Genomic DNA, 72,089 nt, shown 5'->3' with positions numbered 1-72,089 from the left:
AAGTCGTTGTTGTAAGCGAATTCAATCAACGGCAAATACCGCTCCCATGAACCACTAAACTCGAGGACGCAACATCTTAACATATCCTCAAGTATCCGAATTATCCGCCGGATTGACCATCGGTTTGGGGTGAAAGGCGGTGCTGAAATGCAACTTGGTACCCAAAGCTTCTTGCAACTTTTTCCAAAATCGCGAGGTAAATCTCGGATCTCTATCCGACACGATGGAAATAGGCACCCGTGTAATCTCACAACTGAGAAACGTACAATTCCGCTAATTTGTCCATTGAAAAATCCGTGCGTCACGGGACAAAGTGGGCCGACTTAGTCAATCGATCTACCACGACCCAAACCGCATCCTTCTTACTTGTCGACAATGGCGGTCCGGATACAAAGTCCATTGTGACTCGATCCCATTTCCACTCGGGTATCGTGATTGGTCAAGTAATCCTCAAGGCACCGATGTTCCGCTTTCACTTGTTGACATATTAAACATCTCAAACAAAGTCGGAGATGTCTCGCTTCATACCATGCCACCAAAACCACGTTTCAAATCATTGTACATCTTCGTACTCCCGGGTGGATTGCCATTTGGCTACAATGGGCTTCATTCGAATTATCGAAATGAGTTCAATTCTTTGGGACACACAGACGACTTTTGAACCTCAAACAATCGTCATCGTCGATTTGAAACTCCGAGTCCTTGTTCGAACACACGCAGCCCGCTTTGCAACCAACTCGTCGTCGACTTTCCGAGCTTCTCGAATTTGGTGTGTCAATAATGGTTTGGCTTTCAATTCAGCCACTAACACACCGTCGGATCGGACGCACAAGTGCACATTCATCGCTCAGAAAGTGAATAACGATTTACGACTCAAGGCATCCGCAACCACATTCGCCTTTCCCGGTGATAGTCAATGATCACTCATAATCCTTTAACAGCTCAAGCCAACGCCTTTGTCGCAGATTTAAGTCTCTTTGGGTCATCAAATATTTGAGACTTTTGTGATCCGAGTATACATGGCACCTTTCACCAAATAAGTAATGTCGCCAAATCTTTAAGGCGAATACGATGGCGCCAATTCGAGATCATGAGTCGGATAATTTTTCTCATGTGGCTTTAATTGCCTCGACGATATAGGCCACAACTCGACCTTCTTGCATTAATACGCAACCTAACCCAAGTAGAGAGCGTCGCTATAGATGACAAACTCCTTGCCGGACTCGGGTTGCACTAGAATTGGGGCTTCAGTCAAATAAGTTTTCATTGATCGAAACTTTTTGGCATTTCTCTGTCCATTCGAACTTAACGTCCTTTTGGAGTAAGCCGTCATCGGCGTGGCTATCGTTGAGAAGCCTTTACAAATCGTCGGTAATAACCTAAAAGCCCCAAAAAGTCTCGAACCTCAAGAATATTCCTCGGAGGCTTCCAATTAAGTATGGCTGAAATTTTATTCGGTCGACTCGAATACGATGTAGATACCACATGACCCAAGAAGCTAACCTCTTAACCGTAACTCACACTTGCTGAACTTAGCATATAATTGCTTGTCCCGTAAAATTTGCAAAGACTAACCGCAGGTGTTCAAGATGTTCGGTCTCATTTCTTGAATAGACCAAGATGTCATCAATGAACACGACTACTTAATCGATCCAAATATGGTCTAAAGATCCGATTCATTAAATCCATAAATACCGCGAGGGCATTAGTGAGCCCAAACGGCATCACTAGGAACTCATAGTGACCATATCTCGCTCAAGGCGGTCTTGGGCACGTCCAATCTCGGATTCGCAATTGATAGTAGCCCGATCTCAAATCTATTTTCGAGAACACCGAGGCTCCCTTCATTGATCGAACAAGTCATCAATACGTGGCAACGGATATTTGTTCTTTATCGTCGCTTTATTGTCGACGATAGTCGATGCACAATGCATGGTTCCATCCTTCTTCTTCACGAACAACACCGGCGCACCCCAAGGCGAAAAACTCAAGGCGAGCAAAACCTCTATCCACCAATTCTTGCAACTGAACTTTCAACTCCTTTAATTCAGCTTGGTGCCATACGATACGAGCTATCGAAATTGGAGTGGTACCAGTACCAATTCGATGCCAAATTCTATTTCCGAACAGTGGTAAACCCCGCAATTCTTCTGGAAAACATCCGGTATTCACAAACCACGGGCACAGATTCGGGTTTCTTCTCGATTCCTTGTCATCGAAAGCACGACGCAAGGTACGCTTCGCACCTTTTCTTACATATTTCGGGCCAACATCGGCGATATTACGGTGGCAACCCTTTAAGTCCGTAGACTCAACCCGAATTATTTCATTATTCACAAGACTCAAATCGATGGTCTTGCTCTTGCAATTTACAACCGCATCGCATGGTCAACCAATCCAAACCAAGAATAACATCGAACTCATCGAACGGCAAAAGCATCAAGTCCGCCGGAAAACAAGAACCTCGGAACACTAGGGGACTTTTCTTGCACACTTTGTTGACAAGCACGTAATGACCCAAGGGTTTGACACCGAATTACAAACTCGAGAGACTCAATGGGCAAAGTCTTATTTGGATGCTAAGGTTTCACATATATATGAATGAGTAGAACCAGGGTCAATCAAAGCAATTACATTTGTATTGAAAAGAGTGAAAGTACCGGTAATAACATCCGGAGAGGCAAGATCCTCGCGTGCGGAGATAGCATAAGTCCTAGCAGAGCACGAGCCTCGATCCGATGGTAGCATCTCTAGATCCTCTCGACCGCCAACGACATTGCCCATATTTCTAGGTGGCCTACCTCGGCGATGGTAGCACCGGGTTTGCACTCGACTTACATTCTGCTCATGCATCCTCGGGCAATCCTTCATAAAGTGGTCGGCCGATCCACACTTATAGCAGAGCGATCACGAAACCAACAGCTCCTCGAATGCCATTTGCCACAATGTGGACACTCGCCTCTCTCGGTGATCATTTTCGCCACCGGCGATCGAGGTGACTCGTGTGGTCACAGGGGTCGATCGCGTCCTCGTCTAGAAAAGCCCAAACGCCTCTAGACCGGCTCGCATCATCTCGAAATCTCTTCGATGCTTGTTGAAGAGACTTTCCGAGGACCTCTTCGAATTCTCCGGTTCCCACATCAGCTTTTTGTTTCTCCTTTCTAAGCTCTTGACTTTACAAGCTCGCTCAACAAGTACTACGAACTCTCGATCTCGAGAATGCCAACAAACATCCTTATATCATCATTCAGCCCATCCTCGAAGCGTTTACACATAATAGCTTCGGACGAAATGCATTCTCGCACGCATCGCTAAGCCTCACAAACTTTCGCTCGTAGTCGGTAACGGACATAGAACCTTGCTTAAGATCAAGAAATTCCTCCGCTTTTGGTCGATGAATCTCGATCGATATACTTTTTTCTAACTCGGTTTGAAAGAATTCCCAAGTCACTTGCTCTCTAGGCACCACGTAAGTCGAGTACTCCACCAATAGTAGGCGGACTCAGCGTAGCAAGGAGATGGTACACTTTAAGCACTCATCGGTGTACAGATAGCTCATCAAGCACCCGGATAGTGTTATCTAACCAAAATTCAGCTCGCTTCGGCATCATTATCATCCGTAGCCTTAAATTCAGTGGCCCCATGTTTTCGAATCCTATCGATTGGGGCTTACTTGACCTTATTTGGTCGATCACCGGAGGTATTGTAGGGCGGGGTTGCATTTGTCGGGAATGGAGGTTGTGGAACAGTAGTGTTGGTTCGAATGTATTGATTAAACCATTCGTTCATCACACTATAAAAGGCTTGCCTAGCCTCGTCATTAGGATTGCTGGCCATAGGTTGAGAGTCCGCCGAGCTGTCCCTTGCGCGGAGCAAAGCGCCACACTCTCCACATCATCAGCTATCGCTCGGTTGGGATCGGGATCCATTGCTATAAACAAACACAAAGTCAAATTGTCAGAAATCACCACACTATCGATTCATCATTTAATGGCATGTATAGCTAGACCCCAAACACATCACGGTAGTCCTAGAATCGACTAAAACGTGGCCCTGATACCAATAAAATTGTAACACCCCGAACCCGAGACCATCGCCGGTGTCGGACACGAGGGGTTAGCAAGCCAAGTTCACTTGTTTTGCCCATCCATTGGACATTTCCAGTCAGGCTGGAAAAACTGCGTCACTGTCGCCTTAAAAATCATATCTCGAGTTTCAAAACTCGGAAACTGGTTTCGTAAATTTTTCCTGAATTTAGACTCATATATCCATCCATGGATTTATTTCTAGAATTTTTGGTCGGGCCAATTGGTACAGTTTATTAGTTAAAGTCACCCATGTTACAGGGATCGACTGCTCTGACCTTCGCGTGGTATAACTTGAATATCTCTCTGTACAGGGATTTAATGCTGGTGCCGTTTGTTTCTAATGAAACTAGACTCAAAATGGAATCTGTAAATATAAGGTATGTCTCCTAATTATTTTTGGATAATTTATAGTGAATTTTAAAGTTGCGACAGGGAACCCAGAAACCATTCTGGCCCTGTCTCACAATAGCTTTAATATCTCTTAACCTGTAACTCCTATGACCATTTCGTTTCTTCCATAAGCAAATAGACTCATCAAGGTTCATTTACATAGCTTATTCACTATTTAATTCCATTCCTATGAATTTTGGTGATTTTTCACATTCACGCCACTGCAGCTGGCAGCATCTGTTTTAAGGTAGGGCTTACCTATTTGGTAGTCTCCATGAACCAACTAGTCTTGCCATACATAGGTTCATATATGATCATTTTAACCATGCCAATGGCTGATCATATGACCAACATTCCCATTTCCAAGCCATAGCCACATCATGACACCAAATATATACATACAAACCACAATTAGTCTAAGTTCATGCTTCCTTTTTGAGCCATTTTCGCATGGCCGTACATACTTACATTACAACATATTTAACAAACAAGAGGTAGTCCTATACATGCCATCTCAAGTTCAACCAAAATTTATACCAAAATGGAGGCTTGATAGTGTGGATGACTTCGACTTCAACGATCCCAAATCCGATTGCTTGAGCGAAATCTAGAAAACCGAGAGCCAAAGCAACGGGTAAGCATTTTTATGCTTAGTAAGTCTCAAGGAATATAATCAACTCTAATTACAGCAATACATTCACATAGCCAAATGCATCATTTCATTAATACACATTCTTACTTCACACTTCATCATTATATAATTTCACAAAGTATCAATCAATTCAATAACTGAAATTCATTAGTCGATTGAGCGAATGTTGCTCAAACATGTCGACTTTCCAATGCACATATAACGTACCTTATCCTTTGGGCTTTTCGAGTGTACTAATTGAATTCATTACAGCAACCAACACTCACCTCCAGCCCAAGATTCTTCGAATATAACCGGATATAATCACGTGCACAAATGCCTTCGGTCTTAGCCCGGATAGAATAACTTCGCACGAATGCCTTCGGTCTTAGCCCTGATATAGCCACTAGCACAGCTTGCCTTGGTCTTAACCGGATATAATTTCCAGCATAATTGTCTTCGGCTTAGCCCGATATCATTCAATTTCTCATGCACACATACATCAATAATCATTGGACATACATATTTCATTTTCAGTTACTAAGGCTCAAACACAATTATAATCATTAGCATATTCGCCGGGACTTAGCCCGGTGGAATTCAAATACTCATACACACATAATCAATAATCATACACATCCATATTTCATCTCACATAATTCAAGTAAGGTCACTTCTTGAGGACTTACCTCGGATGTTGTCGAACGGCTTTTTCGGCTATTCGATCACCTTTTCCTTCCCTTGTCCAATTGTGGCCCTCTTAGCTCTTGAGCTAATTCAAACAAATTCAATTTATTAAAACCTCATTGTGCTTGCTTATGGCCGAATATGACAAGGATTTTAAATGGTCATATGGCCACTCTTTAGCTTGAATACACAATGGTCATGCACATTTTATACTACATCAAGCAATTCAATACAATTTATTTGAGCATCAAGGAAATGCTAAGGCCTTCAATAGGCTACCCAAGGCCGAATATTCATGTACATGTTGAGGTCAATTTTGCACTTAATACCTCACAAAAACAGCATGCAATTTACTAATTAATGCTTTGCACATTGTATTAAAACTTATAATATAGCATCAAGCACTTATATGTGTGCTAGGCGAATTGTGCTTGCAATTTCACAAGCATTCTTCCACATTTTCTTCTTTAAACCAATATATTCATCACTTAGTTCATAACCAAACATAATGTGCAATCATATATATGCATATATGAGCATGGCGAATTTTCAAGGTGTCCATAGCCATCCAAAACACGAATTTTAACTAACATGCAAAAGCATGAATCATGCTCAAGAATGCATCATGGCGAATATGACAATCATGCTCCTTTTCAACTTCAATCATAATAAAACAAAGAGAAAACTCATAGTCTTACTCAAGAGTAGACAATCCATCTTTGCATGCATCATCATCAAGCTTCACACTTAGCATGCAATGGCTTTATCACTATAACAACTTTGGCCAAATACCATTTCCATGGCATAACAAGGATTTGAGCCATGGCTAACATGCACATCAAATTAGCAACCAAACCATGCATGAAACTCCCAACACAACCTCATACATACCTTAATCTTGATGTAAACTTAGCCAAATCTCCTTCTAGGTCTCTTCCAACCCAAGCATGAAGCAAAAATCCTCCCCTTTCCCTTAGTATTTTCGCCAAGAAGATGAGAAAGGATGAACAAATTTTTCTTTTCTTTCCTTAGGACATTCGGCCAAGCCTATGGAGAAGAATGAACACTTTTTTTTTTCATACTCTTATTTTATCATTTCTAACATCATCCATTAGTAAAACATGTTGGGAACATGTTTCCCCTTGCCCATAATTTGTCATGGCCGGCCATCCACCTTAGGGAATGGGATAATTGACATGCAACTCCATTTATTTCACTTTATGCATTATTAGGCCACATAAAAATACACCTATCACATTTTCAAGTCCTAGCACATGGGTCCTTTCTTATAAATTAGCACCTAATTAATAAAAATCGAGACACGAAATATTTACGCATACCAATTCCACATACAATAAGCACGGAATATAACACTTAATTATTCTTGTGACTCGGTTTCGTGGTCCCGAAACCACTCTCCGACTAGGGTCACATTAGGGGTGTCACATAACTAATGTTATGAAACTTGAAATTTAAATCCATAAATTTTACCTGAAACTAGACTCATATATATTCTTGCCATAATTTTTACAGAATTTTTGGTTTGGCCAATTAGTACAGTTTATTCATTAAAGTTTCCCCTATTTCGTAGTTCAGTAGACTTGACCTCTCTTCACTAAAAATAGATTATCTTATTATACAGAATTTTGATAATGGTTTAGTTTATTTCTAATGAAAATAGACTCACTAAGGAAGCTATACATATAATATATGACTTATAATTCTTTTTGTACAATTTCTAGTGATTTTCCAAATTTTTAACAGGGGGTCACAAAGTCACTCTGAACCAGTCTTACAAAAATTTAAATATCTCGGAATATAGATTCCTTTGCTTTCTTTGTTTCTTCCCTATGAAAATTGACTCAATAAGCTTTAATTCTATATCTCATTCACCATTTAATTTCATTTCTACAATATTTAGTGATTTTTCAAAACCACATCATTGCTGTTGTTTCCTAACTGTTCCATGGCCAACTCTTACTCCTCCATAATTTCTTTGCATCAAACCTCATTTAGGCATACATAATACCAAAACATGTTCTTGTTTAGCTATATCATAAGCTAATCATTACCAAGTATTCACATGCCATTCTTTAATCATATCATAAGGACATACACACAAGATAGCCAAGTCCCTATACATGCCATAACTTAAAGTATTTCTAGTCACAAAATACCGAGATAACTCATTGATAGTGTTAGGTGATCTCCGACGTCTTTATGATTTTTTGAGTTGGCTTTGCGATACTATAAAAAAAGAGAGAAAAGAAAGGGAGTAAGCATAAAGCTTAGTAAGTTTGCATGTAAATAAATAACAGCATTCTAAATGAACTATCAAGTTAACCTGAACCTTTCGAACATGGACTTATCTTACCTTCCCTTTGGTACACTCTTTAAATTTTTCATTGAACCACTTGGAATACTAAGGATACACGGGTACCTTTCCTTTTTAAACTTACCATTGCCATGTCTTGACATGGTCTTACGTGGTATCTTTGCCTTATGAACTCACCGTTGCCATGCCTTGGCATGGTCTTACTTGGGATCTTTGGCTTATCGCAGTTTATCAATGCCATGTCTTGACATGGTCTTACATGATTTTCTTGCCTTGTAAAACTTACCAATGCCATGCCTTGACATGGTCTTACTTGGTATCCTTAAACCCTAATGTCATAACATTTGTATCCTACACATTCTTAAGGTTTAATCGGGACTTCTAAATATCATTTCTCTGTCAATTCTTGCTTGAATCATAAAGGAATAAATTTACAAAATAAATATATAGATGCTGAAAAATAACATCATTAATTATAAATAATAAAACATTTCATTTATTTACCGCAAACTTACCTCGATACAAAATATGATCAAATATTTTGATTTAGTCCTCAACCTTTTTCTTTCCTCGATCTAGCCCCGAATTTTGTTCTTCTTGATCTATAATAGAAAATTTAAATTATTTAATATTCACATTTATCAAAACAGTCTTTAACTCTAACTTTGGCAAAATTATGATTTTGTCCCTAAACTTTTACATATTTACACTTTTGTCCCAAGGATCAGAAATGAAACTTTATCCCTAATTCTTATGTTTTATGACATGCTGATCATTTTATTTACCCACGACAAAATCAAATTCCCACTCTAACATGTACTTATGATCATTAGGTATTTTTGCCGATTATGTCGTTTTACTCGTTTTCGCTTAAAATCGCTTAGCTCAAGTCATTTAGCATAATTTCAAGCTTCATTTCTACCATAAAACATAAAAATACACACATTTCACCAATGGGTATTTTTCCAAATATGAACACTAGGTTAAATTATTGCTAGAATAAGCTAAATCAAGTTACCGGGACTTCAAAAACGTAAAGAACATTAAAAACGGGACTTGGAATCACTTACTATGAAGCTTGGAAGCTTGACAAAACCCTAGCTATGATGAACCCTTGAAATTTCAGCCTAATGAAGAAGATGGGCACATTTTGGCATCTTTTTCCCTTTTTTAATCTTTTAATTACCGAATGACTAAAATACCCTTCATTAAAACTTTAGTTATTTTTATCTATGTATGTCCATCTTTGTCCACGAAAACCTAATGGTATAATTACCATTTAAGGACCTCTACTTCAATTATGCTCTTCAATTTAATTCTTTAGCATCTAAAACTCATATTTATCAACTTTTGCAATTAAGCCCTGGTAGGTAAATTAAGCATGCTATCTATAAACTTTTCCATCGATACTCTAACACATGCATCTAATCACTCGGTAAATTATAAAAATTAATCAAAATAAACATTTCTATGTTGGATCCATGGTTTCGCAACCATTTTTCCGTTTAGGCCATATTTTGGGATGTTACAACTCAGTCTTAAATTTTGAATCTTATCTTTCTCCGCTAGTCCTGGACAATCCCGTATGAAATGATCTTGTGAACCACATTTGAAACAAGCCCGGTCATTCACTCCACATTCACTAGGATGTCATTTTCTGTATCATTGACATTTAGGTCTATAGTTTCTCACACTATCAACACTCGATACTGATGTAGCTTGAGCTTTAGGATTTGAGTATTGCTTTCCATGATCTCTGTTAGAATACCCGATTGAAGCATTTGGACGAGTGTATGAATCTCTGGATTTCTTTGACGAAGACTGATATGACTTATTCATCGATCTTTTTCTTAAGTCTCTAGCCTCTAAATCTACTTTTCTCTTTTCTTTACTAAGCTCCTCGTCTTTGTAAGCTCTATCAACCAAAACAACAAATTCTTTTAATTCTAGAATTCCAACTAGAAGTTTAATATCCTCGTTCAACCCATCAACGAATCGTTTGCACATGAGTTCTTCAATAGAAAGATACTCCTGAGCATACTTATTTAATATCACGAATTCTCTTTCGTATTCGGTCACAGTCATACAGCCCTATTTCAATTCTAGAAACTCTTTGTCCTTTTGATCAAGAAACCGTTGACTTATATATTTCTTCTGAAACTCAGTCCGAAAGAACTACCAGGTAACTCTTTCCCTCGGTACCACTTATACTAAAGTATTCCACCATTGATACGCAATGTCCCTTAATAATGAAATAGCACAATTTAAACACTTAGCTGGCATTCACGAAAGTTCATTTAATACCCGAATAGTATTTTCATGCCAAAACCCAGCTCTCTTGGGATCATCGTCAACAGTAGCTCTGAACTCTTCAGCCCCGTATTTTTGAATCTTATCAACTGGCAGCCTATTCAGTCATAGAAGTTTCACACTTCGAGGAACTAGGGGGTTGGTTGAGGATTAGTGGGGTTGGAGGTTGTTGAGCAACCACATTTGTCCGATCATACTCCATGAACCACTCGTTCATCATTTGGAAAAAAAGATTCTTTAGCCTCTCCTCTGTGGCTACTCGATATATGTCTAGATTCAGATGACGCTATCCCTTGAGCGGGAGCTGGTGCATTACTCTCAACATCAACAGCTACAACTCGATTGGGATCCATTTACTATATAAAAACATAGTTTAAATTGTCAGGAGTCATCACACTATCACAGGTTATATATGACATGTATAGCTAGACTCTCACACACGATACATTAGTCCTAGAATTGTAGCTCTGATACCAATAAATGTAACACCTCTCACCTGTATTCAATGCCGGAATAGGGTTACGGAGCATTACCAAACTTATCACATGTTAAAACATACATATCTCATATATTTAATCAATTCAAATACAATTCAATCACAACCAATCATATTGTCCTAATATAAGCCTAGGAGGCCCTAAACATGCATTAGAAGTGGTTCGGGACTAAATCGATAACTTTGGAAACTCTTAGAACACTTAGAAAATTTTTCTCAATAATAGAGGACACATGCCCATGTGGCCCAGCCGTGTGTCTTACACGGCCAAAACACGCCCGTGTCGCAGGCCATGTGGATATTCGAAATAGGAGCACACTGTTGTGTCCCATCCTGTGTCTGACCCTATGTAACTCTCTGACTTGGATCACACAGCCAACACACATGCTCGTGTGGCTAGCCCATGTGCTCCAAAAAAGGTCATACACGTCCGTGTACCAGGCCGTGTGTTAAGCCTTGCCAAACCTATAGGGTATACTGACTTATGCCATACGACCAAGTCATACGCCCATGTGTGAGGCCGTGTGGAGCATACTGACTTGGTTTCTAAATCAACGCCAGGGGACACACGACTGTGTACATGACTATGTATCACACACGGCTAAGACACTCGCTCGTGTCTCTGCCTGTGTGAACAAAAATAAGCTATTTATTAAGCCATTTTGCCACCCAAATTTGTGCACACTTACACCCAACCAAATGGCACTAAAATAAGGCATAAATAGGCATTAAATCAATCCTCAACCAAGCATCATTTATATCATTTTAATACCAACAATATACAAGACACACAGTATCCCAATATGCCATTCAATTCATACCAAAATTTCACTTACTCAAACATAAAAAATGACCAAACTCAAATGTGCATTATTTTGCCTAATCTCTCAAGTATACCAATATCCACACCTCTACCATTTGATACTCATAATACCTATTACCATCAAGTATCACAAAATCATCATCCAACACATTACACAAGACATAAACACATATATATATATATGATTTAAACATGCCAAAATAAATCAACTTCCATGGCTATTTACAAACCAAACTTTAAACATTTACAAGCCAATACAACACTAAATTGATATTAGAACAACCACAAGGTAGCCTGTCGAGTAATACTGAATCTAACCCAATAGAGCAAATCAATGCAATTACCATTCAAGATGAGGAAGGGTTAGTTGCACCTGAACCGGAACAGAGGCAAGAAACTATGGTAAGTAAAGGTAAAGGTGAGGTGGACTACAATGACCAGAAACCGGTAAGTAAAGAGTACAAACCCTGTGTGCCATACCCAAACGCGGCAAGGAAAGACCGCACAGAAGAACAATTCGGTAAATTCCTTATATTATTAAAAAAGTTACATATTAACTTACCATTTATTGAAGCTCTTTCACAGATGCCAAACACAGTCAAATTTTTAAAGGAGCTTTTAACAAATAAATGAAAGTTGGATGAGGCGTCGCATGTGGAGTTGAATGCAGTTTGCTCAGCCATATTACAGAATAAGCTACCCAACAAATTGAAAGATCCAAGGAGTTTTACGATTCCTTTTTTAATTGGTAGTTTAGATGTTCATAATGCATTGGCTGACTTAGGGGCAAGCATTAATGTTCTGCCTTATCAAATGTTTAAACAGCTAGGTCTTGGGAAACCCAAACAAACTAGGATGAGCATTCAATTGAGTGATAAAACCATTAGATTTCCTAAGGGTATCATTGAATATGTTCTTGTTAAGATCGATAAATTTATATACCCAGTAGATTTTGTTATTCTAGACATGGAAGAGGATAGTAACGCACATTTAATTTTAGGACGACCCTTTTTAGCGACTACTAGAACCATTATTGATTTTGGTACATGTGAACTCACACTTCGTGTGGGAGACGAAACAATCACCCTTCAAGCTTGTAATTCGAGTAACACATCAAGAATTGAAGGTGGTTGTATAAATCATTCTACTAGTACTCATCATGTGGTGAAACCCTCTATGCAGGAAATAGTTTTGAAGAACACATATGAGTCGTGTTCAGACAACAATAAAGAACGAAGGCTACAAATCGAGGATCTAGATGAATGGCAGACATAGAAATCGAGAACACCCGATAAATCAAAACCAAGTTAGAATAAGCTCAATACCTCACCAAATCTATGACAGCTCTAATTTGACCCTAGTCAGGAAGTGGTTTCGGGACCACAAAACTGAGTCACAAAATTATTTAAATGCTCTTTTCTATGTTTATTATATGTGAAGTATCATGTGTGAAAGTATCATATCTAAATTTTGTCATTTGAATGTGAAATTATGAAAAAGGACTTATCTGATAAACTTGAAGAATGTGTTAGGAAGAAATGAGGTGATCGAATAATGCATGGCTTATTAAAAGGGAGGACTTGCATGTCAAATTGTCCAATTTAAAGTTAGTGGCTGGCCATGATAATGATGATTTGTAATATATGCATTATATATATATAAGAAATATAATTATTAAAAGTTTTATAATATGAAATAAGAACTAATAAAACAAAAAGGGGTGAAAAAGAACAAAGTTTGTTCATCTTTTTTCTTCCTTAGCCGAAAAACCAAGTAAAAGAGAAAAGGAAAAGTTTCTAGAAAGTTCGGCCATGCTTGTAACTAGATTGAGGTATGTTTGATATTATTCTTTGAAATTCATGTATATTTTAAGTTTTTAGTTTGGATTCTACCTAGCACATGGTTCAAAATTTTCTATTTGATGGAGATGATATTCGGCCATGGATGTTGTAACACCCCTATCCCGTATCCGTCGCCGGAATAGGTAAAGGGGCATTACCGGACTTGAAACTCATATCAGAACAGTAAATTTTTTTTTTTTTACTTTTTTTTTGAACATTCCTTTAGATAAATACTAAAGACAGTCAGGGATACAATTTGAACTTCTGTAAGTACACATTCAAAAGATGCCATTTTCGCATGGCTTATATCCATTAACCAAAATATTCTTCGGCCACTGGTCTATTCTTTACATGCCATAAAATAACTCAAAACATAACAGTAACAAGCAGTGGATAGTGATAGTGTGACTAGTTGCTGACGATCCCCGAGCTTGTAGCTTCCGAATGAGATCTATAAAATAGAGGAAACAAAGTAAACGGAGTAAGCATTACAATGCTTAGTAAGTTTTAAGCAGTGTCAACAGATAACAATCAAATTATAACATAGTGTTCGTATTTTTATTTCACTCTTCATTCGGGCATACCATCCCTTTACCGAATATGCACATCTCATCATTTGTAATAGGCAGATAACTTTCACATAAAAGTGACCTCATGTGACATAGATATATTGTATAATTTCACATAACCCCTCGCACTGATCCGATGTCACATAATCATAGGAATAGTCTCATAGATTGCTCACGAATGCATCACATAACTACCTTATGATTTAGTTCAAGTCAAGCTCTCATATAAACTTGGAGTACATACCTGTTTAACCTTTCGCATTGAATATATTTATAAGCAATTCTTATTACGAAGTCTTATAGCTTTAACCTCTACTCAGATTATCGGCGAAACCTTTAGCTCAGATGAAATCTCCACACGAAGTTATCGGGTCTTACCCGGACAAAATCTCCACACGTAGTCATCGGGTCTTACCCAGACATAATCTCCACACGTAGTCATCGGGTCTTATCAGGAATATATTTCCAAGTTTCATGAACATTTAATCACATGTTACAACATTCACATCGACTGTCATATTTGTAATTCATTTACCTCATATCCATCGCATACACATTTCGCATTAGCCATTCGGCTTCGCCACATATATACACTTCCACGTTCATCACATTGGCTATTCTACATTATCACATATATGCATGTTCACATTCATCACATTGGCCATTCGGCCTTATCACATATTTGCATGTTCACATTCATCACATTGGCCATTCGGCCTTATCACATATTTGCATGTTCACATTCATCACATTGGCCATTCTACCTTATCACATATATGCATGTTCACATTCATCACATTGGCCATTCGGCCTTATCACATATTTGCATGTTCACATTCATCACATTGGCCGAATGGCCTTATCACATATTTGCATGTTCACATTCATCACATTGGCCATTCGGCCTTATCACACATATGCATGTTCACATTCATCTCATAGAATCCTAAATCAAATTATAAATTTTCATGTATTCACATCACAATTATCCAAATATACTTCACATACCACATATACTTTCACGTATACACTTTATCTTGGCTGAATCTATATCTATCATTTTCCAATGAAAAATTCAATTTCATGCCATACTATCATTTCATATTCGAATACTTATAAACTTACAATTTCACAAATTTTAATATCAAAGATCCATCTAACACTCATATATCATTTTAGAATATCACAATTTAGAATTCACGTATGGGTTTAATCAATAGCTTATGAGCAGCTAAAACAAGTTTTATCCATGTTTACAACATAACCACAAATTCTCTACAAGCTGTTTTTCCTGTGCAACAGTCGTTAAATTATTTGCAACTGGGGCCACGAAATTCCAAATTATGTGCCGTTAATTTTCCATGAAAATAGACTCGTATATCCTATATCCACAAAATTTTCAGAATTTTTTGTTTGGCTAATCAATACCAGATTTTTCTTAAAGTTTTCCCCTGTTTCACTGTTTGACTAATCTGACCACTCTTCACTACGAATCAAATTTCTTATTGTACAGAATTCAAAATGTGTTCTATTTGATTTCATTTGAAACTAGACTCATTAAGGAGTCTAAGCATATAAATTTTATCTTATAACTATTTTTCTACAAATTATAATGATTTTCTAAAAACAGAATAGGGGATTTCAGAGTCATTCCGACACTGTCTCACACAACTTTAAATATCTCTTTATAGGAAATTTCTTTGCTCACACGGTCTCTTTTACAAGAAACTAGACTAATTAATCTTTGATTACATATTTTATTCAGCTTATAATTCCACAACAACAATTTATGGTGATTTTCTAAAACCACGTTACTGCTGCTGTCCTAAGCAAATTATTACAATTTGCTCTTAAATTTCCAAGTCCAAACACTTATGAACTTACCATTTGAGTTTAAGACATATCATGGCCACATCATATCTTATTAAATCAACTCATTATGTCCTATTATGATTGAATTTACTCAACATTTAATCACTTAAAACTTACAAAGGAATCAAACTCAAATACTTAAGAACTTACCTCAGAAATTGCCGAACGATTACAGATCGACTATTCGGTTAGGTAGCTTTTTCTTTTCCTAATTAGACTCCCTAAGCTCTTGAGCTTGAATAAACAAATTTAATCTATTACAAACCAATTATACAAACTCATGGCGAATATAACAAGAAGACTACTAGATTCTACTAGCCACTCATTGCTCTATTATTAACCTTACTTAATTATAAACGCATTCGGCAATTTGATAATTAAGTTCATATCATGGTATCATAACTCAACATTTATCAATATATCATTAACAAAATATGCTCATGTCAATTTTACTCCCAATCACATCTCAAAATTCAGCAAGCTTAGAACTCATTTAATAATTAAATTCGTAGCTTAATCACTTTGCTAACTACTTATGCATATAATTCAATGATTTTTACATCATCTTACAATCACCATTATTCAAGACTTTGAGATTTCCACAAATGTTCATCTAATGCCTCTAGGCCGAATGTAATATTACATCCAAATTCACATAGTTTTTTTTGTTATATCTAATTCTAATGTACATAATCATAATTCAATTCAACATTATAAACCATTATCACCCATTTAGCCGAATATACCACATTAATTTTTAACATTACCCATGTAATTACCTATAGGTTCTTATACCTTAAATTCACACATTTAACCTTTTAATGCCTATTGATCATTCCTTTGGTCTTAACTTAAATGACAGCTCTCATTCTGCATATTTCAACCGAATTTTTCATAGTATGAAGACTTTCATACATTTATAAAAACTTTCATAACTCATTTGGCCTTATCAAGAACCATTTAACATGCAAGGAAAATAATCATAGAGGAAGAAATTAACATTCTAAATAGACTCAATCTTTGACCGAATGTACAAGGTGCCTGTAAGCCACTCATCCAAAAATCTTTACCCCATTCTAGTCATTCCCCCATTATTCCATGCAACATGAAAATAACCCCTAATTCCAACACTTAATCATCGACATATTGCTCAAATTACCATAAGAAATCTCAACTTTCTTGACATTACCAAGAGTGCATCCACAATTTAACTTAGCATATTATAAAGCCAAATCAACAAATTCAAAGCTTACCTCCTAATAGCTAAAGATGAATGCCGAATTGCTCTAGGTAAGTTTTCCCTTCTTTTTCATCTTTGTTTCGGCTTGAGAGTGGTATAAGAAGAAGATGAACACCATCCTCCTTCTTCTCTTTTATTTAATTCCTTTTATTACAATTATTAAATCATTGGTTTATACAAAATTATTTTAATTTTGAATTAGTGGAGCATTATCTTTCCTTGGTTGGCCACTATGTTTATCATGGGTAAATTGACATGCAAAACCACTCTTTTCAATGCATGTACTATTAGACCATTATAAGATTAACCTCTCACTTTCCAACAATGTTTCATATAAGTCCATTTTAATAAATTCACATAAAAATGATCAAATTAATGCATGAAACTTTCACACATGCATTTACTCACATCATAAACACAGAATATAACTTTTAATTTCTTATAGGACTCGGTTTCGTGGTCCCGAAACCACTTTCTGACTAGGGTCAATTTAGGGCTGTCACAATTCTCCCTCCCTTTAGGGATTTTCGTCCCCGAAAATCTTACCGACAAATAGGATAACGTCCTCTTATTGAATTATATCCATATAAACATTAGCTCATCGATAGCAATTGTAATTCATTACTGATTTTGCATCGATCTATAAAATCATTTTCTTATCTTAAAACAAGTACATAAACATTTAATTTAATTCCCAAATGCATTACAAACACATATTAAGCACATATTAACATGTATAATTCACATCATCAACCCACATATTTGTAACCCACATTTTCATTCATATATAAGTCAGAACTCAATCGAAAGTACACACATACTCAAACATCCCAATAATTATCCTTTAACTCCATCATATCTCACTATTCAACTTAATCTATTTCCAACGGAAAATCAACTTCCACATACTTGAACATTGAATTCATTTAGCACATTCAATCACCATTAACGATACCCGTATACAATCGATTTGGCATAAAGCCTCATATATTATACCGGCATGGGATTTATTTTAGCACATAACCCATATATCCAAAATTATCAAGATTCACCAAAAATTCTTACAGACTTTCAAATGTCGAACTTAATCGAAATAATTTCTTGAACATGATTAACAAAAATAGGATCATTTAGCAATAGCACATATGACTTCATATACCAAGCATTCCATAAACTAAATCAGAACACATTTATAACATGAATTCATTTCTTAACAACATATCCACCATCTTAAATCAATGCCTTCGTTCCATACGAGGTCTTACATGAATCTTGTTTTACTCACTTAATGTCTACTGACTGATCTCGCACGCATAGTGCTCGGTTGAAGAACTTGCACTCTCAGTGCCTCTAATTATTTGCACACATAGTGCCCTTATTCGTTTGTTGTTACACATTGAAATGACTTAACCAAGTCTATAAACATCATGTATGTACACCTTTAACCATATCCTTTCATTTAACTTTGAATTCACATAGTAATGAACACTTAAACTTTGTTCAAATTACCAGCACGAAGCCTACTAGGCACGAAGGCCCGAATACACATCACTAGTATGAATGCTCTTTAAGACTTAGCCCGGATATAACACCAGCTTGAATGCTCTTCGGGACCTAGCCCGGATATAACACCAGCACGAATGCTCTTCGGGACTTAGCCCGGATATATCACCAAATCGAATGCTCTTCGGATCTAGCCCGGATATAACACCAAAGACGAATGCTCTTGGGACTTAGCCCGGATATATCACCAAAGACGAATGCTCTTCGGATCTAGCCGGATATAACACCAAGACGAATGCTCTTTGGGACTTAGCCGGATATATCACCAAATCGAATGCTCTTCGGACTTAGCCGGATATATCACCACTCGAATGCTCTTCGGATCTAGCCGGATATAACACCAAAGACGAATGCTCTTCGGGACTTAGCCGGATATATCACCAAATCGAATGTTCTTGGGATCTAGCCGGATATAACACCAAAGACGAATGCTCTTCGACTTAGCCCGCTTATATCACCAAATGAATGCTCTTCGGACTTAGCCCGGATATATCACCAAATCGAATGCTCTTCGGGATCTAGCTCGGATATAACACCAGCACGAATGCTCTTCGGGGCTTAGCCCGGATATCTAACTCTCAATTCTCATGTACATATACACATATAATAATACACATTAGTATATCCTTTACATTACTTGAATACAAACACAACATGCTTATCGACCATCAAACTTTCAGTTCCATAGCCACATAAAAAGATCACATTTATAGTCATAACACTCTTTCAAAATTGCATCACTTATACCCTTATAATTCAATGCAAATCAAAATTCAAATACGAGTACATGACACATACCTAATCAACTTAATATTTAAGCATATCCAAGTGAAGTTATATCGCAAATTCTCATAGTTAGAAGCTTGCTACAGCTCGATCGGGATCAAGATTCATTACAATACAACAAACACATTTTAATAGTTAAAAATCATCACACTATCACTTTATCACTTTATGGCATGTATAAATAGACTCACGCGTGCTACGTTAGTCCTAGAATCGACTAAACCGTAGCTCTGATACCAATAAAATGTAACACCCCTATCCCGTATCCGTCCCCGGAATAGGTAAAGGGGCATTACCGGACTTGAAACTCATATCAGAACAGTAAAATCTTTTTTTTTTTTACTTTTTTTTTGAACATTCCTTTAGATAAATACTAAAGATAGTCAAGGATACAATTTGAACTTCTATAAGTACACATTCAAAAGATGCCATTTTCGCATGGCTTATATACATTAACCAAAATATTCTTCGGCCACTGATCTACTCTTTACATGCCATAAAATAACTCAAAACATAACAGTAACAAGCAGTGGATAGTGATAGTGTGACTAGTTGCTGACGATCCCCGAGCCTGTAGCTTCCAAATGAGATCTATAAAACAGAGGAAACAAAGTAAACGGAGTAAGCATTACAATGCTTAGTAAGTTTTAAGCAGTGTCAACAGATAACAATCAAATTATAACATAGTGTTCGTATTTTTATTTCACTCTTCCTTCGGGCATACCATCCCTTTACCGAATATGCACATCTCATTATATATAATAGGCAGATAACTTTCACATAAAAATGACCTCATGTGACATAGATATATTGTATAATTTCACATAACCCCTCGCACTGATCCGATGTCACATAATCATAGGAATAGTCTCATATATTGCTCACGAATGCATCACATAACAACCTTATGATTTAGTTCAAATCAAGCTCTCATATAAACTTGGAGTACATACCTATTTAACCTTTCGCATTGAATATATTTATAAGTAATTCTTTTTACGAAGACTTATAGCTTTAACCTCTACTCGGATTATCGGCGAAACCTTTAGCTCAGATGAAATCTCCACACGAAGTTATCGGGTCTTACCCGGACAAAATCTCCACACGTAGTCATCGGGTCTTACCCGAACATAATCTCCACACGTAGTCATCGGGTCTTACCCGAAATATATTTCCAAGTTTCATGTAAATTTAATCACATGTTACAACATTCACATCGACTGTCATATTTGTAATTCATTTACCTCATATCCATCGCATACACATTTCGCATTAGCCATTCGGCTTCGCCACATATATACACTTCCACGTTCATCACATTGGCCATTCTACATTATCACATATATGCATGTTCACATTCATCACATTGGCCATTCGGCCTTATCACATATTTGCATGTTCACATTCATCACATTGGCCATTCGGCCTTATCACATATATGCATGTTCACATTCATCACATTGGCCATTCGGCCTTATCACATATTTGCATGTTCACATTCATCACATTGGCCATTCGGCCTTATCACATATTTGCATGTTCACATTCATCACATTGGCCATTCTACCTTATCACATATATGCTTGTTCACATTCATCGCATTGGCCATTTGGCCTTATCACATATTTGCATGTTCACATTCATCACATTGGCCATTCGGCCTTATCACACATATGCATGTTCACATTCATCTTATAGAATCCTAAATCAAATTGTAAATTTTCATGTATTCACATCACAATTATCCAAATATACTTCACATACCACATATACTTTCACGTATACACTTTGTCTTGGCTGAATCTACATCTATCATTTTCCAATGAAAAATTCAATTTCATGCCATACTATCATTTCATATTCGAATACTTATAAACTTACAATTTCACAAATTTTAATATCAAAGATCCATCTAGCACTCATATATCATTTTACAATATCACAATTTAGAATTCACGTATGGGTTTAATCAATAGCTTATGAGCAGCTAAAACAAGTTTTATCCATGTTTACAACATAACCACATATTCTCTACAAGCTGTTTTTCCTGTGCAATAGTCGTTAAATTATTTTCAACTGGGGACACGAAATTCCAAATTATGTGCCGTTAATTTTCCATGAAAATAGACTCGTATATACTCTATCCACAAAATTTTCAGAATTTTTTGTTTGGCCAATCAATACCAGATTTTTCTTAAAGTTTTCCCCTATTTCACTGTTTGACTAATCTGACCACTCTTCACTATTCAAATTTCTTATTGTACAGAATTCAAAATGTGTTCTATTTGATTTCATTTGAAACTAGACTCATTAAGGAGTCTAAGCATATAAATTTTATCTTATAACTATTTTTGTACAAATTATAATGATTTTCTAAAAACAGAACAGGGGATTTCGGAGTCATTCCGACACTGTCTCACACAACTTTAAATATCTCTTTATAGGAAATTTCTTTTCTCACACGGCCTCTTTTACAAGAAACTAGACTAATTAAGCTTTGATTACATATTTTATCCAGCCTATAATTCCACACCAACAATTTATGGTGATTTTCTAAATCCACGTTACTGCTGCTGTCCTAAGCAAGTTATTACAATTTGCTCTTAAATTTCCAAGTCCAAACACTTATGAACTTACCATTTGAGTTTAGGACATATCATGGCCACATCATATCTTATTAAATCAACTCATTATGTCCTATTATGATTGAATTTACTCAACATTTAATCACTTAAAACTTACAAAGGAATCAAACTCAAATACTTAAGAACTTACCTCAGAAATTGGCGAACGATTACGAGATCGACTATTCGGTTAGGTAGCTTTTTCTTTTCCTAATTAGACTCCTAAGCTCTTGAGCTTGAATAAACAAATTTAATCTATTACAAACCAATTATACAAACTCATGGCGAATATAACAAGAAGACTACTAGATTCTACTAGCCACTCATTGCTTTATTATTAACCTTACTTAATTATAAACGATTCGCAATTTGATAATTAAGTTCATATCATGGTATCATAACTCAACATTTATCAATATATCATTAACAAAATATGCTCATGTCAATTTTACTCCCAATCACATCTCAAAATTCAGCAAGCTTAGAACTCATTTAATAATTAAATTTGGTAGCTTAATCACTTTGCTAACTACTTATGCATATAATTCAATGATTTTTACATCATCTTACAATCACCATTATTCAAGACTTTGAGATTTCCACAAATGTTCATCTAATGCCTCTAGGCTGAATGTAATATTGCATCCAAATTCACATAGTTTTTTTTGTTCTATCTAATTCTAATGTACATAATCATAATTCAATTCAACATTATAAACCATTATCACCCATTTAGCCGAATATACCACATTAATTTTTAACATTACCCATGTAATTACCTATAGGTTCTTATACCTTAAATTCACACATTTAACCTTTTAATGCCTATTGATAATTCCTTTGGTCTTAACCTAAATGACAGCTCTCATTCTGCATATTTCAACCGAATTTTTCATAGCATGAAGACTTTCATACATTTATAAAAACTTTCATAACTCATTTGGCCTTATCAAGAACCATTTAACATGAAAGGAAAATAATCATAGAGGAAGAAATTAACATTCTAAATAGACTCAATCTTTGACCGAATGTACAAGGTGCCTCTAAGCCACTCATCCAAAAATCTTTACCCCATTCTAGTCATTCCCCCATTGTTCCATGCAACATGAAAATAACCCCTAATTCCAACACTTAATCATCGGCATATTGCTCAAATCATCATAAGAAATCTCAATTTTCTTGACATTACCAAGAGTGCATCCACAATTTAACTTAGCATATTATAAAGCCAAATCAACAAATTCAAAGCTTACCTCCTAATAGCTAAAGATGAATGCCGAATTGCTCTAGGTAAGTTTTCCCTTCTTTTTCATCTTTGTTTCTATTGATAAAGGGTATGAGAAGAAGATGAACACCATCCTCCTTCTTCTCTTTTATTTAATTCCTTTTATTACAATTATTAAATTATTGGTTAATACAAAATTATTTTAATTTTGAATTAGTGGAGCATTATCTTTCCTTGGCCGGCCACTATGTTTATCATGGGTAAATTGACATGCAAAACCACTCTTTTCAATGCATGTACTATTAGATCATTATAAGATTAACCTCTCACTTTCCAACAATGTTTCATATAAGTCCATTTTAATAAATTCACATAAAAATGATCAAATTAATGCATGAAACTTTCACACATGCATTTACTCACATCATAAACACAGATTATAACTTTTAGTTTCTTATAGGACTCGGTTTCGTGGTCCCGAAACCACTTTTCGACTAGGGTCAATTTAGGGCTGTCACAGATGTTGTATTTCTTGGTTGATGTTTTGATGTTTTTGTGATGAGGCATGAAGATGGTTGATTTTGAGTGTTTAATAAAAAGGATTGGATGTGAGTGTGTGTGAAATAGCAAATGATGAGTCTTGGTAACTTCATGAAGTGTTCGGCCATTGTGTTAAAATGTTATACTTGTGTTTAAAATTGGAATTTAATAGTTATATGGTTAGTATGGGTATAGATGACCGAATATGAACATGAATTATGATGTGAATGAATTGTTGTTAAATAATGGCCGAATGTGCTTAAATCCATGCAAGGTTCGGTTTGTTAGTAAATTGAGATAAATAGAATGAAATTACCATTTGTAAATTGTAAATGTGAGTTCATCTTTGATTGAATTGAAAATGTCCTTATGCTATAATCGTTTAAGCGGTTAGAAAGATTGCCGAATATGAATTAAAGAGAGAAATGAGGTAAAGGATAAGTTTGAGCTTGTAAATGATATATGTGATTTAATTGAGAATTTATAATCGACTAAAGTGATCATTGTGTAATTATTTATATATTTTTATTTATTTATAATGGCCGAATGTAGCATGAATAAGGATGTGAATAAATTGTAGTTATAGAGGTTGTCAATGAAAAATATGAGTTGGATGAGCTAATGCCAAATGGACTTGTGGAATTAAGTATTAAAAGATTTTTTAATTAATTAGTTAAGTGATATTCCGCTATATGAACAGCATGTGCACTTGATGTTATATTATGGTCTAAGAGTGGTTGTATGAAAGTAAGGTTAATGAATGTAGTAGTACCATGTGAAGTGTGTAAATTACATGACTTTGATAAGTGTTGTTTGTGTTTTGAGACTTATCAATGTTTTTTTTTTATGTGCCGAATGTGATTTTGGATGAATGAGATGTGATAATTATAGTATTTTATAAATTGCCGAATGTGGTTTTAAATAATAGAGATGTGATAAGTTGAATTTGTTAATCAAGCTCAAGAGCATAAGGAGCCAATTTTGGATAAAGGGAAAGCGAAACTAGCCGATTAGTCAATCCGTAGTTATTTGATAAAATCCAAGGTAAGTTCTTAAGTGTCTGTGTTTGATCATGTTATATGCTTAAGAGTTGAATAATCATAATTAAGAAGATGTTTGATTGTATATATATACACATATGTTCTTTGTGTTGATTGAATATTAAATTAAAGTTATGAGCCGTATGTGACTAGCATATCTAGTCGACTTTGATACTATTAAATGATGTACTAAGATATGTGTTCCAATGTGGAAATTAAACCCTATGTGGTTGAAAGGATGAAATCTTTGTTCATAGATATGTGTTTCAGTTATACGTAATTGAAGTATAAGTTATGAAAGTATGAAAGAACATGTGAATTGTTTATCAAAATGTGATATTCGGGCCTCGGCCTTGCAAGCTTTAAGCTGTGAATAATATTATCGGGTTTCAGGCCTAGCAGGCTATAATGCCGGTGAGATAATATCGGGCTTCGGGCCTAGTAGGCTATAATTCCAATGAAATGATATCGGGCTTCAAGCCTAGCAGGCAAAATGTCAGTGAATGAGTTCAGACTTAAAGTCTAGCAGGCTTCGTGCCGGTGATGAATTCGGGTTTAAAACCTAGCGTGCTAAATGCCTTGATTTGATAAAAGTCTAAGACTATGAGACCTTGTGTTAAATCGGCAATTGAATTTGTTCAATACATTAAGTTGGCTAGGTATGTGATATATACTTATAAATGTTAGATCGATTGGAATTGAATCATGAATGTGAAATGAGAAGCATAGGTGAAGATGTCATATGTGTATGTGTGTATTCGGTCATAGTGAAAGGTTATATGAATTATGTGAAATACCATTTAGATATGAATGACGAAAGTAACTGTGGTTATGAAATGGTACAATGGTTAAATTCGGTTGAATTAAAGTTGACACTGAAGTATTTAAATGCCTATGTCATATATGTGAGTAAGGGTAAAACCATCGTAAATTATCGATAAGGGTGGGCTATGTGCGAACCATCTTGTAATTTCCTAATTTAAACGTTGTGTGCGGAATCATTGAGCATGATGTATTGTATTGAGATTATGCTTAAGTGAAATTATAGATATGTGATGAAATTGATTGGTGATATACATGTTTAAATAATATGAATGCAAAGAATGTGTGAAAGAGTAAATTTGTAATAAATCTGTAATAAATCTGCTTGGGACAGTAGCAGTAAAGTGATTTTGGAAAATCACCATATATTGTGGGAGTTGAGTTAGAAGCTGAATAAATTATGTAATTAAATCTTAATGAGTCTAGTTTCTTATAAAAGAAACCGTGTAAGCAAAAGAATTGCTGATAATGAGATATTTGAAGTGGCGTGAGACAGAGTCAAATGACTTCGGGGTCCCCTATTCTGCTTTTAGAAAATCATTATAATTTGAAAAAAAATGTTTATAAGATAAAATTTATATGTTTAGACTCCTTAATGAGTCTAATTTCAAATTAAATCAACAAGAACATATTTTGAATTCTGTACAATGAGAAATTTGATTCATAGTGAAGAGTGGTCAGATTAGTCAAATAGTGAAGCAGGGGAAACTTTAAGAAAAATCTGGTATTGATTGGCCAAACCAAAAATTCTGAAAATTTTGTGGATAGAAGATATATGAGTATATTTTCAGGAAAAATTAACGGCAATTGATTTGGAGTTTAGTATCTCTAGTTATAAATAATTTAGTGATTGTTGCTCAAGAAGATAACTTGTAGTGAATTTGTGATTATTTTGTAAACATTGATAAAACTTGTTAATGAGTTGCTTATTGTTTTCTTATGAACTTACTAAGCATAAAGCTTACTCCCCTTTTCTTTTCCATATTCCCTAGGGTTGCCAGGTTATCTCGGGTTAGAGGCGTCAGAGATATTATCACATTATCGAGTCTACGCTATCGGCGTAAGTAAATCTTAGTGTTTCGAGTCTATGGCATGTATAGGGTTGTAAAGTTGAGTATGTAATATTATGATTAAGCCAAAGACTTTGGCTTGTTATTAAGGTAGTTTGATTATTCTTCTGCTTATATGTTATTATCTCCTATGATGTGGTTTATAGCATGTATATTTAGAATTTGAATTGTGATTCATTGTTGAGTAAGTAAATGATACAAGACTAAGATATTGGTAAATATTTAATAATGCCTCATGAATGTTTTGGGGCCTTGTAAGCCCAATTAAAGGATAATATACGCGTGTATGAAAAGTTTAAAATTGCTCAAAAATTTTTACGGCCTGGTTTTATATAAATGGTTGAGTTTAAATCTGGTAGCACCTCGAACCCTATTCCGGCGAGGGATACGAGCGAAGGGTGTTACAAAATCAACTTAAGGTTGGAGACAAAGTACTACTAGATGCAGTAGATCCTCGCATTGCCACTTCTGAACCTAATGAAGAAATTCCTCTTATGGTACTCAGTATTTTCCCATACGGTACAGTCGAGGTACTTCATCCTATATTCGACACATTTAAGGTAAACAATACTCGTCTTAAACCTTATGTTGATAAAGTTGATAGCAAGGATGAGGAGTGTAAACTCCTCACACCACCTTGACCATGCAGAAGAGAGGTAAGTCCAGCTTAAGACTATAAATAAGTGCTTCTCGGGAGGCAACCCGAGCACTAACAGTAATGATTTGTTTAAGTTCTAATTTTTCATATCTAACCTACTAACTGAGTCTTGAAACACAGGGTTTTCCCATCCACACAGCCAGGCACACGAGCGTACCGTAGGCCGTGCTCACACCAGAAGAGGAGGCACGTCCGTACGATGCGGTCGTGTGAAAATAGGGCAAAATATTTCCCCAACACGGGATGCAATAAGTCGCCACGGCCATGGGATAAGGCCGTGGGCGAAACTACCAAAACAACACGGGCATGCGACACGCCCATGCCTTGAAACCGTGGGTTAACCTGTCAAATTAGCACGGGCATTTGACACGCCCGTGCCATCCACCCGTTGTTGACACTATCAAAACAAGCACGGGCGTAGACCTATGTACATAGGCGTGGGAGAAGCGAACGAAGCAAGACACGGCCGTGTGCACCTATACGCCTAAGGAGCACGGGCATGGGCCGAATGTCAGACGCGCGCAAATTTAAAAATCGCGAAACACACGGGCAAAAATTAAGGCACACGAGAGTGCCCTACGGCCGTGTGCTCCAAAATCTATATAAACCCTCCACTCTTAGTCATCTCCCTCCCCAAAAATCCCTAACCCTAGCCGCTGCAACTCCCCACGCCTTACCGTCCATGCCCGTGCGCCACCTACAACACTGTTTTTGACGACTCAAGCTTCTCCCTTTTGTGTTTGTTTACTCTTTTCCCTCTATTTTCTTTAATTATCTTGCCTACTTCATGATTTCTCTGATCCATTTGACTATCTTAAGTGAATATTAATAGTAGAATAATAGAAATACTCATGCTTGTCATTGCCATTTTTCATACTACATTCATCCATTTTTCTTATTTCCATGGATTTTATGTTTACCCACATACATTCATGCATTAGATTTTCCCGTCGTATTATTCTCATAGTCCTATTTTAAATGACTTGATAAATTTCTTTAGTTGTTTTAGTTTTGTTCTCTTCATTTAGTATGCGAGTCTCATGAAATATTTCTAATTAGTTTTGTTTTTCCATGCTATTTTTGGAACGTATTGGTTGAACTTTGACTTTTCAATGCAGGTACAATGTCATCCTCATGTGGTAAGAAGACCGATGTTCCCACCTTGAAGAAAAGGAAAGGAGCAGCGTCATCCTTGGGTCTTACCATGGAGATTAGGCACCCATTCCTCCAGGTTCCCTTGGGACCCTAGGAGGAATTATATCAAATATTACGGGCCTGACCCCTAGGTGTGGGCCGCTGCATTGGCTGGGCCGTACTAGAACAGATTCATTTGGCTGACACGGCCCTAGCCGTCCTGACGACTGACCCATGGGGGCTCTTCTTTGAGATCGTCGAGCCGACGTATCTCGAGTTCACATTGGAAGTCTGCTGACGTTCCATCTTCAAACCGTCATGACCAACTTCAACGATCCTAGAATGGTCCAGTTTCGCCTTGGTGGTCGAGTACGCCAGTTGAGCATACCCGAGTTCGGGATTGCACTAGGGCTATATGCAGAGGAGTTTATGGATGACAATGAACTCGACACCCTCCACCCTCCACCCCCACATCCACTACTCCCCCTCAAAATGTTGGAGGGACCTCGTCCCTACCTCGGCCACCTATGATCCTAGCCGCTCCAAGGCATCGGCTCTCCCTCCATCCCTGTGATACCTACACGCCATCATGGCTCACACTCTGACGGGATGACGAGAGAGCACCAGCGTTGTCACCACCCACGACGCCTATTTCTTATGGAGCATGGCAAACGAGCACGTCCTCGACCTTGCTTACTTCATCGCCCTCACCATCCGCCATCAGACGGAGTAACATAGGAGAGGGGTCATCTCTATCGGGCTCTATGTGACTCGACTGGCTCGGCACTTCAGGCTCCTTAACACAGTAGGACAATCATCCTCGCTCACTCTCATTGGCCATATGTCCCCACAGGGCATCTCAAGCATGCTAAATATGAGGATGATCGAGAAATGACATGGCACCTACCCTCTTCAGTACCACCTCATCTAGTCCACCAAGGAGGAAGACCCAGAGGACATTACTGATGATGTCCCTCCACGTCATGAGGACCCATCATCTCAGCCACCACCCATCCATCGTCCAGTTCATGCGGCGGCTTCATATTCTGACATCTCTGAGCGCCTTACAAGATTTGAGCAACAATGTTTTCAGCGCTTTGATCACATTGATGCGACTCTACATCAGATTTGTCAGCACTCCCATATCTCATTGCCACCATCACCTCGCGAACCATCTGGTGATGACGATGTTTAAAAACTTTTTATTTTTTATTTTTATTTTCACTTTTATCTTTATTTGTCTTAATTAAGTACTTTTTATTTCATTTTCCTTTAATATTATTTTAATTTTAGCTTTTATAATTTTTTGAATAATTTATAGTCTTGGCTATTTCATTACGCGTAATTATGCTTTATTATATTCCCTAAAAATTCCTGATTCTATCACAGTTATAAAGAGCTCCAAAGCTCATTATCGCATATGAGCCAAAAACTCCACTGGGAAAGGTTCTCCACGACTGCCATGTCTTGCTCGACGACGACCATAGCTACCGCAAGATATAATATTCTTTTGGCACAGGACTTATGGACTAATGAACCTCTACCACCACCGGAGTATCCTCCTCCACTCTCATCATTGCCTTGGCCAATTATTCTCCATAACTCTAAATCAAGGAGTTCATTCATCATTCAGGAAGTTTCACTTCTCTCCCTATCTTATGATTATTTATCTATACTTTCCAATATATCTATCTTTGTACATTGAGGGCAATGTACATCTTAAGTGTGGGGGGTCTTTTATATAATCATTAGAAATCCCTGAATTTTTTCTTATTCTCACGTGAATTACTCATATCACTATTAGAATGAATTTTAATTAATTTATGATTTTTATTGATATGTCTTGAATTAAAACATAAGAAATTATGCATTGATTGTTTAAACTTTAAGACATTACGGAATCAAGCATGATAAGTTGATTTTTGAAAAATTAAAAACTTTTAGGTTGTTTCCCTAAGTTTAGGTATTATCTTGAGTTGAAATTCACAAGTTTAAACATCAAAAAGCCATAATTTTTGTGAAATCTTGAGCCTTTAGAGCATATTTTATTCCATTCATGCTCACTTTCTTTATGAGTGCGTCAGATTTGATTTGTTAATCAAGAACTTGCTTGATTATGCATATCAAGACCACACCATTTGATTTGATATGTGCCAGCCCTAATTTGACCCTAGTCGGAATGTGGTTTCGGGACCACAAAACCGAGTCATAAAATTTAGTTAAAATTTTAATTTCATATCTTATATGTGTGATAGTACTTGTATAAAAATTTGATGTTTTAATTTTATCTTAGGAATGTGAATTTTGCTTGAAAGGATCTAGTTGAGAGACTTAGAAAATTATGATAGGTAAATAAGTAAGGACCAAATAGTATTAAAATAGGAAAGTTTGGGTTTGCATGTCAAAGTGCCCGATTCATGTTAAGTGGTCGGCCAAGCATGGTTCCATTCCTCCCAGTTTATGTTGTTTATTATTTAAATTGGTAAGTAAATTAAAATAAATTAAAGAAAGGAATTAAAAGGAAAAGATGAATAAAATAAGGAGGGAAGAGGAGTGTTCATCTTTTTTTCTTTGGCTATTGCCGTGAGTGAGGAGAAGGAAGGAGATTTGGTTATTTGATTTTGGCTTGGAAGATGGCTAGAATGAGGTATGTATTGAATGATTCTTGAAAATCTATGCATGTTTGAGATGGTTAGTTCAAATTCTACTCATCCTATAGATTAGACTTAGGATTTTGAGGTTGAAATTCGGCCAAGAAGCTTGAAACTCTTAGTAGATGTGTTAATGTCATTAAAATGGATAGTAATGTAGGATATGGTGAGTGGTTAATTGCTTTTAACTTGAAAGTTGAGGTTAAAATGGGTTAAGTGATTGCCGAATCTAATTTAGGGGTGGAGGATTGTGTTCATGTTATATTGGATAGGTAGCGGTTGTAATAAGGTTGAAATTGTTGAATTGTTAGTTGGGTAACAAATGAAGCAATCTGCCATATGGGGTAAAAATGGGATGTTCATTTTAGTTGTTGTTTCATTTTTGTGAGAAATGGGTCAAGTGTTCATGAGATGAAATTTTGTGATTAGATGAATTAAAAGTAATAGTATAGTTGATATATATATATATATATATATATATATTCGCCATCACTTAGGAGCTTATGTGATGTTGAGTTTAAGCTTTGCATATTCGGCTATATATACATATATATGTAAGCCCATTCGTGATATTACCTTAGGACTATGTATATATAACCGACAAAAAAAAGGGGAAAAACTAGCAAAGGTGATTGCCGAATGTCCAAGTATACATATGCATGTGTGATTGGATTATTGAAAGTATGGTAATTGCATAAGGTTATTAGCGAATAGCTAAGAACATAAGGTAGCAAGATAAAAATTTCACCATGCCGTTCAGTATGTCATAAAATCATTAAAATGTGAATACCAATATATGTAGCAAAGCGGTTGAATGAGTTAATTTATTTGTTTAAGCTCAAGATCCTAAAGGAGAGGCGTCCAACAAGGGGAAATCGAAGGTCATCGAGTAGCCGACTTGGAATTATTTTACCCAACACAAGGTAAGTCATTAAGCATATAGTTGGTATTGATTTAAATGATCGTAATACCTATGCAATTGTGGTTAATGAGATGAAATGTATACAAATGTATATGTATGTAGAGATGAAATTGTCGAATGTAAAAAGGAAGTGAAGCGTATAGAGTGGCTGGTTTTCGGCACTAAGTATGCGGGCAATAAGTGTTCACGGTTGTGAGATTGGCACTAAGTGTGTGGGCTTGAAATGCATGGCACTAAGTGTGCGAGTTTAAAGTACATGGCACTAAGTGTGCGTGGTTGATTATTAAGCACTATGTGTGCGAACCCACTATATATATATATTTTCTATCAATTATTTATATTAAGGGTGCGACCTTACCGAGTTGATTTCGGACAGCGGAAAGGGTAAGTACCTTGAGTTCATGGCTAATAGGTGCTATGTTTATATTTGGAGTTGAGCGTGGTAAGTTTTGAACCTATGTGATGATTATAATTGAAGTCACATACATAAGGTTCATCGTGGAATAGGTGAAAGTTCGCTTAGTTGTATGATTGTAACGAAAATAAAATGATGTATGGAAATGCCTCAATTATTCTATTGTATAGCGTATGAAATGTCAATGTAGGACTTGGAATGAGATTGAATCGTAAGGTCTAAGAAACTATGGCATAGTTCGGTATGGATGGAGTACTTAGCCTCATTTCGTTGTTTCCTCTTGTGAAAATTTTATTAATGGATGGTAGTGTAATGCTTATGACTTCTTGAGTTATATACTCATTCGGTGTTTGCTTGTCACCTATTTTAGGTTTCTTGGACTCGACTTTTTGCGTATTGGGACCGTCATCAAGTCATCACACCGCTAGCAACTTTTGGTATTTTCTTCTTAGTTGGTCTAGGAGAACATTTCGGCATGTATAGGCTATTATGTTTTGTTGAAATTTGGTATGTAAACTTTTAGCCATGCGAAAATGGCATAAATGTTCGGTTGGAATTGGTTCTATGATGTTTGGACACAAGTCTTGGTAATTCGGTTTTGGTTGAGTATTGGTTGAGGCCTACTGATTATTATGCCATATGTCATGGCTGATTATTTTCGGTGTTAAATTCATGATTTGGTAATAGTGTAGTGGGGAGATGCTCGGTGATGACTAGCCTTTGGCATGGCTAGTCATGGTCATAAATTGTGACATGTATGATGAATTATTAGTTAGATCAAGGAAAAATCATGAAATAGGCATAGTTTGTTTTAGTAACAGATGCTGACAGCAGCAGTGATGTGAGATTGAAAAATCACTAAAAATAGTAGAAATGGAATTAAATAATGAATAAATTATGAAATCGAAGCTTGATGAGTATATTTTCATATGGAAGAAACGAAATGACCATATGAGCTGTATGTTAGGAGTGAATTAAATTCTTGTTGAACAGGGCCAGAGCGATTTCTGGATCCCCTGTTTTGATTTAGAAAATTCACTGTAAATTTTATCGAGATAATTAGAGGTCGTGCCTTATATGTACAAATTCATTATCGAGTCTAGTTTCATTAGAGACAAACAGCATAGGCATTGAAGCCCTGTACAGGGAGATATTTAAATCGTAACGTACAGAGGTCAGTGTAGTCGAACCTTGAAACAGGGGAGAATTTAACAAATAAACTGTGCTAATTGGCCCAACAAAAAAATTCTACAAAAATTTCACCATATAGATATATGAGTCTAGTTTCGGGGAAAATTTACGGAATTGGATTTCGAGTTTCAGTACTCAAAATATGATTTTTAAAGCGACCACGATACAGTAGCCAGCTTGCCTGGAACAAAAAAAAAATAGGGGGAAATAAATGAAGTAAGCCGGTAACACCTCGTGTTCGATTTCCGGTAACGGCCATGAGTTCGGAGTGTTACATGATATGTCAAGATGATAAAGGAACTTAGGTTTAACCCACTCACTCCACAAAAGCCTACCTCCAGAATTAACCCTTAGTGAACCCCTTTTGATCCTAACAAGCCATTAATTGATTTACCCTTAATATTAACCCTTAACCCATTATAGTTGAAATCCCCTAATTTGATCCCTATTTTTGTCAAGATTTGAGTTGAACAAATTGCTTAGCTATGTTTTGTTCTTCTATGTGTTTGACTTGTTCTAAATATATATATACTTCAACACATATTAGTAGTAATTCGTCGTTTTTGAGCTTGAGTGTGAATTCCATATTCTGAGAAGAAGCTCACTTGTATTCAACTGATGTCTAGTCATTTTTCTAGCTAGGTAATTTTTCAATTCAATCTCGATTCTAACCTTTTCTTTCAGCTTGTGACCACACCCCCTAACTAAAGCCACGTTACAACCATCTAAAAGACCTTTTTGATTGATGTATTAGCTCAATATATAGTGGTGGAGATTTGATTTTCAAGCAAGCCTATGGTAATAACTTTTCATATTGACTAATTAGTTCTTTAATTGATGTCCTTAAACACCTTGAGTGATTTGAGTGAATATTTAGTGAGGATGTTAAACTCTGCGATATTTTGATCAAAGGTAATCACTTAGATGAGGGGAGACACCTATGTTTTCGTGATAAAATGCTCAACTTGGACTGTTTGAAACTTTGATGTACTTTTAGTTGAATTTTCAATGTATGTGTACTTATGGATTATTTTGAGATATTATTGATAGGGATTATAAATTGAGAAAAAATTATTTTGATTGTGAGTTGAGGATTTTGCTTGAGGGCAAGCAAATGCTTAAGTGTGGGGGTATTTGATGAACCATAATTTATACATATTTTTATCCTATGCTTAGCCCATTTATGAATGGTTTCTCCTTAGATTTGGTAAATTCTATGCTCCTAATCCTTTAATTTCATGTTTTATACTTAGGTGAGCATAGAAGAGTAAAAAGAGAGAGGAACAGGCCAAAAACGGAGAAAATGGACCCACGTGGGAAATTAACACGGCCTGGACTTCCTCACACGGGTGTGTCACATGGCCGTGTCTATTTGGTAGGATTGAAGCATGACTTACACGGGTAGAATACACGCCCGTGCCTATTCAACAGCCTTGACCACAGGCTAGAGTAATCGCACACAGGCGTGTCCCTGCCGAGCCCAAGTACAGTCCTATTCGGAAAAGGCCAATTTTTAGGGCTCTTAGGAATTCAAAAGCCTATTTAAACACCTGAGGAGGCACTTAAGAGGGGGTACGTAGAGTAAGAAGCAAGGAATTACTCAAGGAAAGTCGATTGATCCATCTTAGAAGCCGGATTCATCATCAAGACTGAAGATCTCCCTTCAAGTTCCTTCAGGAGTTTTGGGTTTTCTTATGTTTTGTTATATTTATGCTTTTGAGATGTTTTCTTTCATAAGTATGAACTAAAACCCTTAAATACCTAAGGGGAATGAAACCTGAGATAGATCTTGTTATTATTATCTGAATTGTATGATAAATATTTGACTTGTTCTTAATTACGTGTTCTTAATTCTTGTTTTAATATTCCTGGATATTGATTCAAGTTAAGCTCTTATTCAGAGGAGCAATAGACCCTGTCTAACAGTAAAATTGTCATAATTAAGCAGAGTAGATTGCGCGCCTAGAGATAGGGTGACAAGATTTTGTCAGATTAGGTTGAAACCTAATAAGGGAATCCATAGATCGAGTTAATGCAATTCTAGGGTGTTAATTAGAAAGATATTTCAATTATTCAACCTAGGGTTAGGCGTTATTAGTCTCGAGAGAGATAATAATATAACTTAGGAATTTCTACGGATCAAGTCAAATGAATAAATCGTCTGATTTAGAGTCAAATAAAGAGTGAAGTCTAGGTGGATTTTTCCTTAGGTATTGTCTTAATCAATCGAATTCTCCCAAAAGCATTTTCCCAAATTTTATTTCTGTGCCTTCTTAGTTTAGTAATTAGTTTCGATAACCAAACCTTTTAATTTTTAGGCTAGATAATAAAAAGGAAGTAAATACTAGTACTCAAGGTTCCTTTGGGTTCGACAATCTGGTCTTGCTAAACTATACTACTGTTCAATAGGTACACTTTCCTTCATCATGATAATAAGTTAGTCTCAAGAACGATTCATTCATAAATCCGTAAAACCTTTCACGAATATCACGTATCATCAGCTATGGTCCAGCCAATTACTTTCTTAAATTTCTTTAGAATAGCAATTAGTGCTCCTCTTGGTCTTTTGTCAGTTTTACTAAAATAATCACAAGAAAAGTAGAACAATCACCACCTAAATAAACGTATTTCAAATGGGAAGGAAGTACCTTTAGTTTGAGTTTAGGTGGTTCTTTGATTGACAACTTGGGTTGCACAAATTCTCTGACTTCCAACTTCAACGATTCAAACTGTGTGGATTGAATAAAATTTCTCGGATTGGCTTTCATCAAAGCCATGTTTTCTTCACCTTCTTCATCCTCCAAAGGGTCAAGATCTAAGGCTTTCTCCAATGGATCTTCTTCAAAATTGCTTGCCATAGAAACCAAGGTTTCTATCTCTTTCATAACTTAACACTCTTCAATGGGATCGGGAAATTTCATTGCTTTAAGAATGTTAAAGGTTACCTGATCATCTTGAACTCGCATGGTGTGTAACGCCCCGTACCCGAGACCGTCGCCGGAGTCGAACACGAGGTGTTAATAGACATAATTCATTACTTAAACAACTCAAACAATTTATTTTTAAAATTTTCAGTCAAGCTAACAATCTGTGTCATAGTCGCTTAAAAATTATTATCTTGAGGTACGAAACTCGAAATCCAATTTTGTAAATTTTACCTGAGACTAGACTCATATATCTATTTACTAATTTTTTTATAGAATTTTTGATCAAGAAAATTAGTACAGTTTATTAGTTAAAGTCTCCCCTATTTCAGAGTTTGACTGCTCTGACCTCTGTGTATTACGAATCAGATATCTCCCTGTACAGAGTTTCAATGACTATGCCGTTTCTTTCTAATAAAACTAGACTAAATAAGGAATCTGTACATATAAATAATTACTTCTAATTATTTTTTAAAAATTTATGGTGAATTTCCAAATTCAGAATAGGGGATCCAGAAATTGCACTGGCCCTATTTCACAAAAATTTAAACATCTCATAAAATATAACTCATATACCTGTTTTGTTCCATCCATATGAAAATAGACTCATAATTATTCAATTCCATATATTATTCATCATCTAATTGTATCTCTACTATTTTTAGTGATTTTTCAAACTCACATCACTGCTGCTGTCTGGATCTATTTTATGGTAAATTTTACCTATTTCATGGTTTCCATGGATTAGCTAGCAATTTAGCATACATAACACCAAATATGATCATGATTAGCCATTCCAATGGCTAATCATTACCAAGAATTTCCATACCACTCAATAACCATATCATAAGACCATATACACAAAATGATTATAATGCTATACATGCCATACTCAAAATATACAAGCCATTATGCCAAGATGGTATACGGATAGTGTGGCGTGCCTCCGACCGCTTCCGATTTCGAGCTGGCTTGTCAACACTACAAGGAATGAAAAGGAGGAGTAAGCATAAATGCTTAGTAAGTTCACATGCAAATAGCAAGTAACATAACCATATAAGCAAACATAAAACATCATTTGCATAATCATCACCAAGACATTCATATCACATTTTCATTTATCATCTTACCATATTGTTGTTATACCGAGTTTTCAACCCGAGGGTTAAGTACATACCTGTTCAAAGTATCCATTTCACAACACTTACCAATACGTCCCTTTCATCTTGAGTATTCCTCCATTTGAGTAGAACTTTACCCGTTGAACACATCGGAATATAATTCGGATACATGGAAAGTTTGCAGATAAGTGCCACATATGTAGCCAAGCTACCATGTAACCCGCCCATAAGTGAACTCGAACTCAACTGAACGAGCTCGGGCGTTCGCATCCATAAGTGAACTCGGACTCAACTCAACGAGCTCGGATGCCTAGTTACATCTCTCGAACTCGGACTCAACTCAACGAGTTCGGATGCTCAACCATCCTAGTGACATGTCACTTGTATCCTAATCTATTCCTAAGGTTCAAACAGGCTTTTTCCCTCGATCTTGCATTTGTCGTCTTCCATGTAATATCGGAACCGATCTCGGTAGCAATTCATATTTATCAAGTAGTAAACATAATTTGCATATTACTCAACATTAACCACAAAGCATAATATTTCACGATAAAAAAATCAGCATATCATATAATTAACATCAATAACTTAAAAATAACAATTATGATACATTATTTACACATGAACTTACCTCGTATGCGAAAATGGCTACTTTTACCATTTCGTCCACAACTTGGTATCTTCCCCATTTTAGCCCGAATTTTAGTTTTCCTTGCTCTATCATTTAAAATATAGTCTAATTAGGACTCACATTATTCAAATTGACCCAAAATCATATTTTGGAAAAATTACAATTTTGCCCCTAAACTTTTGCATATTTACACTTTTTCCCCAAAGCTCGTAAATTAAACTTCAGCCTATTTTCTTATGTTTTATGGCATGCTGATCATTTTTCCCTTCTATGGAAACATCAAATTCTCACTCTAACATGTACTTATGACTATTAGGTATTTTTACCGATTAAGCCCTTTCGCTAGTTTTCGCTTAAAACCGAGTAGCACAAGTTGTCTAACATAATTTAAAACCTCATATTCTATCATAAAACATAAAAATACACAAATTTCACCTATGGGTATTTTCCCAAATATAAACCCTAGGTTAAATTATTGCTAGCATAAGCTTAATCGAGCTACCGGGACTTCAAAAACGTAAAGAAGTTGAAAAACGGGGCTAGAATGGACTTACAATCAAGCTTGGAAGCTTGAAAAACCCTATCCATGGTTTCTCCTTGCTATATTCGGCCATGGGGTTGAAGATGAGCAAAATTGGCTTTTAATTTTGTATTTTAATTCATTTTACCCTAAATGACCAAAATGCCCTTACTACTAAACTTTCCAAAATTCCTCCATGTCCAATTTTTGTCCATAGACTTAGAAATTGGTAAAATTCTATTTAAGACCTCCTAATTAATATTTCAAAACAATTTCATACTAGAAACTTCTAGAATGCAAGTTTTACAAATTATTCGATTTAGTCCCTAATTTCAATTTAAGCACTTTATGCATAAAATTTCTTCACGAAATTTTCACACAATCATGAAATCATATCATAGACCTCAAAATAATCATAAAATAATTATTTCTATCTCGGATTTTGTGGTCACGAAACCACTATTCCGACTAGGCCCAAAATCAAGATATTACATGGTGAATTCACCTTTCTGCACATCAATTAATATTCTTCCTGTGGCTAAGAAAGGTCTCCCAAGGATGATCGACACTTCCTTATCTACTTCAAAATCTAAGAAAATGAAATCAGTAGGAAAAATAAATTTATCGACTCTTAACAAAACATCCTCGATCTTTCCCTCGGGATATGCTAAAGATCGATCCGCTAGCTGAAGCATCACAGTTGTAGGTCTTACTTCACCTATCCCTAACATCTTAAAAATAGACTTGGGCATCAAGTTGATACTTGCTCCTAAATCACACAAAGCTTTACCATAGTTAGATTCACCAATGTTACAGGGTATAGTAAAGCTGCCTGAGTCTTTCAATTTTGGTGGCAGTTTGTTCTGTAGGAATGCACTGCACTCCTTTGTCAAGGCAACAGTCTCATACTCACTCAGTCTTTTCTTCTTGGACAGTATATCCTTCATAAACTTCACATAATTTGGCATTTGTTCTAAAGCCTCCACCAATGGAATATTGATGTGTAAATGCTTCAAAAAATTGAAAAACCTTCTTAAATTGCACTTCCTGTTTCTGCTTGTGTTGCTACAATCTTTGCGGTTGTGGAGGTGATCGAACTTTTGGCTGAACCGGAAAACTTTTCTAAGTAGGTAAATTTGCATCCAAAGAAGATGTTAAAGTATCTGAATTCACTAAGTTAGGATTTACCTTGTTAATCTTTGCAGATTTTGATTCCTTTCATGTAGGAATTTTAACAACTGGTTGATTCTTCTCAACGAGCTTATCTTCGACATCAATCAATTGGGGTTCCAAAATTTTATCACTTCGCAATGCCACTGCCTTGATATGTTCTTTACCCAAATTTCTTGGATTCTCAGTATCGCTTGGCAAGGTTCCTTGCGGTCTATTGTGAAGCTCTGTAGCTAACTGACCCATTTGGTTTTCCAAATTTTTCATTATTGCTACTTGGCTTTGGATCAAAGCGTCATTCTTTTACATGTATGCTTTCAACAAGTTCTCCAAACTATTTGATGCCTCAACTTGATGTGGTTTTGGAGCTTGCTGATTAAACCCTTGAGATTGGTTGAGTCTATGTTGCAAGGAGTTGTGGTTCGGTCTATTTCCTTGGTTGCTCCAAGGAAAGGTAGGATGATTACGCCATGAAGGATTATAGAAGTTGGACTGGGGTCATTGTCCACTCCTATTTTGATATTGGTTCCACACATAGTACACTGACTCAGGATTTGATGGACAATTCTCAAAATAATGACCTTTCCCACAGTACACACATGAAGTTACTTCGTACGAACTTGGTGGCTGAGCTGCAAAATTATTAGTACTATTAGCGGTAAACTATTTTAACATAGAGGAAATAAATGATACCTGAGCTGATAACGAAGTGAGGGCATCAACTTCATGAACTCCAACTACACATCTTCCTGAAGCTATTTGATTTGTTGGCTACTGATAGTTATTACTCGCGATCCTCTCAATGATCTCATAAGCCTCATGATAAGACTTAGACAAAATTGCACCATTCGCAGAAGCATCTACCATCAATCTTGTATGTGCATTGAGACCATTATAGAATGTCTCCAACTGGATACAATGGGAATCCCATGATGAGGACACTTACGCAGTAACTCCTTGAATTACTCCCAAGCCTCATACAATGACTCGTCATCCAATTGTTGGAAGGTTGTGATCTCGTTCCTCAACTTAGCGTTTTTGCAAGGTGGGAAATACTTAACCAAAAATCTCTCTACTAATTCTTGCCATTAGATATGGAACTTGGTGCCAATGAATTGAGCCATACTCGTGCTTGATCTCGCAATGAGTACGGAAACAATTTCAACCTCAGTGCGTCTTCAATCATACCGGCTATCTTGAATGAATCACTCTCCTCCATAAACAATCGAAGATGGAGATGTGGATCTTTTGTGGGCATACCGCTGAATTAGCCCACCTTTTGGAGTATTTGAAACATCACTAGTTTCAATTCAAATTGGGTTGCCTCAATATCTGGGCTTCTAATTCCTGGGTTTAACTCACTAAAAAGTGGCACAACATTTTTTTTGATGCATCGATCCCTATCATCGGCAATGAGGATGGGATTTCGTACATGATCGGCTTCATTACCTTTGTCTTGATTCTGATTTCCAAGGTCCATTCACGTCTTCTTTGCCTGAATGTTCGCTCAATTTCAGGGTCTACAGGCAGTAATAAGTAAGTTTACACAGTCGTTATCAAGTAATAAGTAAGTATCGAGTTATCATCTCCACAAGGATTGTATTTGTGCTAAGTCACTTAATTTGTAAAATTATATTAACAATTTGGTAAAAAAAAAAAACACAATTTAGTTGAAAAGTGATGATTAAAATATCCTAGACTAAATGCAATTATCCCTGATGCAAATTAACCTAAGTATACAAACTATATGAATGAAATAGATTTTAGCAAAATTAAACACAATTTGCAACAATTATAACATAAATAAACTAGGAAAATAACTTTAATTAAACTTAATTTATTATCAACATGCTTAATAATATTCAGAAAAACATTCCATGGCAACTCGATCTTTCATGAGTTTGGAAACCACGTTATGTCCTTTCGAAATCCTTTACTTAGTAAATACCCATTTTAGTGATCCTTATTTACTAAGGGTTTCTTAGTATTTGTGCGAGGTAACAGGGATGTGATAGGTTTGAAATAGTTTAATGACACAAATCTAAAAACTATGCAAATAACAGAGCCTGATTAGGGTTGTTATGCAACCTACAATTTAATCGGGTTAGGATCTAAATTGAGCATGCTCATTTCAATTATGCATCCACTAGTCGTCATCTGGTTTGGATCATTCAACTAATTCAGGTGCATTTCAATCATGTATGACCAAAATACAGACTTCATTTTAATTGAAAACATGATCAATTGAGGCACAAACATTATAAGCATGAATCTAATAAATATTATTTAATCAAAGCAATCATCCTAGCTTAAATAAAATTAACCTAACATTGTTGTAAACAAGAACAAAGAACACATAGCAAACATCTTTAGATTAAATTAAAGAAAAGAAATATTAAACCCAATTCAGAGTGGCTGTCACCCAAGACTCTGACTGACGAGGCTCCTTCCTTCTTTTTCTTCGCTCCTTTGCTAGTGGCTCTCCAAGGTGGCCCACCAAGGGTCTTTTAAGAAGCTCAAATGCTAAAATATTTATGAAAAAATGATGTTAGGCATGGGGAGAAAAGAAGAATGCTAAGAGAATTTAGAGAGGAGAGAATGATGAATGATGAGGGATGAGTAGAAATGTGAGAATAAGGTCCTATTTATAAGTGAGGAGAGGGAGATAGTGTACTAAAAATAGGATTTTTCATCTTTTGAAGCATCTTCCATGGGTGGCTGACCATAATTTGAGGAAGTTGAGCTGATTTTTGCTTGATTTTTGGTCAGTTTGAGTGCCACAACAACTCAGGACTGAGACTCAGTCAAGTGCAAATCTTCAGGTAAATCTCTAATTTCTTTAACTCTTCAAGGACCTTATGCAATTAAACCAAAAAGTGGTTTATGGATAGCCATGTGCAGCCGAATTTTGGGTTGACTTGGTCCCCAATTTGGACGTTTTTGTAATCCAGCAAAGCTATCAAACTTGTCCAGAATAAATCAACACGTTAGAGGACCAAATAATAAAATTTATCCAATTTAATTAATTAATTTAAAACCCAAATTATTAATGAAATATTTTTAAATATAATTTTATATTTTATTATTTAATTTAATCATGGATGGCCCACTTTATGTCTTAAAATACAATATATTCAAATTAATATAAAATAAGCCATTTATTGTATGAAAGCTATATAATAACGCATAAAATCACATTTTAATAATTTATATGTCCTAATTTCATATTTTCACATATTTTCACATATTTCACATATTTCATGAATTATGTGATTGTTCGAGTAGATGAATGGATAAGTCAATCTATCCAGAAAACATAGGAAGCATGCATAATTATACCTGACTAAATGAGATAACTGGAAAGTGAGCATTAAATCAATATGAATGTTAGTTACTTGAAATGAATAACATGATTGAGATATGATTGTTATGAAGAAAACTGTGTTACATGTATATGTTTATGAGAGTTGAATCAGAGGCCCTACGACCCCTTTCCCCTTACCAAAGTGGTGTTTTATAATGGAATTTCATGAGATTTATACTGAATAAGTTTCCGGTTGAGAAACCAAAGAGTTCAGTGCTAGAATAATTACAATTATGATTAGAGATTGAAGAATGAATTGATAAGTAAAGTCAAAGCTAGAAAAGTATCGATTGGCATAAGGATTATTGGAGTTATGCAATTGCTCGATTAGAGAAGAAATTTATTTTCATAAATCGAATTACTAAGGTACAAGGTCGAGAAAAGTGCAAATAAAAAATTGTTCGAACTAGTCTTCTTTAGTGAAAAGTAATATGAAATTTGTGATGGCGAAAATAGTTAGTGAAATGATATCCAAATGTGTAATATCCGAGTGTGACGATTACGGTTGGATGATTTTAGCGCTTTCTTCTAAGATGTTCTATGTGTTTATCCGTTCCCAGAAATATTTCTATGGTTATTGATCTTTTGAAGAAATTCTTGTTATATGGGGATGTTTTCTAATCCTGATGTTAAATGAAAGCATTGATAGCCTGACTGGTTTATAATTTATATTGCTCTATTTTTCGGGCATTCTATTATATTCTGCCTGATAAAAAAAAATTGATGAGAGAATATGTATGATACTATGATTCTGTTTCTTCTACTTGATGCTCCATTTGATATGTATATATATGGGAAGATACATTGTTCTTGTTGCATTTGATTCCAGTGAGACTAAATGATGTTTTCTACTGGATTTCTTTTCTCTGATGAATTATTGGGATCTTCTATATTTTCCTATGAGTTTGGTTTTCAATTTTCCGGCATAGTATCGTGTCTTGTGTTTCTTTATTCTGGATTTCTTTATTATGGATTTTTCTATCTTGGATTTCTTCTTTCGGTTTTCTTGTTATCTTTATTCCGTAATTTGTCAACTATGACTCATTTTCAGAGTGCATTCTTCAGCTCGTGATAATCATGTCAAGTATGGCTATACTTCTGATTTGATTTGGGTGATATGGTGATTTCAGTATTGGGATTTTTCTAATTTTCGTGTAAGGTTTGACAACAGTAAAGGTATAAGTGATAAAAGATTTGCTTAAGTACTTAACTAATATTATTCACTTAACAATCACATTTGGCAATCACATATCATTTAATCTTTGATTGACCAATTTAACACATACCAAAATCCAATCATACATCTAACCTTTATCTCAATACCAAACCGAGTTATAAGATCATACATTATACTAAGCATATCATTAAACATACCTATTCAATTTAGCTAATTTCATAGCCGATTAATCACCTTACCCCACATTACTCAATGCCGAATATTAACCCAACATCATAAGCATAATCACCATGAAACTTACCTTAATACACATTTTATCGCATTGCCGAATACATATATATATATCATCAAACAAATATTTATTCACATAACAGCAATTCATTCACATCTCTATAAATGATCATAATCGGACATTATAAACAAATCAACTAGTTTAGCATTCAAATTCTTCTAACCATTCCTCAATCATTTACTCAATGAACAACAATCCAAGCACATCAAAGCATAGTTGAATGTATCATTCTTCTTAAATTCAAAAATAAATACATGGGCTAACTTAAAAATCTATTTAACAACTCAACTTTATAAACACATATTCGGCTAGGAAGAAAGATTGATAATTTAACAACCTTAGCTTAACATATAATTTGTTGTGACACATCTTTAAGCATTCTTTTATTCCATCAACTCAAAACACGTTCATCACTCTCAATAACTAAACTCATATTCGGCAATGGCCTCCAATATAGTGACCGATTCTTCTCAACTAGCACCTAGTGTACACACATGATCATTTGTTTGATTCAAGCACCTATCCACCAAAAATTCATCCAAATTAACAAGAACAACAACCACATTCTTTGTTATCTACCATGACCGAAACCCATATTCATTCACCAAATATCAAAAACTTATCATCAATTTGACATATAAGGACATAACCAAATGTTTCTTGCAACACAAACTCAAAAATTAACACATGGGTCATGTTATGAGCACCAAAACAAACTCAACTTCACAAAAATTTCAAAAGAATCACATGATATCATACCTTAATTCCCCCCCACACAAGATGGTCGAATGCCTTAGGTGTGCTTTCTTCCATTTCTTGGTTAGTTTCGGCTTGAGAGAGGTAGGAGAAGAAGATGAACATTTTTTTTTTCTTTTCTTTTGTTTTCTTCCTTCAATTCACGGCAATGGAGGGGGGGCATGGATGAGACAACTTTGTTTTCATCACCCCTCTCTTTTCATTACTTTATTACTAACCTCTTATTTTATTCTTTCTAACATAACACACTAACACAACATGTTTCCAACATGTTTCACCCCATAGCATGGCCGGCCACTAGCTCTAATTTTAGGTAATTTGACATGCAAACCCATCATTTTCATAACATGCATTAGTAGGCCACTTTACATTTGCCTAGCACATTTCTAAATTTTCTCACATAAGTCCTATTTAATAAAATTCACTTACAATTAACAAAATTCAAACATGAAATTTTCACACATGTATATATACATATAATAAGCATAAACTATGACGGTTAATTATTTTTATGACTCGATTTTGTGGTCCCGAAACCACTTTTCGACTAGGGTCAAATTAGGGGCGTCACAAACTCAATACCAAATTCAACTTCTCTAAATGGAGGTAATCCAGGCAACTCTTCCGGAAACACATCCGAATACTCACATACTACCGACGCTGACTCAATCTTTAACTCAGACATTTTGGTAATAACACAAAGGCAAGATAAGATTCGTACCCTTTTCTCATATACCTCTAAGCTTTCATAGAAGAGATCACAACTAGCAATCTATCTGATTCATCTGATTCAACCCGAAGAATATCACCACTTTCACATTTCAATTCAATATTTTTTCTTCCACAATTCACTACCGCATCATGAATGGTGGACCAATCCATACCAAGAATTATATCAAATTTCATGAAATGGAAAAAGTATAAGATTAGCCAGAAAACAGTGACCTCTAATCATTAAAGGACAATTCTTACATACTTTGTCAACTAACACATGCTTGCCTAGAGGGTTTGACACTTTTATCACAAATTTTGCATATTCATACTAGATACCAATTTCATACAAACATACGAATAGGTTGATCCCAGATCAATCAAAGCAACAACATGAGTATCATAGAGAGAAAAAGTATCCGTAATCACATCAAGAGGTGAAGCCTCTTCGCGAGCGCGAATGACATAGGTCCTCGCAAGTACACTACCCTCGAGTTTCACAGCCAAATCTCTAGGTGCACTCTTGCTACTTGCTCCATTTCCTAGATTTCTCTGTGACCTCCCTCTAATAGCAGTATTACCAGATTTCACACTCTGAAAATTTTCTATCTTAACCATATCAGGGAAATCTTTGATAAAGTGATCGTGTGAACCGCACTTGAAACATGCTCAGTTATTCATCCAGCATTCATCAGGGTGACGTCTACCATAATGTGGACATTCCAATCTATTTGGTTGAGCATTTCCAACACTAGCAATCGAAGTGGTTTGAGCTTTCGAGCCTGAATACTGTTTACCCTGGTTTCTATTTGAGAGCCCAACAAAAGCATTGGAATGAGAATAGAAATCCCTCGACTTCTTTGATGAAGACTGAAATGACTTTCTCATAGGTATTTTCTTTGAGTCCCTAGCTTCGATCTTGGCCTTTCTTTTCTCTTTAGCCAATTCCTCGATATTGCAAGCTCTCTTTACAAGTACCGAAAATTCTTTTAGTTCAAGAATACCAACCAACAATCAAATATCTTCATTCAATCCATCTTAAAATCTCTTACACATAATGGCCTCAGTCGATACACATTCCCAGGCGTACTTGCTAAGTCTTACAAACTCACGCTCGTACTCTGTTACTGTCATTCGGCCCTATTTTAACTCAAGAAATTCCATTCTTGTTTGATCAATAAACCTCTAGTTAATGTACTTCTTACGGCACTCTTCTTGGAAGAATTCCCAATTAACTCTTCCATTGGTACAACTGACACAAGGGTGTTCCACCGCTGATAAGTCGGGTCTCTCAAGAGTGACATAACACATTTCAACTATTCCTCAAGTGTGCAAGACAACTCATCAAATACCTTGATGGTGTTCTCTAGCCAGAACTCTGCCCTTTCGGGATCATCATCTATATTAGCTTGGAATTCTTCGGCATCTTGTTTACGAATTCTGTCAACCGGAGGCTTGTTCATTCTTACCTTTTCCACAACTTGGGGGGCCACAGGGATAGGTTGAGGATTTGGTGGGGGTGGAAGGGGTTGAGCGTTCGGGTTCGTTCGAACGAACTCCATATATCATGCATTCATCAAATGGAGAAAGGCTTCCCTATCCCCTTCTATTCCTTCTTGACTCACAGTTACGGGTCTACTTTGAACTGGCACTGCCCCTTGAGTAGGAGCCAGTGCATTACTTTCTACATCATCCGCCATGGCTCGTCAGAATCCATTTACTATATGAAAACACAATTTTAAAATCAGGAGTCGTCACACTATCACAATATATATATATATGGCATGTATAGCTAGACTCATACAATATATATATATATATGGCATGTATAGCTAGACTCATATAGACGCTACATTAGTTTGAGAATCGACTAAACCGTAGCTATGATACCACTAAATGTAACACTCTTTACCCATATCTGACATTGGGACGGGGAACGAGGCATTACCGGACTTATACACAAGCAATCATGCAAAATCGAGACATAAATCTCCATCCAAACTAAAATTTTTCATATACATTCATATCGTCCCTATTACGAGCCTATGAGGCCCAAAACATACATTGGGAGTGGTTTGGGACTAAACTGAGAACTTTCAAAATTTTTTACAACACTTAGATACTTTTCATGCTTTGGAGGGCCACATGCCCTTGTGGGTAGGTAATGTAGTCGCACACGCCCGTGTGGCTTCAGACATGCCCGTGTCCTCAGACCGTGTAGCTCTCTATTTGTGACGTCATCAAAAAATAGGGTCACACGGCCAAATCACACGCCCGTGTTCTAGGCCGTGTGGTGAATTTAATTTTTCCAATTAAAGTGCAACTTCACGTGGCCTGGGCTCAAGCCCATGTCCTATGGTCGGATCTCTCACACAAACGAGACACACGGCCATGTCTCATGCACGTGTGTTTACTGGCATTCTGTTTCTCAAAACTAAGGTGCAGGGGACACACGGCCAGATCACAGGCCCATAGGGCAGACTGTTTGTCACACAGTCTACCCGTGTGGACAATTTTGAGGCTATTTTCCAAATCATTTGCCACCCTTATATACTCAAACACATACATAACTTTAAAGGCACTTAACATGGCATAATTGAGTACTTAGACACAATCAAACAAGTCATGATCATGACACTATCATATCAACTAGTACATACACAAAACACTACACTTTGTCAAGCCCAAACCTACAAATTCTCATACATCAAGAATTATAAGTTTACTTTTATTTTTCACATTGGGACCTTAGTTGTCATCGTACCAACACATCTCAATTAAATCAACCAACATTCATAACCAATAACATAACCCGTCATATACACAAATCACAAACACATCTCAAAGGTATAGGCATATGCATACATGTATAAATAGGCTTACAACCCAATAATCAATATAAGCCATATCTCATGGCCATATACAAAATGAATCATCAAATCATTATAAGCCAACACCCTTGGCCAAATTAATATGACACATAAACAAAGAGACCAAGTCTCTTATACATGCCATACTCAAAATGTGAAATCATGAATATCCAAAGGATTAATTTGATAGTGTGAATCGAGCTCCGACATCCTTCGGTTTCCAAGCTAGCTTGATGATATTATAAGAAAATGGAAAGGAAAGGGGAGTAAGCATAAAGCTTAGTAAGTTCACATGCAATAATAAACAATATTAAGTAACATTAGCATGAATATTATATAATTTAACTTAACATAAATCACATATTTATAATCATAGTTTCATAACCATAACTTTATCATTCTTAATCTTACCAAAAGCTCATCACTTAACAAGCTCATTCTTATGAGTTTTTCATACATACTTGTACCAACTCATGACTTAACATACTCTTTCTCATTTTTGACATACCCGTTGAACACTTGGAATACTAAACGAATAAACGGAAGGTCCTTGCACACAAGTGCCACATATGTAGCCAAAGCTACCTCATATTTCATATCACATAAAGGCTCACTCTCGAGCTAATCACGGGTCTACTCGCACAAGTTGACAATCGAGACATAGCTACATGCGCAGCTCACACAAGCTGTCAAGTATCCGCAACACATGCCGGACTACCTAGCCACCAGTAGGATGTACATGACCAGCACCCAGATCACATAATCATATATATCACATGGGGTCCTAGTGACATGTCACTCGTATCCTATTCTATTCGTAAGGTTTAAAAGGGATTTTCTCTCTCTTATCGGAACTTGTCGAATGTGTTCATCGAATCAATTATACAATTCGTACAATATTAATTCATTAAGAATATGATCATAATATTGCATTATTTATGTATGAACTTACCTTGGTACAAAATATGGCTAACTAATTCGATTTAGTCGACAACCTTATTCTTTCCCCGGTCTAAGTCAGGACTCCATTTTTCTTGATCTATAATAGCAAATTTAGCTCATTTAATTACCACATTGTTCAAATCATCTAAAAACCATACTTTGCAAAAATTATAATTTTACCCCTAAACTTTCACATATTTATAATTTAGTCTTTAGGCTCGTAAAATGAAATGTACTAATTTTCTTTGTTACTCAAGCCTAGCCGAACCTATATCATGCTTATACCAACCCATATTTTTCATCAAATCACATTTCTACTACCCATTTTTACAAGTTTTACAAACAAGTCCTTTTTAGTTATTTTCATTGAAAACCACTTAGTAAAAGATGTTCATCACACATCTAACTTTCATAATCTACCATGAAACATAAAAATACATGCATGACACATGGGTCAAACCCTAGACATCAACTCTAGCTCAAATAAATGGTAGAAAATGGCTAGATCGGTTGGTAACAACTTCAAAAATGTAAAGAACATTAAAAACGGGGCTAGAATGCACTTACAGCCAAGCTTGAGAGTTGAAGAAACCCTAGCTATGGTGACATTGGGAATTTCAGTTATGGCATGGAGAAGATGAGCAAATTTTGACATAATTTTCCCTCCTTATTCTTTCATTAACAAACTGACCAAAATGCCCTTTTTACTTAACATTCAATTTTTTCTTATTCATGCCCATTTTTGTCCATAAAAATAAAAATTGGTCAAATTGCTATTTAAGGATCTCTAATTAATAATCCATAGCTATTTCATACTTAAAGCTTCTAGAATCACATGTTTTGCAACTTTTGCAATTTATTCCTTAAAATCAAATTGGACACTCTATCAACAAAATTTCTTAACGAAACTTTCATACAATAATGCAAACATATCATAGACCTCAACACATTCATAAAATAATTATTTCTACTTCAGATTTGTGGTCTCAAACCACTATTTCGATAAGGCCCAAAATCAGGATGTTACAACTCTCCCCCTTAGGGATTTTTGACCCCGAAAATCTTACCGGTAAAAAGGTTTAGGTATTGTTTTCTCATGGTTTCCTTGGGTTCCCATGTAGCCTCTTCAACCCCATGTCTTTGCCATAAAACTTCACAAGGGAAATACTTTTATTTTTCAATTGTTTAACTTTTACAAGGGAAATATTTTTATTTCTTAATTGTTTGACTTCCCAAGCCAAAATCTTAATTGGCTCTTTACCGTAAGTCATATCCGGTTGAATCTCGACCTCTTTCGGTGAAATCACATGCGAAGGGTCTGATCGGTATCGGCACAACATAGACACATGGAACACATCATGAATCCTTTTCAACTCAGATAGCAAAGCTAACCGATATGCTACCAACCCTATCCTTTCGGTAATCTCATACGGTCTAATAAAACGCAGACTCAACTTACCCTTTCGACCAAATCTAAGAACTTTCCTCCACGAAAACACTTTCAGGAATACCTTTATCACCGACTTGAAACTCAATCTCTTTCTGTTTCAAATCTGCGTAGGATTTTCGTCTATCAGAAGCTGCTTTCAAATAATCACAAATTGTTTTCACTTTTCTCTCAATTATCTTTAAATTGTCCTAGACACTAGACTCAGTACTATTCAAAATGTTCCTTGAAAATAAGTTTTGGGGAGTTCAAAAGAAGTATCAAATGCTCAAAAAATTGTAATACATACAACAAAATGCTCGTGAAATTAAAAAAAAAGAGAGAAAAAGAATAAAAAACAAGGGAGCATATGTACTTGAAAGAAATAGATGTATAAAAGATCATGTGAAAGCAAAATATGTTGGTGTATTGAAGGTAATTATTTCGAAGGTCCGATTCAAGCTGAGTCTAGATTTTTTAGCGTAAATTTATCTATCTTTTACCTACCATTAGCCTAGCCACGTTACAACCTATTTAAAAGACCTATTGATTCAAGTTTCTATGCTACCTACATTAGTGGAGAGAAATTGCTATGTTGAACATATGAAGGTATAAATTAAACTTAATAATTGCAGCTTCATCTTAAATAAGGGAATAAAATCAAAGTGATAAGGATTTACATGTCTTTATTGAGAAAGAATTTAGTCTATTTTTAAGATCATAATAGTTTTTGAGATTAATTTGAATGATATGTATACTAAAGTAGCATAATTATCAAATTTCTTGTTTTTTAGCATAAGTATACTAAAATCATAATTTTGGGAAGAATGTTGTTTTAAAGAAATTCTTCAAAGGTGTTTTTTGAAAAATTCTTTTCAAATTTCTGCATTACTCGAGACGAGCAATGAGTTAAGTTTGGGGGTGTGGAAACATAAAAATATACACACTTTTTCATGCCCTTTTTAACTCAAACTCATGTAGTTTCGATAAAATTCTTGTCGGAAAATATATAATTATTATAAAATAATTAAAGTACAGTAAAATTATAAAAAAGTTGAATTTTAATTAATTTTATACCAAATTTTGATTATTTTTGATTATTTTCGATAGATTTTTGAAAAGGGCAAAAAATGGCTCTACAGACACTATTAGAAGCACAAAACTGAGAAGCAATTTTGAAGCATCAAGGCGACTTAACTTTTCAGTCGAAGATGGTCCAATTATGTGTATTAATTTATAATATAATTAATTTTAATTTTAATCCAATTTAATTTGGGTTAAATAAATTATTATTAATTAATTATGAAAAGTGGCCCAATTAAGCTAAACCGATCTAATCGAGCATTGGGCAGCCTAAAACCGTCCCACATGCTGACCGAATTAGCTTGCTTGGCTGATTATTTGGCTTGAAAAATGGCCCTTGAAGACTCCTTCAAATTGCATTCAAACCACCCACTATTTATACCTTTCTAGATTTGCCCCTACCTTAAAATAGCATGTTTGAAATCTTCAAACATGCCACGTGTGTGACCGGCCATGGGGGGAGTCTTTGGCTACTGATTTTGGCTATTTTTAGCAGCCTTCTCAACCTATAAATACCCACCTTGGCTGCTCACTTCATACATCTAAACCCTTCTCATCTCTTCACTTCTCTCTCATTTTTCTCTCTTCATTCCCTTCCATTGTTCTTCATTTTCTTCCCCTATTCCCTTGCCGATTTTACCTCTAGAAAAAGATTCAATCAACCACCATTTGGAGTAGCATTCAAGTGTTCATAGAAGCCTTAGTTCAATAAGAACAAGCAGAGAAGGAGGAGTGGAGCAAACTAGTCAAGCCACGGAGAAAACACTGGATTTGATTCTTGTTCCCTATCCTTTTAATTTTGTTGTTATTATGATGAACATGTCTATGAATATTTGTGATGTTGATATGTTTAATTTAATCAACATGTCTTAAATTTAATTCATGTTAGGTTGATTGCATTTCAACTACTTAATTTATTAAAATTGTGTTTGTGTTGTTATAGGCCTCAGTAAGATGTTTGATTAAGTAAAACCATGACTAAGTTATTCTTGCATTACAATTGTAAGGTAAGTAATAAATTAATTATTTAAACGGATTGAAATTTTAATTAATGGACACGATCCTTAATCAGTGCATGTTTAATCATCTAAGGTAGCTGAGAGTTAAATTAGCAACAGTATCTAGCAATACATTAGCCTTGCATAACTTGCAAGATTATTGTGATTAAACTATTTCAAAGTAGAAATACATTGTTAATTCACGTAATTATGTGCTTATGAGATTGAATTAATTGTTTGAATTGGCCTAGAGATATGTACAAGAGATTATTTTAATTTCATAAGTATGTATGTGCATTAATGCATTTGCTTATTAGAATTTGTTTAATCAATTGAATTGACATAGAGATATAGTCAGGAGATAAATGGATTTTGGTAGGTAAGTATGTTCATACTTTAGCAAATTACCGAGTTGCCGTGAATTTATCCGTAAGAACATGAACATGAGTTTAATAATTCTAAGTTAAGAAATGCAATTCATCTAGCACAATTATGTCATTTAGATTAAAATCATCTTTTCAAATCGTGCATTGGAACTTTTATTTTATTTTTTTTATTTTACTTAGATAAAATCCTAGTTTTTAATCACCTCCTCAAATCAAAATACTTTCCTTCACCAAAGTGTTTGAATTAGTTTCATAAATAATTCTTTTCACAGTCCCTATGGGTACGATAACTCGACATTTACTTGTCACTTTATTACTTGTTCTGATTCTATACACTTGCACATTTCCATTGTTCCAAGGGGTCACACGGCCGTGCGACCAGGCCGCCGGCCGTGTCACTTGGTTGTGAGTCACACATGGCTGAGACACACACCAGTGTCTCTGCTCGTGTGGGCAAAAATAGACCATTTTACAAGCCACATTTCTCATCCAATTTGGCATCAACCTACACACAACATTTTTTATATACACAAGTCATAAATAGGCATCCAAAACAAGCCAAAATTCAAGCCTTAAACATGTAAAATCATCACATACAACCAATATGCCCTTCGACACCTCAAATAACAAATTATAACATGTAAATCTAAACATTCAATGTATTCAATTGTTTAACTAACTCATATGCATATTTATACCAAAACTTACCATGTGGATCATTAATCAAAATATACCATTTAGTACCATTTATGTACTTGATCTCTAGCATCAAATGGTCATGTTAGTCACTTGTAAATTGTGCACTAAGAACACCAACACTCCAAATAAGCACTAAATCACTCCAAATTATAATACACATCCATATGCATATTCAACTACAATTTAAATTTTCATCCATAAAACATAAATCAACTCACATCTTACCTATACCAAACCACACATCAAACATGATAAGACCATTTATATATATACATAACAAAATATACCAAAACATAAGCCAAAGCATATGGCCATAACCACAACATCACACATAAGCCAACATTAGACAAAATATTCTATACATGCCATTATAATCAAACTAAAACAACTAAAAGTACCAAAAGAGCTGATAGATAGTATGCTATAGCTCTGAATAGCTTCCAACTAGAACGAGCTATTGAATCACTATAAAACACAGAAAATACACGGAGTAAGCATTTCAGCTTAGTAAGTTCGTATAACAAAGAAATTAACTTACCATTTAGTCACATTTAAGGTAAGCATACAAAGCATATCCAAACCTAATTTGGCCAAAAGCTTAAACACATATCCTCAACAACTATATTAGTTATGTAATTCATATAATATCAAGAAACATGTATGAATTCAACAATAATCAAACTTCCAAGTACATATAATTTCCACTTCATGCAACTATATATCATGTATAAATCTTTTCATATATCTCATGTACATACCTGTATTAGTTCATATTGAACTCCTGTAATCAAGTAACAGAACAGTGCCCGTTGAACCATTTAGAATATCGTTAGAAACGCGGGTAGTACACATGAGGTGTACTAAACTGTAATCCGTTAATTCCTGTACATTTATGCTCATACAAGATCTGAATCGGTATGCTCTTATGACCTGTAAATGGTAAGCTCCTCCGAGCTAAATAACAGTAACCTCATGCGAGCTGAGTATCGGTAAGCTTATACGAGCTGAAATTGGTAACCATAATGACATGTCATTTGTATCCTACAAATTCTTAAGGTTCAAACGAGGCTCGGTAATCCTTGTATGTTGTCAAATATGCGATCGATATTCATATATGATGATTACTGTGACATCCCTAATTTGACCCTAGTCGGGAAGTGGTGTCGGGACCATTAAACCAAGTCTTATAAGTAATTAAAAGTTATATTCTATGTTTATGATGTTAGCAAATGCATGTGTGAAAGTTGCATGCATTAATTTGATCATTTCTATGTGAATTTATTAAGATGGACTTATATGAAACATTGTTGAAAGGTGATAGGCCAATCTTCAATGGTCTAATAGTATATGCATGCAAAAGAATGGTTTTGCATGTCAATTTACCCAAAGAGAAGGAAGTGGCCGCCATGGTGATGAAGATGGGCAAAAGAAAACATGTCTTAAACATGTTTTGCTAGTGGTGGATGTTAGAAATAATAAAATAAGAGCATGGGTAAAGAAATGAAAAAAATGAGTGTGGATGCTTTCCCCCTTGTGCCGTACATGAGAGAAACAAAACAAAGAAAAAAATTTTTGTTCATCTATTTTCACTCTCCTTTTGGCCGAAAATACTAAGGATAAGGAAGGAGTTTTGCTTCATACTTGGTTTGGAAGAGGATTAGGAAGAGGTTGGCTATACTTGCATCAAGAGTAAGGTATGTTTGAGGTTGTGCCATGAGATTCATGCATGTTTTGGTTGCTAGATTGATGTTCTTGTTAGCCCATGGTTCAAATCTTTGTTATGTCATGGGAATGAAATTTGGCCCAAGTGAATATGGTGATAAAGCCATTGCATGCTAAGTGTGAAGCTTGATGATGATGCATGCAAAGATGGATTGTCTACTCTTGAAATTTCTTTGTAGCCATCTTGAGTAAGACTTTGAGTTTTCTTTTTGTTTAACCATGATTGAAGTTGAAAGGGCATGATTGTGATGTATTCGGCCATGATGCATTCATGAGCATGGTTCATGCTTCTTGCATGATAGTTAAAATTTGTGTTTTGGATGGCTATGGGCACCTTGAAATTGACCATGCACATATATGTATATATATGTTTGCACATGATGTTTTGGTTATGAAGTAAGTGATGAATATGTTTGTTTAAAGAAGAAAATGTTGAAGAATGTTTGTGAAATTGCAAGTATAATCGGCCATATGAGTGCTTGATGCTATATTATAAGTATTGAGCCACAATATGTAAAACATTAACTAGTAAAATGCATGCTGTTTTTTTGTGTGGTATTAAGTGGATAATTGGCCTCAAATTGGACATGTATATTTGGCCTTAGGTAGCCTATTGATGGCCTTAGCTTTTCCTTGATGCTTGAATGAATTGTATTGAATTGCTTGATGTAGTATAAAATGTGCATGACCATTGTGTATTCAAGCTAAAGGGTGGCCATATGACCATTTAAACTCCTTGTCATATTCGCCATAAGCTAGCATAATGAGGTTTTAATAAATTAAATTTGTTTGAATTAGCTCAAGAGCTTAGAGGGCCACAATTGGACAAGGGAAGGAAAAAGTGATCGAATAGCCGTAAAAGCCGTTCGACAACATCCGAGGTAAGTCCTCAAGAAGTGACCCTACTTGAATTATGTGAAATGAAATATGGATGTGTAATGATTATCGATTTATGTGTGTATGAGTATTTGAATGATACCGGGCTAAGTCCCGAAGGCGATTATGCTAGTGATTACCTTTGTGTTTGAGCCTTAGTAACGAAAATGAAACATGAATGTCTAATGATTATTGATGTATGTGTGCATGAGCAATTGAATGATATCCGGCTAAGTCCCAAGACATTTATGCTGGAAATTATATCCGGTTAAGACCAAGGCAATTGTGCTAAGCGGCTACATCCGGGCTAAGACCAAGGCATTCGTGCAAGTCGTTCTATCCGGGCTAAGACCGAAGGCATTCGTGCGCGTGGTTATATCCGGTTGTATTCGAAGAAGCTTGGGCTGGAGGTGAGTGTTGGTTGCTGTAATAAATTCAATTAGTACGCTCGAAAAGCCCAAAGAATAAGGTATGTTTATATGTGCATTGGAAAAGTCGACATGTTTGAGCAACATTCGCTCAATCGACTAACGAATATCAACTATTGAAGTGGTTGATACCTTGTGAAAGTATATAATGATGAAGTGTGAAGTAAGAATGATTATGTGAATGTGTATTAATGAAATGATGCATTTGGCTATGTGAATGTATTGCTTTAATTAAAGCTGATTTTATTCCTTGAGACTTACTAAGCATAAAAATGCTTACCCGTTGCTTTGGCTCTCTGTTTTATAGATTTTGCTCGATAGCAAACGGATTCGGGATCATTAAAGTCGAAGTCATCTACACTATCAAAGCCTACATTTTGGTATAATTTTTGGTTGAACTTTGAAATGGCATGTATAGGACTACCCTTGTCGGTTCAATTGTGTTGTGATGTATATGTGTACGGCCATGCGAAAATGGCTCGTAGAAGTCAAGTACTGAACTTAGACCATTTGTGATTTGTATATATATATATATGGTTTCATGATGTAATTATGGATTGGAAATGGGAGTGTTGGTCACATGATCAGCCATTGGAATGGCTAAAATGGTCATAGGTGAACCTATGTATGGCAAGACTAGTTGGATCATGGAGACTACAAATAGATAAGACCTACCTTGAAAACAGATGCTGGCAGCAGCAGTGAAGTGGTTTTGAAAAATCACCAAAATTTGTACGAATGGTATTAAATAGTGAATAAGTTATGTAAATGAACCTTGATGAGTCTACTTTCATATGGAAGAAACGAAACGGTCATAGGAGTTACATGTTAAGAGATATTAATGCTATTGTGAGACAGGGCCAGAACGGTTTCTGGGTCCCCTATCACAACTTTAAGAATTTACTATAAATTATCCAGAAAGAATCAGGAGTCATGCCTTATATGTACAGATTCCATTTTGAGTCTATTTTCATTAGAAACAAACGGAACCAGTATTAAATCCCGGTACAGAGAGATATTCAAGTTGTAACGCGCAAAGGTCAGAGCAGTAGATCTTTGTAACATGGGTGAATTTAACTAATAAACTGTACCAATTGGCCCGACAAAAAATTCTAGAAATAAATCCATGGATGGATATATGAGTCTAAATTCAGGGAAAATTTACGAAAACAGTTTCCGAGTTTTGAAACTCGAGATATGATTTTTAAGACGACAGTGACGCAGTTTTCCAGCCTGACTGGAAATGTCAAATTGATGGGCGAAACATGTGGATTTGGCTTGTTAACCCCTCGTGTCCGACACCGGCGATGGTCTCGGGTTCGGGGTGTTACAATTTTATTGGTATCAGAGCCACGGATTAGTCGATTCTAGGACTACCGTGATGTGTTTGGGGTCTAGCTATACATGCCATTAAATGATGAATCGATAGTGTGGTGATTTCTGACAATTTGACTTTGTGTTGTTTATAGTAATGGATCCGATCCCAACCGAAGCGATAGGCGATGATGTGGAGAGTGTGGCGCTTTGCTCCGACAAGGGACAATGCCGGCAGACTCTCAACCTATAACCAACAATCCGAATGATGAGGCTAGGTAAGCCTTTTATAGTGTGATGAATGAATGGTTTAACCAATACATTAACACGGTGTTTCCACAACCTCCATTCCCGACAAATGCAACCCCGCACCTACAATACCTCCGTGAATCGACCAAATAAGGTCAAGTAAGCCCCGGTCGATAGGATTCGAAAACATGGGGCCACTGAATTCAAAGCTACGGATGATGATGATGCCGAAGCGAGCTGAATTTTGGTTGGACAACACTATCCGGTGCTCGATGAGCTATCTTGTACACCCATGAGTGCCTAAAGTGTACCATCTCCTTGCTACGCGATTTAGCCTACTATTGGTGGAGTACTCGACTTGTGGTGCCTAGAGAGCAAGTGACTTGGGAATTCTTTCAAACCGAGTTCAAAAAAGTATATCGATCGAGATTCATCGACCAAAAGCGGAGGAATTTCTTGATCTTAAGCAAGGTTCTATGTCGATTCTGACTACGAACGAAAATTTGTGAGGCTTAGCAGACGCAGCGAGAATGCATTTCATCTGAAGCTATTATGTATAAACGCAACGAGGATGGGCTGAATGATGATATAAGGATGTTCGTTGGCATTCTCGAAATCGAGAGTTCGTAGTACTTGTTGAGCGAGCTTGTAAAGTCAAGAGCTTAGAAAGGAGAAACAAAAAGCTGATGTGGGAACCGGAGAATTCGAAAGAGGTCCTCGGAAAGTCTCTTCAACAGCATCGAAGAGATTTCGAGATGATGTGGGCGGTCTAGAGCCACTTCGGCTTTTCTAGACGAGGACGCGATCGACCCCTGTGACCACACGAGTCACTTGATCACCATGGTGGAAATGATCGCCGAGAGAGGCGAGTGTCGCATTGTGGCAAATGGCATTCGGGAGCTGTTGTTTCGTGATCGCTCTGCTATAAGTGTGGATCGGTGACCACTTTATGAAGGATTGCCCGAGGATGCTTGAACAAAATGTAAGTCAAAGTGGAAACCGGGTGCTACCACTTGCTCGAGGTAGGCCACCTAGAAATATGGGCAATGTCGATGGCGATCGAGAGAGGATCTAGAGATGCTACCATCGGATCTGAGGCTCGTGCTCTGCTAGGACTTATGCCATCGCGCACGCGAGGATCTTGCCTCTCCGGATGTCATTACGGTACTTTCACTCTTTTCAATACTAATGTGATTGCTTTGATTGACCACGGTTCTACTCATTCTTATATATGTGAAACCTTAGCATCCATAAGACTTTGCCTATTGAGTCTCTGAGTTTGTAATTCGGTGTCAAACCCTTGGGTCATTACGTGCTTGTCAACAAAGTGTGCAAGAAAAGTCCCCTAGTGTTCCGAGGTTCTTGTTTTCCGTGGACTTGATGCTTTTGCCGTTCGATGAATTGACGTTATTCTTGGTTTGGATTGGTTGACCATGCACGATGCGGTTGTAAATTGCAAAAGCAAGACTATCGATTTGAGGTGCGCGAATAATGAGATAATTCGGGTTGAGTCTACGGACTTAAAGGGTTGCCACCGTAATATCGGCAATGTTGGCCGGAAATATGTAAGAAAAGGGTGCGAAGCATACCTTGCGTCGTGCTTTCGATGACAAGGAATCGAAAAAGAAACCCGAATCTGTGCGCGTGGTTTGTGAATACCGGATGTTTTCCTCAAGAATTGCGGGTTTACCACCGTTCGGAAATAGATTTTGGCATCGAATTGGTACCGGTACCACTCAATTTCGATAGCTCCGTATCGTATGGCACCAACGAATTAAAGGAGTTGAAAGATCGGTTGCAAGAATTGGTGGATAGAGGTTTTGCTCGCTGAGTTGTTCGCCTTGGGTGCGCCAAAGTGTTGTTTGTGAAAAGAAGGATGGAACCATGAGGTTGTGCATCGACTATCGTCGACAATAAAGCAACGATAAAGAACAAATATCCGTTACCACGTATCGATGACTTGTTCAATCAACTGAAGGAGCCTCGGTGTTCTCGAAAATAGATTTGAGATCGGGCTATTATCAATTGCGAATCCGAGATTCGGACGTACCCAAGACCGCCTTGAGCGAGATATGGTCACTATGAGTTCCTAGTGATGCCGTTTGGGCTTACTAATGCCCTGCGGTATATATGGATTTAATGAATCGGATCTTGGACCATATTTGGATCGATTCGTAGTCGTGTTCATTGATGACATCTTGGTCTATTCAAGGAATGAGACCGAACATCTTGAACACCGAGGTTAGTCTTTGCAAATTTTACGGGATAAGCAATTATATGCTAAGTTCAACAAGTGTGAGTTCGGTTAAGAGGGTTAGCTTATTGGGTCATGTGGTATCTGCATCGGGTATTCGAGTCGACCGAATAAAATTTCAGCCATACTTAATTGGAAGCCTCAGAAATATTCTTGAGGTTCGAGCTTTTTGGGGCTTGCTTAGGTTATTACCGATGATTTGTAAAGGTTTCTCAACGATAGCCACGCCGATGACGGCTACTCCAAAGGATGTTAAGTTCGAATGGACGGAGAAATGTCGAAAAGTTTCGATCAACTGAAAACTTATTTGATGAAGCCCCAATTCTAGTGCAACCCGAATCCGGCAAAGAGTTTGTCATCTATAGTGACGCCTCCTACTTGGGTTAGGTTGTGTATTGATGCAAGAAGGTCGAGTTGTGGCCTATCGTCGGGGCAATTAAAGCCACATGAGAAAAATTATCCGACCCATGATCTCGAATTGGCGCTATCGTATTCGCCTTAAAGATTTGGCGACATTACTTATTTAGTGAGAGGTGCCATGTGTACTCGGATCACAAAAGTCTCAAATATTTGATGACCCAAAGAGACTTAAATCTGCGACAAAGACGTTGGCTCGAGTTGTTAAAGGATTATGAGTGGTCATTGACTATCACCGGGAAAGGCGAATGTGGTTGCAGATGCCTTGAGTCGTAAATCATTATTAAACTTCTGACGATGAATGTGCACTTGTCTTTGATCCGACGGTGTGTTAGTAGCTGAATTGAAAGCCAAACCATTATTGATACATCAAATTCGAGAAGCTCAAAAAGTCGACAACGAGTTGTCTGCAAAACGGGCTGAGTGTGTTCCGAACAAGGACTCGGAGTTTCAAATCGATGATGACGATTGTTTGAGGTTCAAAAGTCGTTTGTGTGTTCCAAAGAATTCGGAACTCATTTCGATAATTCTGAATGAAGCCCATTGTAGCCGAATGGAAATCCACCCGGGGAGTACGAAGATGTACAACGATTTGAAACGTCGGTTTTGGTGGCATGGTATGAAACGAGACATCTCCGACTTTGTTTGAGATGTTTAATATGTTAACAAGTGAAAGCGGAACATCAAGTGCCTTGAGATTACTTGACCAATCACGATACCCGAGTGGAAATGGGATCGAGTCACAATGGACTTTGTATCCGGACCGCCATTGTCGTGAGTAAGAAGGATGCGGTTTGGGTCATGGTAGATAGATTGACTAAGTCGGCTCACTTTGTCCCCGTGCGTCACGGATTTTTCAATGGACAAATTAGCCGAATTGTACGTTCTCGATTGTGAGATTACGCGGGTGCCTATTTCCATCGTGTGGGATAGAGATCCGAGATTTACCTCGCGATTTTGGAAAAAGTTGCAAGAAGCTTTGGGTACCAAGTTGCATTTCAAAGACCGCCTTTCACCCCCAAACCGATGGTCAATCCGGCGGATAATTCGGATACTTGAGGATATTTTGAGATGTTGCGTCCTCGAGTTTAGTGGTTCATGGGAACGGTATTTGCCGTTGATTGAATTCGCTTACAACAACGACTTTCAATCAAGTATTAAGATGGCACCCTACGAGGCTTTGTACGGTCGTAAATGCCGTACACCATTGTTTTGGATGAGCTCGGTGAAAACAAGATTTTCGGGTGGATTTGATTAGAGATGCTGAGCATGAAAGTGAAAGTAATCCGTGAAAGTCTCAAGATAGCCTCCGATCGTCGAAGTCGTGCAGCGGATCTGAAGCGTAAGGATATCGAGTATCGGTGGGTGATAAAGTGTTTCTCAAGGTATCGCCTTGGAAAAAGATACTCGATTCGACCGTAAGGGCAAGTTGAGCCCGAGGTTCATTGGGCCATATGAGATATCCGAGCGAGTCGGTCCATGGCATATCGTTTGATTTTGCCCCGAACTCAAAAAGGTTCACGATGTCTTTCATGTTTCGATGCTTGACGCTATAGATCCGATCCATCGCACGTGATTAGTCCATCAGAAATTGAAATTCAAGCTAATATGAGTTATGAGGAAGAACCGATTCGTATCCTATCACGGGAAGTGAAAGAGTTGCGAAACAAGCGGGTTCCGCTAGTGAAAGTGTTATGGCTCAAGCACGGGATAGAAGAAGCTACTTGGGAGACCGAGAACTCTATGAAAGAGTGATATCCAAACCTATTTACGGTAAGATTTTCTGGGGCGAAAATTTCTTAAGTGGGGAGAGTTGTGACATCCCTAATTTGACCCTAGTCGGGAAGTGGTGTCGGGACCATTAAACCGAGTCTTATAAGTAATTAAAAGTTATATTCTATGTTTATGATGTTAGCAAATGCATGTGTGAAAGTTGCATGCATTAATTTGATCATTTCTATGTGAATTTATTAAGATGGACTTATATGAAACATTGTTGAAAGGTGATAGGCCAATCTTCAATGGTCTAATAGTATATGCATGCAAAAGAATGGTTTTGCATGTCAATTTACCCAAAGAGAAGGAAGTGGCGCCATGGTGATGAAGATGGGCAAAAGAAAACATGTCTTAAACATGTTTTGCTAGTGGTGGATGTTAGAAATAATAAAATAAGAGCATGGGTAAAGAAATGAAAAAAATGAGTGTGGATGCTTTCCCCCCTTGTGCCGTACATGAGAGAAACAAAACAAAGAAAAAAATTTTTGTTCATCTATTTTCACTCTCCTTTTGGCGAAAATACTAAGGATAAGGAAGGAGTTTTGCTTCATACTTGGTTTGGAAGAGGATTAGGAAGAGGTTGGCTATACTTGCATCAAGAGTAAGGTATGTTTGAGGTTGTTCCATGAGATTCATGCATGTTTTGGTTGCTAGATTGATGTTCTTGTTAGCCCATGGTTCAAATCTTTGTTATGTCATGGGAATGAAATTCGCCCAAGTAAATATGGTGATAAAGCCATTGCATGCTAAGTGTGAAGCTTGATGATGATGCATGCAAAGATGGATTGTCTACTCTTGAAATTTCTTTGTAGCCATCTTGAGTAAGACTTTGAGTTTTCTTTTTGTTTAACCATGATTGAAGTTGAAAGGGCATGATTGTGATGTATTCGCCATGATGCATTCATGATCATGGTTCATGCTTCTTGCATGATAGTTAAAATTTGTGTTTTGGATGGCTATGGGCACCTTGAAATTGACCATGCACATATATGTATATATATGTTTGCACATGATGTTTTGGTTATGAAGTAAGTGATGAATATGTTTGTTTAAAGAAGAAAATGTTGAAGAATGTTTGTGAAATTGCAAGTATAATCGGCCATATGAGTGCTTGATGCTATATTATAAGTATTGAGCCACAATATGTAAAACATTAACTAGTAAAATGCATGCTATTTTTTTGTGTGGTATTAAGTGGATAATTGGCCTCAAATTGGACATGTATATTCGACCTTAGGTAGCCTATTGATGGCCTTAGCTTTTCCTTGATGCTTGAATGAATTGTATTGAATTGCTTGATGTAGTATAAAATGTGCATGACCATTGTGTATTCAAGCTAAAGGGTGGCCATATGACCATTTAAACTCCTTGTCATATTCGCCATAAGCTAGCATAATGAGGTTTTAATAAATTAAATTTGTTTGAATTAGCTCAAGAGCTTAGAGGGCCACAATTGGACAAGGGGAAGGAAAAAGTGATCGAATAGCCGTAAAAGCCGTTCGACAACATCCGAGGTAAGTCCTCAAGAAGTGACCCTACTTGAATTATGTGAAATGAAATATGGATGTGTAATGATTATCGATTTATGTGTGTATGAGTATTTGAATGATACCCGGGCTAAGTCCCGAAGGCGATTATGCTAGTGATTACCTTTGTGTTTGAGCCTTAGCAACGAAATTGAAACATGAATGTCTAATGATTATTGATGTATGTGTGCATGAGCAATTGAATGATATCCGGGCTAAGTCCCGAAGACATTTATGCTGGAAATTATATCCGGGTTAAGACCCGAAGGCAATTGTGCTAGCGGCTACATCCGGGCTAAGACCCGAAGGCATTCGTGCAAGTCGTTCTATCCGGGCTAAGACCCAAAGGCATTCATGCACGTGGTTATATCCGGTTGTATTCCGAAGAAGCTTGGGCTGGAGGTGAGTGTTGGTTGCTGTAATAAATTCAATTAGTACGCTTGAAAAGCCCAAAGAATAAGGTATGTTTATATGTGCATTGGAAAAGTCGACATGTTTGAGCAACATTCGCTCAATCGACTAACGAATATCAACTATTGAAGTGGTTGATACCTTGTGAAAGTATATAATGATGAAGTGTGAAGTAAGAATGATTATGTGAATGTGTATTAATGAAATGATGCATTTGGCTATGTGAATGTATTGCTTTAATTAAAGCTGAGTTTATTCCTTGAGACTTACTAAGCATAAAAATGCTTACCCGTTGCTTTGGCTCTCTGTTTTATAGATTTTGCTCGATAGCAAGCGGATTCGGGATCATTAAAGTCAAGTCATCTACACTATCAAAGCCTCCATTTTGGTATAATTTTGGTTGAACTTTGAAATGGCATGTATAGGACTACCCTTGTCGGTTCAATTGTGTTGTGATGTATATGTGTACGGCCATGCGAAAATGGCTCGTAGAAGTCAAGTCTGAACTTAGACCATTTGTGATTTGTATATATATATATATATGGTTTCATGATGTAATTATGGATTGGAAATGGGAGTGTTGGTCACATGATCAGCCATTGGAATGGCTAAAATGGTCATAGGTGAACCTATGTATGGCAAAACTAGTTGGATCATGGAGACTACAAATAGATAAGACCTACCTTGAAAACAGATGCTGGCAGCAGCAGTGAAGTGGTTTTGAAAAATCACCAAAATTTGTAGGAATGGTATTAAATAGTGAATAAGTTATGTAAATGAACCTTGATGAGTCTACTTTCATATGGAAGAAACGAAACGGTCATAGGAGTTACATGTTAAGAGATATTAATGCTATTGTGAGACAGGGCCAGAACGGTTTCTGGGTCCCCTGTCGCAACTTTAAAAATTATTATAAATTATCCAGAAAGAATCAGGAGTCATGCCTTATATGTACGGATTCCATTTTGAGTCTAGTTTCATTAGAAACAAACGGCACCAGTATTAAAGCCCTGTACAGAGAGATATTCAAGTTGTAACGCGCAAAGGTCAGAGCAGTCAATCTCTGTAACATGGGTGACTTTAACTAATAAACTGTACCAATTGGCCTGACCAAAAATTCTAGAAATAAATCCATGGATGGATATATGAGTCTAAATTCAGGGAAAATTTACGAAAACAGTTTCTGAGTTTTGAAACTCGAGATATGATTTTTAAGGCGACAGTGACGCAGTTTTCCAGCCTGACTGGAAATGTCAAATTGATGGGCGAAACATGTGGATTTGGCTTGTTAACCCCTCGTGTCCGACACCGGCGATGGTCTCGGGTTCGGAGTGTTACAATTACACAATTCACAAACATATAATTCAATTTAAAACATATAAATGTACAATTTAATTACATGAACTTAGGTCAACGAGTGTATATAGATACAGAGGTGACTAATCCGAGATTTTCTCTTTGCCTCGATCTAACTCCGTATAAGGTCTTACAGGATCTATACGAATGAATTGAACTCTATTTAGGATAATTCATTTTCAATTTAGTCCAACACGCACTTTTGGAAAAATTATCATTTTCCCCTATACTTTTAGTTCTTTGCAATTTAGTCCTTATCTTATAAAAATGGAAATTTGCACAATTTTATTACAACCCATCATAGCTGAATTATATACATGCTTATAGTAGCCCACATTTTTCATAAATTCACAAATTTACAACATAATTTTTCATATTTTTCAATTTAATCCTTAATTGATAACTTCATCAAAAATTCCTTTCCAAAAGTTGTTTATCTAACAAGAACCATTCATTTCCTACCATTAAACTTCAAAACCCTAACATATTAACCAATGGAAAACTCAAATAATTTAACAATTTTACAAATTAGTCCCCGGACTAGCTAGATTAAACTACAACGATCTCGAAAATGTAGAAATCATTAAAAACGGGGCAAAAATCACTTACCAATTGCACACACAAGCTTGGTCGAATGTGAAGCATGAAAAAAATGGGATTTTTTTGCTTAAAAATCGGTTGAGGAAGATGATACCAAATGATATTTTAATTTGGTTTTAATTATTATAACATTAATTACATAATTACCTATTGAACCTATTAACACATTAATAATTACACTACAAAGCCATGTACATCCACAATCATTTTTTTAGGCAAATTACCATATAAGGACCTCCACATTTAAGTTCCATAGCTATTTAATACCTTTAGCTCTTAGGACCCAACTTTTGTCCTTTACGCGATTTAGTCCTTTTTATCAAATTTAATATGTAAACGGTAAAAGTTCTTAACAAATTTTTTATATGGTATTTCTATCATGCTGTAGACAATAAAATAATAATAAAATGAATTTTTTGACTTTAAATTTGTGCTCTCAAAACCACTATTCTGATTTCATTAAAAATGGGTTGTTCCAACTCTCCCCTCTAAACAGATTTTCGTCCCCGAAAATCTTACCAGAAAAGAGGTTTGGATATTGCTTTCTCGTAGCTTCCTCGAGTTCGTAGGTAGTTTCTTCTATTTCAGGTTGCTGCCAGAGAACTTTTACTAAAGTTATGTTTTATTTCTCAATTCTTTCACCTCTCATGTCATAATTCTAATCGGTTCTTTATTGTATGTCATATCAGGCTGAATTTGAACATCCGTTAGGGAGATAACATGTGAAGGGTTAGATCGATATCGTTGCAACATAGACACATAAAAGACATTATGAATTCTTTCAAGTTCTGATGGTAAAGCTAATATGTAAGCAACAGGTCTAACTCTTTCAGTAATCTCATACGGCCCGATAAATCGCAGACTCAGTTTTCCATTATGAATTTCAGATCTCGCGTTTCATTCCTAGACACTAGTACATCTACCTCAAATCATTGTACATTTTATTGCTCCCCGGACGAACAAACAAGCTACCACTATGAGCTTCGTGCAAAATTTTCTGTATAAGTTTTGGATTACTCGGTACAAAAACTCTACCTCTGAATAACAAATAATTATCGGGTCCTATCTGAAATTTTGAATCAGAAGTCGACTCACACTATACCCATTTAACCAACATCTCACTATCACATTTCTGAGCTTCGCAGATCTGTTGTAAAAATGTCGGTTTAGCTTTTAACTCGGCTAAGATCAAGCGATCATCAAATAGTGACAATCGGGTATTCATCGCTCGTAGAACAAAGCATCAGCAACTACATTTGCTTTGCCCAGGTGATAATCAATAACTAACTCTTAATCTTTCAACAGTTCGAGCCATTTACGTTATCTCAGATTTAGATCTTTCCACGACAAGATACTTTGAACTCTTGTAATTGGTCAATATGTGGAAATTTTCAACGCAAACACAATAGCTATCAACTCTAAGTCATGTGTTGGATAGTTTTTCTCGTACGGCCTTAACTATTTGGGGGCATAAGCTATAACTTTGCCTTCCTGCATCAAAACATAGCTTAAACCATTTAATGACGCACCATTGAAAATAAAAAATTCTTTACCTGATTCAGGCTGAACCAAAATTGCTGCTTTGGTCAATAGTACTTTCAACTAGTTAAAACTTTGCTAACATTTATTAGACTATTCAAACTTCACATATTTCTGTAATAGTCGTGTCATCAGTGTACCTAACATTGAGAACCCTTTTACATATCTCCGGTAATAATCAGCTAATCTTAGAAAACTTCTGACTTCAGATACATTTTTCGATGGTTTCCAGTCAACAACCGCTGAAATTTTACTCGAATCAACTCTGATGCCTTCTGCCTATACTATGTGCCCCAAAAACCCGACTTCTTGGAGCCAAAACTCACATTTGCTAAACTTAGCAAACAGTTGTTTATCTCGTAGGTTTTACAAAATAATTCTCCGATGTTTGACATATTCAACCTTGTATCGGGAATATATTAGAATATCATCATTAAATACCATAACAAAACTGTTTAAATACGTTCTAGAGATTTTGTTCATCAAATCCATAAATGCAGCAAGTGCATTAGTTAAACTAAATAGCATCACAAGAAATTTGTAGTGTCCATACCTAGTTCTAAATGCAGTTTTCGACACATCCGAACCTTTCAGTTGTAGCTGATAATAGCCAAAATGAAGATCAATCTTTGAGAACACTATGGCACCTTTCAACTGGTCAAACAACATGTCAATGAGAAGTAGTGGATATTTATTCTTGATTGTAACTTTGTTGAGCTGACAGTAGTCAATGCATAATCTCATTGATCCACCCTTTCTCTTAGCAAACAGAACCTGTGCACCCCAAAGTGAAAAACTAGGGCAAGCAAAACCCCTATCAGTCAACTCTTGCAACTATACTTTCAACTCTTTTAACTTTGTAAGACCATTCTATAAGGTGCTATAGATATTGATGTTGTTCCCATTACAAGTTCTATGCAAACTCGACCTCTTTAATTGGCGATAATCTGATTAAGTCCTCTGGAAACACATTGTGATACTCGCAAACCACTGTCAGTGATTCAAGCTTCGACTCAGACACTTTAGTATCCAATACATCAGTAAAGGTAAGTATTACAATCTTTTCTCACATATCTCTGTGCTGACATGGCTGATATCACAATAGGAAACCCGCTCGAAATATCTGATTCGATACAAAACATCTCACCATTCTGATATTTCAATACAGTAAGCTTTCACCTACAATTTACCACAACATCATGTAGAGTTAGCCAATCCATGCCCAAAATCACATCAAATTCATTGGATAATAATAGCATCAAATCAGCTGGAAAACTATAACCCCAAGTCATCAATGGAAAATTCTTGCAAACCTTATCAACTAGCACATACTGGCCTAGGGGGTTCGATACTTTAAACACAAATTCAATGGACTCAATAGGTAAATTTTTACTAGACATTAAATTCGTGCAAACATATGAATGAGTCGATCTGGGAGCAATCAAAGCAGTTATATCAGTATCATAAAGAGAGAAAGTATCGATAATAACACCTGGCGCAGAAGCATCTTCGCATGCGCAAAGAGCATACGCCCTAGGTTGTGCTCGTGCTTCGGATCTTGCAGTAGAATCTTTTGTCACACCACAGCTACCACTTATATTTCCAGGAATACGAGGTGGTCCACCTCTCGTAGCAGTATTGCTCAGCCTCGTAGTCTGAGCTTTTTCTTTTTCAGACTTTTCAGGGCAATCTCTAAGACAATGGTCGAAGGAACCACATCTGAAACATGCTCTGGTTTTCATTTGACACTCACCATAATGTGGCCTATTACAGTGCTTGCACTTAGGTCTGGTGTTTCTAACACTACCCACACTCGCTACAGAGGTAGCTTGGGGTTTAGGACTAGAGCCTCTCATATCTCTATCTCTATGTCTATTAGAATGTCCCACAAAAGCAGTAGAATGGTAATGATGTTCTTTAGATTTCTTCGATGCTAACTGATATGACTTTCCCATCAATCTCTTTCTCAAATCTCTAGCTTTAAATTCAGCGTGTCTTTTCTTTTTTGCTCAGCTCTTTGGCTTTATGTGTCTGATCAACCAGTACAACAAATTCTTTCAACTCAAGTATCCTGACTAATAGCATTATATCTTCGTTTAATCCATCTTCAAATTATTTACACATTGCAGTCTTGGTCGGAATGCACTTTCGAGCATATTTACTTAATCGAACAAATTCTCGATCATATTAAGACACTAACATACGACCCTGCTTAAGCTCCAAAAATTCTTTACGTTTTTGATCAAGAAACCTCTAATTGATGTATTTTTTTCAAGTCAATGTATTCCACCACTGATAAGTTGAATCTTTTAGTAGAGATATAGCACACTTCACACATTCAGTCATTGAACAAGATAACTCATCAAAAACCCTGATGGTATTCTCTAACTAGAATTCAACTCTCTCAGGATACTCTTTAGCAGTAGCTCAGAATTCTTCAGCCCCATACTTACGAATCTTATCAATAGGAGGCTTACTAACTTGAATTGGTTTTGTACCTTGAGGAATCACAGGAACTGGTTGAGGAATAGGAGGGGGTGGATGTTGTCAAGCAGTCAAATTTGTCCGTACAAACTCTGTGAACCACTCACTCATCATCTGGAAGAAGGCTTCCTTAGCCTCTCTTCC

The 72,089-nt window shown here is 36.3% G+C and overlaps 1 non-coding gene across 1 annotated transcript; it reads left to right on the top strand.

The window, feature by feature from the left end:
* Positions 1-41,213: 41,213 nt before the first annotated feature.
* LOC128294988 (small nucleolar RNA R71) lies at positions 41,214-41,320 on the top strand. Its single transcript, XR_008285295.1, has one exon. It is a non-coding gene; the product is annotated as a small nucleolar RNA R71 (small nucleolar RNA).
* Positions 41,321-72,089: the final 30,769 nt, after the last annotated feature.

This window comes from Gossypium arboreum, chromosome 6 (genome assembly GCF_025698485.1).
Source record: "Gossypium arboreum isolate Shixiya-1 chromosome 6, ASM2569848v2, whole genome shotgun sequence".
NCBI lineage: Eukaryota > Viridiplantae > Streptophyta > Magnoliopsida > Malvales > Malvaceae > Gossypium > Gossypium arboreum.
Note: the sequence above shows the minus strand (reverse complement) of the source record. Positions and strands in the feature narration are given on the sequence as shown.